Here is a 69,506-nt window from a genome sequence, read left to right on the forward strand (position 1 = left end):
CTAGGGTTAGGGTTAGGGTTAGCATTAGGGTTAGGGTTAGGGTTAGGGTTAGGGTTAGGGTTAGGGTTATGCTAGGGTTAGGGTTAGGGTTAGGTTTAGGGTGAGGGTTAGGGTTAGGGTTATTCCAGGGTTAGGGTTAGGGTTAGGGTTATGCTAGGGTTAGGGTTAGGGTTAGGGTTAGGGTTATGCTAGGGTTAGGGTTAGGGTTATGCTAGGGTTAGGGTTAGGGTTAGGGTTAGGGTTATTCCAGGGTTAGGCTTAGGGTTAGGGTTAGGGTTATGCTAGGGTTAGGGTTAGGGTTAGGGTTAGGGTTAGGGTTATTCGAGGGTTTGGGTTAGGGTTATGCTAGGGTTAGGGTTAGGGTTAGGGTTATTCCAGGGTTAGGTTTAGGGTTACGGTTAGGGTTATGCTAGGGTTAGGGTTAGGGTTAGGGTTAGGGTTAGGGTTATGCTAGGATTAGGGTTAGGGTTAGGGTTAGGGTTAGGGTTAGGATTAGGGTTATGCTAGGGTTAGGGTTAGGGTTAGGGTTAGGGTTAGGGTTATGCTAGGGTTAGGGTTAGGGTTAGGGTTTTTCCAGGGTGAGGGTTAGGTTTAGGGTTAGGGTTAGGGTTAGGGTTATGCTAGGGTTAGGGTTAGGGTTAGTGTTAGGGTTATGCTAGGGTTAGGGTTAGGGTTAGGGTTATGCTAGGGTTAGGGTTAGGGTTAGGGTTAGGGTTAGGGTTATGCTAGGGTTAGGGTTTGGGTTAGGGTTAGGGTTATGCTAGGGTTGGGGTTAGGGTTAGGGTTAGGGTTAGGGTTAGGGTTAGGGTTATGCTAGGGTTAGGGTTAGGGTTAGGGTTATGCTAGGGTTAGGGTTAGGGTTATGCTAGGGTTAGGGTTATGGATAGGATTAGGGTTAGGGTTAGGGTTAGGGTTATGCTAGGGTTAGGGTTAGGGTTAGGGTTATGCTAGGGTTAGGGTTAGGGTTAGGGTTAGGGTCAGTCCAGGGTTAGGGTTAGGGTTAGGGTTAGGGTTATGCTAGGGTTAGGGTTAGGGTTAGGGTTAGGGTTAGGTTTAGGGTTAGGGTTACGGTTAGGGTTAGGGTCATTCCAGGGTTAGGGTTAGGGTTAGGGTTATGCTAGGGTTATCGTTAGGGTTAGGGTTAGGGTTAGGGTTAGGGTTATTCCAGGTTTAGGGTTAGGGTTAGGGTTAGGGTTAGGGTTACGGTTAGGGATAGGGTTATGCTAGGGTTAGGGTTAGGGTTACGTTTAGGGTTAGGGTTACGGTTAGGGTTAGGGTTATTCCAGGTTTAGGGTTAGGGTTAGGATTAGGGGTTAGGGTTAGGGTTAGGGTTACGGTTAGGGATAGGGTTATGCTAGGGTTAGGGTTTGGGTTATGCTAGGGTTAGGTTTACGGTTAGGGTTAGGGTTAGGATTAGGGTTATGCTAGGGTTAGGGTTAGGGTTAGGGTTAGGGTTAGGTTTAGGTGTAGGGTTACGGTTAGGGTTAGGGTCATTCCAGGGTTAGGGTTAGAGTTAGGGTTAGGGTTAGGGTTATGCTAGGGTTAGGGTTAGGGTTAGGGTTAGGGTTAGGGTTATGCTAGGGTTAGGGTTAGGGTTAGGGTTAGGGTTAGGGTTATGCTTGGGTTAGGGTTAGGATTTGGGTTAGGGTTAGGCCGGGTTCTGCCAATTGCAAATTTATTCCCTCAGGAGCTCCATGGGGGCTGGGCCTTTCCTTGTCCTGGTCTCAACAGCTTCACTGTGGAAGAGATCCAGGGTGTGTCCAGGGTTAGGGTTATGGTTATGGTTAGGGTTAGGGTTGGGGTTGGGGTTGGGGTTAGGGTTAGGGTAAGGTTTAGGGTTAGGGTTAGAGTTAGGGTTAGGGTTAGGTTTATGCTAGGTTTAGGGTTAGGGTTAGGGTTAGGGTTAGTGTTAGCGTTATTCCAGGGTTAGGGTAAGGGTTAGGGTTAGGGTTAGGGTTATTCCAGGGTTACGGTTAGGGTTAGGGTTATGCTAGGGTTAGGGTTAGGGTTAGGGTTAGGGTTAGGGTTATGCTAGGGTTAAGGTTAGGGTTATGCTAGGGTTAGGGTTAGGGTTAGGGTTAGGGTTAGGGTTAGGGTTATTCCAGGGTTAGGGTTACGGTTAGGGTTAGGGTTATGCTAGGGTTAGGGTTAGGCTTAGGGTTAGGGTTAGGGTTATTCGAGGGTTTGGGTTAGGGTTATGCTAGGGTTAGGGTTAGGGTTAGGGTTATTCCAGGGTTAGTGTTAGGGTTAGGGTTAGGGTTAGGGTTATGCTAGGGTTAGGGTTAGGGTTAGGGTTAGGGTTATGCTAGGGTTAGGGTTAGGGTTAGGGTTAAGGTTAGGGTTAGGATTAGGGTTATGCTAGGGTTAGGGTTAGGGTTAGGGTTAGGGTTAGGGTTAGGGTTAGGATTAGGGTTATGCTAGGGTTAGGGTTAGGGTTAGGGTTAGGGTTATGCTAGGGTTAGGGTTAGGGTTAGGGTTAGGGTTAGGGTTAGTGTTATGCTAGGGTTAGGGTTAGGGTTATGCTAGGGTTAGGGTTAGGGTTATGCTAGGGTTAGGGTTAGGTTTAGGGATAGGGTTAGGGTTATGTTAGGGTTAGGGTTAGGGTTAGGGTTAGGGTTAGGGTTAGGGTTATGCTAGGGTTAGGGTTAGGGTTAGGGTTAGGGTTATGCTAGGTTTAGGGTTAGGGTTACGATTAGGGTTATGGTTAGGGTTATGCTAGGGTTAGGGTTAGGGTTAGGGTTAGGGTTAGGGTTAGGGTTAGGGTTATTCCAGGGTGAGGGTTAGGGTTATGCTAGGGTTAGGGTTAGGGTTAGGGTTAGGGTTAGGGTTATGCTAGGGTTAGGGTTAGGGTTAGGGTTAGGGTTAGGGGTTAGGGTTAGGGTTAGGGTTAGGGTTAGGGTTAGGGTTATGCTAGGGTTAGGGTTAGGGTTATGCTAGGGTTAGGGTTAGGGTTAGGGTTAGGGTTAGGGTTATGCTAGGGTTAGGGTTAGGGTTAGCATTAGGGTTAGGGTTAGGGTTAGGATTAGGGTTATGCTAGGGTTAGGGTTAGGGTTAGCATTAGGGTTAGGGTTAGGGTTAGGGTTAGGGTTAGGGTTATGCTAGGGTTAGGGTTAGGGTTAGGTTTAGGGTGAGGGTTAGGGTTAGGGTTATTCCAGGGTTAGGGTTAGGGTTAGGGTTATGCTAGGGTTAGGGTTAGGGTTAGGGTTAGGGTTATGCTAGGGTTAGGGTTAGGGTTATGCTAGGGTTAGGGTTAGGGTTAGGGTTAGGGTTATTCCAGGGTTAGGCTTAGGGTTAGGGTTAGGGTTATGCTAGGGTTAGGGTTAGGGTTAGGGTTAGGGTTAGGGTTATTCGAGGGTTTGGGTTAGGGTTATGCTAGGGTTAGGGTTAGGGTTAGGGTTATTCCAGGGTTAGGGTTAGGGTTACGGTTAGGGTTATGCTAGGGTTAGGGTTAGGGTTAGGGTTAGGGTTAGGGTTATGCTAGGATTAGTGTTAGGGTTAGGGTTAGGGTTAGGGTTAGGATTAGGGTTATGCTAGGGTTAGGGTTAGGGTTAGGGTTAGGGTTAGGGTTATGCTAGGGTTAGGGTTAGGGTTAGGGTTTTTCCAGGGTGAGGGTTAGGGTTAGGGTTAGGGTTAGGGTTAGGGTTATGCTAGGGTTAGGGTTAGGGTTAGGGTTAGGGTTATGCTAGGGTTAGGGTTAGGGTTAGGGTTATGCTAGGGTTAGGGTTAGGGTTAGGGTTAGGGTTAGGGTTATGCTAGGGTTAGGGTTTGGGTTAGGGTTAGGGTTATGCTAGGGTTAGGGTTAGGGTTAGGGTTAGGGTTAGGGTTATGCTAGGGTTTGGGTTAGGGTTAGGGTTATGCTAGGGTTAGGGTTAGGGTTATGCTAGGGTTAGGGTTATGGATAGGATTAGGGTTAGGGTTAGGGTTAGGGTTATGCTAGGGTTAGGGTTAGGGTTAGGGTTAGGGTAGGGTTATGCTAGGGTTAGGGTTAGGGTTAGGGTTAGGGTTAGGGTTAGGGTTATGCTAGGGTTAGGGTTAGGGTTAGGGTTAGGGTTAGGGTTAGGGTTATGCTAGGGTTAGGGTTAGCGTTATGCTAGGGTTAGGGTTAGGGTTAGGGTTAGGGTTAGGGTTAGGGTAAGGATTATGCTAGGGTTAGGGTTAGGGTCAGGGTTAGGGTTAGGGTTATGCTAGTGTTAGGGTTAGGGTTAGGGTTAGGGTTAGGGTTAGGGTTAGGGTTAGGGTTAGTGTTAGGGTTAGGGTTATTCCAGGGTTAGGGTTAGGGTTAGGGTTATGGTAGGGTTAAGGTTAGGGTTATGCTAGGTTTAGGGTTAGGGTTAGGGTTAGGGTTATGCTAGGGTTAGGGTTAGGGTTAGGGTTATTCCAGGGTTAGGGTTAGGGTTAGGGTTAGGGTTAGGGTTATGCTAGGGTTAGGGTTAGGTTTAGGGTTAGGGTTAGGGTTATGCTAGGGTTAGGGTTAGGGTTAGGGTTAGGGTTATGCTAGGGTTAGGGTTAGGGTTAGGGTTAGGGTTATTCCAGCGTTGGGTTAGGGTTAGGTTTAGGGTTAGTGTTAGGGTTATTCCAGGGTTAGGGTTAGGGTTAGGGTTAGGGTTAGGTTTAGGCTTATGCTAGGGTTAGGGTTAGGGTTAGGGTTAGGGTTAGGGTTATGGTAGGGTTAGGGTTAGGGTTATTCGAGGGTTTGGGTTAGGGTTATGCTAGGGTTAGGGTTAGGGTTAGGGTTATTCCAGGGTTAGTGTTAGGGTTAGGGTTAGGGTTAGGGTTATGCTAGGGTTAGGGTTAGGGTTAGGGTTAGGGTTATGCTAGGGTTAGGGTTAGGGTTAGGGTTAAGGTTAGGGTTAGGATTAGGGTTATGCTAGGGTTAGGGTTAGGGTTAGGGTTAGGGTTAGGGTTAGGGTTAGGATTAGGGTTATGCTAGGGTTAGGGTTAGGGTTAGGGTTAGGGTTATGCTAGGGTTAGGGTTAGGGTTAGGGTTAGGGTTAGGGTTAGTGTTATGCTAGGGTTAGGGTTAGGGTTATGCTAGGGTTAGGGTTAGGGTTATGCTAGGGTTAGGGTTAGGTTTAGGGATAGGGTTAGGGTTATGTTAGGGTTAGGGTTAGGGTTAGGGTTAGGGTTAGGGTTAGGGTTATGCTAGGGTTAGGGTTAGGGTTAGGGTTAGGGTTATGCTAGGTTTAGGGTTAGGGTTACGATTAGGGTTATGGTTAGGGTTATGCTAGGGTTAGGGTTAGGGTTAGGGTTAGGGTTAGGGTTAGGGTTAGGGTTATTCCAGGGTGAGGGTTAGGGTTATGCTAGGGTTAGGGTTAGGGTTAGGGTTAGGGTTAGGGTTATGCTAGGGTTAGGGTTAGGGTTAGGGTTAGGGTTAGGGGTTAGGGTTAGGGTTAGGGTTAGGGTTAGGGTTAGGGTTATGCTAGGGTTAGGGTTAGGGTTATGCTAGGGTTAGGGTTAGGGTTAGGGTTAGGGTTAGGGTTATGCTAGGGTTAGGGTTAGGGTTAGCATTAGGGTTAGGGTTAGGGTTAGGATTAGGGTTATGCTAGGGTTAGGGTTAGGGTTAGCATTAGGGTTAGGGTTAGGGTTAGGGTTAGGGTTAGGGTTATGCTAGGGTTAGGGTTAGGGTTAGGTTTAGGGTGAGGGTTAGGGTTAGGGTTATTCCAGGGTTAGGGTTAGGGTTAGGGTTATGCTAGGGTTAGGGTTAGGGTTAGGGTTAGGGTTATGCTAGGGTTAGGGTTAGGGTTATGCTAGGGTTAGGGTTAGGGTTAGGGTTAGGGTTATTCCAGGGTTAGGCTTAGGGTTAGGGTTAGGGTTATGCTAGGGTTAGGGTTAGGGTTAGGGTTAGGGTTAGGGTTATTCGAGGGTTTGGGTTAGGGTTATGCTAGGGTTAGGGTTAGGGTTAGGGTTATTCCAGGGTTAGGGTTAGGGTTACGGTTAGGGTTATGCTAGGGTTAGGGTTAGGGTTAGGGTTAGGGTTAGGGTTATGCTAGGATTAGTGTTAGGGTTAGGGTTAGGGTTAGGGTTAGGATTAGGGTTATGCTAGGGTTAGGGTTAGGGTTAGGGTTAGGGTTAGGGTTATGCTAGGGTTAGGGTTAGGGTTAGGGTTTTTCCAGGGTGAGGGTTAGGGTTAGGGTTAGGGTTAGGGTTAGGGTTATGCTAGGGTTAGGGTTAGGGTTAGGGTTAGGGTTATGCTAGGGTTAGGGTTAGGGTTAGGGTTATGCTAGGGTTAGGGTTAGGGTTAGGGTTAGGGTTAGGGTTATGCTAGGGTTAGGGTTTGGGTTAGGGTTAGGGTTATGCTAGGGTTAGGGTTAGGGTTAGGGTTAGGGTTAGGGTTATGCTAGGGTTTGGGTTAGGGTTAGGGTTATGCTAGGGTTAGGGTTAGGGTTATGCTAGGGTTAGGGTTATGGATAGGATTAGGGTTAGGGTTAGGGTTAGGGTTATGCTAGGGTTAGGGTTAGGGTTAGGGTTAGGGTAGGGTTATGCTAGGGTTAGGGTTAGGGTTAGGGTTAGGGTTAGGGTTAGGGTTATGCTAGGGTTAGGGTTAGGGTTAGGGTTAGGGTTAGGGTTAGGGTTAGGGTTATGCTAGGGTTAGGGTTAGCGTTATGCTAGGGTTAGGGTTAGGGTTAGGGTTAGGGTTAGGGTTAGGGTAAGGATTATGCTAGGGTTAGGGTTAGGGTCAGGGTTAGGGTTAGGGTTATGCTAGTGTTAGGGTTAGGGTTAGGGTTAGGGTTAGGGTTAGGGTTAGGGTTAGGGTTAGTGTTAGGGTTAGGGTTATTCCAGGGTTAGGGTTAGGGTTAGGGTTATGGTAGGGTTAAGGTTAGGGTTATGCTAGGTTTAGGGTTAGGGTTAGGGTTAGGGTTATGCTAGGGTTAGGGTTAGGGTTAGGGTTATTCCAGGGTTAGGGTTAGGGTTAGGGTTAGGGTTAGGGTTATGCTAGGGTTAGGGTTAGGTTTAGGGTTAGGGTTAGGGTTATGCTAGGGTTAGGGTTAGGGTTAGGGTTAGGGTTATGCTAGGGTTAGGGTTAGGGTTAGGGTTAGGGTTATTCCAGCGTTGGGTTAGGGTTAGGTTTAGGGTTAGTGTTAGGGTTATTCCAGGGTTAGGGTTAGGGTTAGGGTTAGGGTTAGGTTTAGGCTTATGCTAGGGTTAGGGTTAGGGTTAGGGTTAGGGTTAGGGTTATGGTAGGGTTAGGGTTAGGGTTAGGGTTAGGGTTAGGGTTATGCTAGGGTTAGGGTTAGGGTTAGGGTTAGGGTTAGGGTTAGGGTTAGGGTTAGGGTTAGGGTTATGCTAGGGTTAGGGTTAGGGTTAGGGTTAGGGTTAGGGTTATGCTAGCGTTAGGGTTAGGGTTAGGTTTATGCTAGGGTTAGGGTTAGGGTTAGGGTTAGGGTTATGGTAGGGTTAGGGTTAGGGTTAGGGTTATGCTAGGGTTAGGGTTAGGGTTAGGGTTAGGGTTAGGGTTATGCTAGGGTTAGGGTTAGAGTTATGCTAGGGTTAGGGTTAGGGTTAGGGTTAGGGTTATTCCAGGGTTAGGGTTAGGGTTAGGGTTAGGGTTATGCTAGGGTTAGGGTTAGGGTTAGGGTTAGGGTTAGGGTTATTCGAGGGTTTGGGTTAGGGTTATGCTAGGGTTAGGGTTAGGGTTAGGGTTATTCCAGGGTTAGGGTTAGGGTTACGGTTAGGGTTATGCTAGGGTTAGGGTTAGGGTTAGGGTTAGGGTTAGGGTTATGCTAGGATTAGTGTTAGGGTTAGGGTTAGGGTTAGGGTTAGGATTAGGGTTATGCTAGGGTTAGGGTTAGGGTTAGGGTTAGGGTTAGGGTTATGCTAGGGTTAGGGTTAGGGTTAGGGTTTTTCCAGGGTGAGGGTTAGGGTTAGGGTTAGGGTTAGGGTTAGGGTTATGCTAGGGTTAGGGTTAGGGTTAGGGTTAGGGTTATGCTAGGGTTAGGGTTAGGGTTAGGGTTATGCTAGGGTTAGGGTTAGGGTTAGGGTTAGGGTTAGGGTTATGCTAGGGTTAGGGTTTGGGTTAGGGTTAGGGTTATGCTAGGGTTAGGGTTAGGGTTAGGGTTAGGGTTAGGGTTAGGGTTATGCTAGGGTTTGGGTTAGGGTTAGGGTTATGCTAGGGTTAGGGTTAGGGTTATGCTAGGGTTAGGGTTATGGATAGGATTAGGGTTAGGGTTAGGGTTAGGGTTATGCTAGGGTTAGGGTTAGGGTTAGGGTTAGGGTAGGGTTATGCTAGGGTTAGGGTTAGGGTTAGGGTTAGGGTTAGGGTTAGGGTTATGCTAGGGTTAGGGTTAGGGTTAGGGTTAGGGTTAGGGTTAGGGTTAGGGTTATGCTAGGGTTAGGGTTAGCGTTATGCTAGGGTTAGGGTTAGGGTTAGGGTTAGGGTTAGGGTTAGGGTAAGGATTATGCTAGGGTTAGGGTTAGGGTCAGGGTTAGGGTTAGGGTTATGCTAGTGTTAGGGTTAGGGTTAGGGTTAGGGTTAGGGTTAGGGTTAGGGTTAGGGTTAGTGTTAGGGTTAGGGTTATTCCAGGGTTAGGGTTAGGGTTAGGGTTATGGTAGGGTTAAGGTTAGGGTTATGCTAGGTTTAGGGTTAGGGTTAGGGTTAGGGTTATGCTAGGGTTAGGGTTAGGGTTAGGGTTATTCCAGGGTTAGGGTTAGGGTTAGGGTTAGGGTTAGGGTTATGCTAGGGTTAGGGTTAGGTTTAGGGTTAGGGTTAGGGTTATGCTAGGGTTAGGGTTAGGGTTAGGGTTAGGGTTATGCTAGGGTTAGGGTTAGGGTTAGGGTTAGGGTTATTCCAGCGTTGGGTTAGGGTTAGGTTTAGGGTTAGTGTTAGGGTTATTCCAGGGTTAGGGTTAGGGTTAGGGTTAGGGTTAGGTTTAGGCTTATGCTAGGGTTAGGGTTAGGGTTAGGGTTAGGGTTAGGGTTATGGTAGGGTTAGGGTTAGGGTTAGGGTTAGGGTTAGGGTTATGCTAGGGTTAGGGTTAGGGTTAGGGTTAGGGTTAGGGTTAGGGTTAGGGTTAGGGTTAGGGTTAGGGTTATGCTAGGGTTAGGGTTAGGGTTAGGGTTAGGGTTAGGGTTATGCTAGCGTTAGGGTTAGGGTTAGGTTTATGCTAGGGTTAGGGTTAGGGTTAGGGTTAGGGTTATGGTAGGGTTAGGGTTAGGGTTAGGGTTATGCTAGGGTTAGGGTTAGGGTTAGGGTTAGGGTTAGGGTTATGCTAGGGTTAGGGTTAGAGTTATGCTAGGGTTAGGGTTAGGGTTAGGGTTAGGGTTATTCCAGGGTTAGGGTTAGTGTTAGGGTTATGCCAGGGTTAGGGTTAGGGTTAGGGTTAGGGTTAGGGTTATGCTTGGGTTAGGGTTAGGGTTATGCTAGGGTTAGGGTTAGGGTTATGCTAGGGTTAGGCTTAGGGTCAGGGTTAGGGTTAGGGTTATTCCAGGGTTAGGGTTAGGGTTTGGGTTAGGGTTAGGGTTAGGTTTAGGGTTAGGGTTAGCGTTATGCTAGGGTTAGGGTTAGGGTTATGCTAGGGTTAGGGTTAGGGTTATGCTTGGGTTAGTGTTAGGGTTTTGCTAGGGTTAGGGTTAGGGTTTGGGTTAGGGTTAGGGTTAGGGTTAGGGTAAGGATTATTCTAGGGTTAGGGTTAGGGTTAGGGTTAGGGTTAGGGTTATTCCAGGGTTAGCGTTAGGGTTAGGGTTAGGGTTAGGGTTAGAGTTATGCTAGGGTTAGGGTTAGGTTTAGGGTAGGGTTAGGGTTATGCTAGGGTTATGGTTATGGTTAGGGTTAGGGTTAGGGTTAGGGTTATGCTAGGGTTAGGGTTAGTGTTAGGGTTAGGGTTATTCCTGGGTTAGGGTTAGGGTTAGGGTTAGGGTTAGGGTTATGGTAGGGTTAGGGTTAGGGTTAGGGTTAGGGTTAGGGTTATGCTAGGGTTAGGGTTAGGGTTAGGGTTAGGGTTAGGGTTAGGGTTAGGGTTATGCTAGGGTTAGGGTTAGGGTTAGGGTTAGGGTTAGGGTTAGGGTTATGCTAGCGTTAGGGTTAGGGTTAGGGTTATGCTAGGGTTAGGGTTAGGGTTAGGGTTAGGGTTATGGTAGGGTTAGGGTTAGGGTTAGGGTTATGCTAGGGTTAGGGTTAGGGTTAGGGTTAGGGTTAGGGTTATGCTAGGGTTAGGGTTAGAGTTATGCTAGGGTTAGGGTTAGGGTTAGGGTTAGGGTTATTCCAGGGTTAGGGTTAGTGTTAGGGTTATGCCAGGGTTAGGGTTAGGGTTAGGGTTAGGGTTAGGGTTATGCTTGGGTTAGGGTTAGGGTTATGCTAGGGTTAGGGTTAGGGTTATGCTAGGGTTAGGCTTAGGGTCAGGGTTAGGGTTAGGGTTATTCCAGGGTTAGGGTTAGGGTTTGGGTTAGGGTTAGGGTTAGGTTTAGGGTTAGGGTTAGCGTTATGCTAGGGTTAGGGTTAGGGTTATGCTAGGGTTAGGGTTAGGGTTATGCTTGGGTTAGTGTTAGGGTTTTGCTAGGGTTAGGGTTAGGGTTTGGGTTAGGGTTAGGGTTAGGGTTAGGGTAAGGATTATTCTAGGGTTAGGGTTAGGGTTAGGGTTAGGGTTAGGGTTATTCCAGGGTTAGCGTTAGGGTTAGGGTTAGGGTTAGGGTTAGAGTTATGCTAGGGTTAGGGTTAGGTTTAGGGTAGGGTTAGGGTTATGCTAGGGTTATGGTTATGGTTAGGGTTAGGGTTAGGGTTAGGGTTATGCTAGGGTTAGGGTTAGTGTTAGGGTTAGGGTTATTCCTGGGTTAGGGTTAGGGTTAGGGTTAGGGTTAGTGTTAGGGTTATTCCAGGGTTAGTGTTAGGGGTAGGGTTAGGGTTAGGTTTAGGGTTAGGGTTAGGGTTAGGCTTATGCTAGGGTTAGGGTTTAGGGTTAAGCTAGGGTTAGCGTTAGGGTTAGGTTTAGGGTTATTCCAGGGTTAGTATTAGGGTTAGGGTTAGGGTTAGGGTTATGCTAGCGTTAGGGTTAGGGTTAGGGTTAGGGTTAGGGTTAGGGTTCGGGTTATGCTAGGGTTAGGGTTAGGGTTAGGGTTAGGCTTAGGGTTAGGGTTAGGGTTAGGGTTAGGGTTATTACAGGGTTAGGGTTAGGGTTAGGGTTAGGGTTATGCTAGGGTTAGGGTTAGGGTTATGCTAGGGTTAGGGTTAGGGTTAGGGTTAGGGTTAGGGTTATGCTAGGGTTAGGGTTAGGGTTAGGGTTAGGGTTAGGGGTTAGGGTTAGGGTTAGGGTTAGGGTTAGGGTTAGGGTTATGCTAGGGTTAGGGTTAGGGTTATGCTAGGGTTAGGGTTAGGGTTAGGGTTAGGGTTAGGGTTATGCTAGGGTTAGGGTTAGGGTTAGCATTAGGGTTAGGGTTAGGGTTAGGATTAGGGTTATGCTAGGGTTAGGGTTAGGGTTAGCATTAGGGTTAGGGTTAGGGTTAGGGTTAGGGTTATGCTAGGGTTAGGGTTAGGGTTATGCTAGGGTTAGGGTTAGGGTTAGGGTTAGGGTTACGGTTATTCCAGGGTTAGGGTTAGGGTTAGGGTTAGGGTTACGCTAGGGTTAGGGTTAGCGTTATGCTAGGGTTAGGGTTAGGGTTAGGGTTAGGGTTAGGGTTATGCTAGGGTTAGGGTTAGGGTTAGGGTTATTCCAGGGTTAGGGTTAGGGTTAGGGTTAGGGTTAGGGTTAGGGTTAGGCCGGGTTCTGCAAATTGCCAATTTATTCCTTCAGGAGCTCCATGGGGGCTGGGCCTGTCCTTGTCCTATTCTCGACAGCTTCACTGTGGAAGAGATCCAGGGTGTCTCCAGGATCGGTCCTGTGGTAGGTGGAGTTTCCTCTAAAGCCACAACTGCCTCTTGATGATGCTGGCATAGACTTGTGTCACTGTCACGGAATTCTCGCACAACCGCTTGGATTGACTGGGACTTTTTTTTTATTTGGTTAACCCTGAGTCTTGTAGAGTTCAGGGGACAGAAAACTAGAATGCCATGTTTTTAAAAAATATTTATTAACAGGGAAATTTTCACCATATAAGAAAGTGGGGAAGGCATATCTCAAAGTCCTTTAATAGAGTACTTTGTAAAAATATACAATTTTCTAAAAATACCTATCTATAATATGTAAACATCTATATTTATATGTATATCCTAAGGGGGTAAAACTAGAAATAAATTCACAAAATATTAATAGTTTATTTATCTAAGCCGTTAAGACTATGGTGATTTGAATTGTATTTGTTTTTATTTAAACTTCCCTCCAAAACGAAATTATGTGCCTCGTAAATGAAAAAAAAAATTTTTTTTAAATGTCAAGTTCTTGCACAAGGCCTTTGCATAAGCAGGAACACCTGGGATGGACCTTCCCTTTCAAATGCTTAGGGGCAATTGGTGGGCGCTGAGCACCTTCTACAGGACAGTGGGATCCCCGTGTCAGGGAACACAGCCAAGTTTCACAGCCCTGGCCATTGCCAGCAAAACTCAGCACTTGCCTCGGGCCTTCCAAGCAGGTGAGAATTCAAGTCCTGCCCTCAAAGTATTGCAGTATGTAGTTATTTGAGTGGAAAAACCCAGCTCTGAAGTAAATACACGATCACCCTTGAGACACATTCTGGGAGGAGGCTTAGTGGGCAAGCACGGAAGGGGCTCAAGACTAGCAAGTTCATTTGTAATAACATCAGCAGGTCCCAGTTGTTAAGCATTGATAGGCCAGACATTGTCCTACATGTTTATGGACATATCTGATCCTTGTCACAGCCTGGGAGGGAAAAGCCAATATCCTGCAGTAGAGAGGAGGAAGAACCAGGATTCGCATCTATTTGGTTCCCAAAACCTATACTCTTGCTATGTTGCTCTTTCCTATTTCCTAGGGATTTTTCCAGAACATATGACTTCCCTGCCTTAGTTAGAAGACAGTGAGCACTAACCTTGCAACCACTTGGTCTCAAGGCCAGGACTGCACTGCGAACACCAAGGCTGCCTGCGTTTCTCCTTAGCCTGCATCTCCATGCGTCCTCCCTTCCTGCCAGCTGTCCCTCGTTTCTCATTGCTGTCGGTGGGTATGCACGGACCACCCTTATTTATCCTTCTGGTCTGGTGTGCCCAGATAAATAAGCCATGCCCTGAGCAAGAGAAAGGGAAGCAGTGGCATCGGGGCGGTGTTCCTGCCAGCCTGGGCCACCCACTGCAGCTGCCACGCTTGGCTCAGCAAACAGGTAACTCATGGAATATAATGCATGGGCTTTGTGTCCACTATTATTTCACTGCTTGGGGCTTTTTCTATTTGATTTCATTGGTGACTAGGTCTCAGAAGTTGCTGGAAGTCTGATGGCCAGGTGGGTAAGCAGTGACTTACTGTTTTTCAATTGTTCAGCTCAAAAACAGATTGCAACTCCTATTCATTCCTGCTGTGCACAGCTTGGTTGACAGGGAGGGGATACTCCGTATCTACAAACCTTTGGGTCACTTGACAGGCATTTCTATTTCACCCCTACCTACACCAGGCCATTGCCGGGCACTGAAGATACCAGGGGAAGTAAAAAAGTAGTTGCCAGCCCTAACCGGTTTGGCTCAGTGGATAGAGCATCGGCCTGTGGACTCAAGGGTCCCAGGTTCGATTCCGGTCAAGGGCATGTACCTTAGTTGCGGGCACATCCCCACTGGGGAGTGTGCAGGAAGCAGCTCATCGATGTTTCTCTCTCATCAATGTTTCTCTCTGTCCCTCTCCCTTCCTCTCTGTAAAAAATCAATATATTAAAAAAAAAAGTAGTTGCCAAAATAATTGGCTAATTTAAAATTTACAGTTACCTAAAAGACAAACCTTGATGTTGAGAAGAGAGAACCTTTACACAAGGACTAGAATAGCAAATAGGTTCCATGTTATGTACCAATTCATGACGGCCACCTGGTTCATAGCTCAGATTTGTGATGGCCACCAGCTCGTTTCAGGTTCTGAGGCCGTATCTGGGCTCAGCACTCAGACACGGATTCCATGACTGAAGGCCCTCTCATGTTAAAGATGGGAAATGGCCCAGAAGAGGAAGCCCCCACAAGTCAGGTCTCCCAACAGCTAGGCCAAAGCTCAGGTCCCTACATTGACTGATGGGGAACTCAATAGCTTCAAGATAGTCTGTGCCCCTGGGAGGGCCTCTTCCTCAGCACTCACTCCCGGAATCCCTCCCGGTCCAGGGGTCAGGGCTGCTGCCCTGCAGCCCGGCCCAGCCTCCACCCCTGCCCCAGACTGCTCTCCCGGAGCCTGCCCTCTGGGTGCAGAGTGGATCCCAGGATGCGTGTCCTTGGGCACACGGGTCGTTCTGCCTCTGTGGGCCGTGCCTGTGGTTGGGGTGGGCCCAGGATCTGCTATTAACGACACAGTATTTCAGGGTTCAGGCAGCTGGACTGTCTGCTCCAGCAGGTAAATTACAGGGTTAGCAAGTCAGAAATCAAATAAACACTCCCACTGCCTCGGCTGCTCCAAGGAGGACAGTGGTTTCCGGGAACCTTCCCACCCAGCTCACCCTAATTACTGCCTGTCACTCCCCTGGGACAGGGGCCTTTTCTTGGGCTCACAGGCCCCAAGAAACAGGACGGGGCTCCTGAGCAGACAGGGTGACGCAGGCTTTGGTGACCAGCCTGTGTTTTGACAACTTACGGACACAACGGGTGCTGACAAGTCCCTACCCTGGCCCCACACCTGGCCACAGGCTGCCCGGTGTTGCAGACACATCGCTCTGGGTGGAACAGATTGCTCCTTAGCAGGAGACGGCACGGTTTCAATTCACATGCCAACTCTAATGTGCTGGAAGCGGCTGCCTGAGTTCTGTGCTGATCACTTGAAATTCTATTCAGATTTGGTAGAAAACAGTATCAAGGTTGATTATTGATGCCTGTCATGCAGAAGAGAAAGGCACGTTATGTCATCTGTGCTGGGCACTGTCATCCTGGGCTACACAATGTGCGCTTGGCTCAGTAAAAAGATACTTTCCCACAGAGCTGAACTCCCGACGTTCAACAGACAGATGGGTCAGTGAAGCCCCAAGATTGTTTGTTTCTCCAAAGGAAAAATTTCAATGCGCTGTGTGCTGAGAAAGTAGAGACAGAAGAGAAATGCCATTGGCCTGAGCCCTTCACCATGCTGCTCGTTCAGCTCTTTCTGGAGTTGCCCCACATGCCTCCCTCTGGCTAGCAGTTTGGTAATTCAGATCTGAAAATATAGGGCACACAAGGCAAGTCCATGCTCTTTAACAAGTACCCAGAAATGCCTACTTTTCCCCCTGGGAAGGGTAGGCAACTGGAGGTGAGCCAAACCCTGTCTACACACCCCCAAACCCTGCAATGGAGACTGGAGGACCTGAGCTGGCCACCTTGGGCTCCAGGTGCCTCTCAGGTCATTGCACATCTGCCCACAGCCCAGGCCAGCAATGAGCAAGGGCAGGTCCTCAGATAGGACTTTTGTGCCAACCCCAAAGAGCCAGTCAGCACGTGCCCCTGGGGGACATGGCTGGGGCAGAACCCTGCCTGATGACTCCGCCCACCAGAACTGAATGCCAGAATCTATCACAACCTCAGGCAGAGAAGGGGCGGCGGGGCCTGGAAGGACCAGCCCTGGCAGGAAGGAGGAAGGGGCATGGACATGTTGATCTGAAGACTCTCCGTGCCAGTCCTGTCTGTGCTATGGCTGGGTTTGAGGGCCTCAGCCTCTGGAGCGGGGCTGACCCCGGAGGGAGGCTCTGCAGCGGCCGGCGGGGCCTCAGTGGCAGCCGCAGGCCTTGACCACCATGTTGCGGTGTTTGCGCAGGATGACGTTGTTGCTGCTGTCATAGTAGAGCACGGAGGTGGCGCTCAGCTTGGTGGGCGCGCAGCACGCCTTGGGCACTGCGTCTGGCTTCATCAGGTGCACCTGGCCGGGGAGGGGGCGGCAGGCAGAGTGTGAGCACTGGGGCCTCCCCCAGGGCCCGCCCAGCGCCTGGCCTCCCGACCCCTCCCATCTCCAGCCATAGCCAGCGCAGGTGTGATGTGAAAATCTGCTCTCCTTGACCCCTGCCCTGCCCCGGGCCCTTAGGGCACAGCCTGGGCACCTGTCAACTCCCTGCCACACCCACTCCCCTCAGACCTGAGGACCCTGCTGGTCCCCAGCACACAATGTGCCTGGTGGCAGGTGCCTATGCCTGAGGCCCCTGCAGCACCGCCCCCCCCACCCCGCCAGAGCCCCCCTCCACTCTTCCCTCTTCTTGGCTTCTTTAAAAAAAAAAAAAATGTTTTTATTGATTTCAAAGAGGAAGGGAGAGGGAGAGAGAGATAGAAACATCAATGATGAGAATCATTGATCAGCTGCCTCCAGCACGCCCCCTACTGGGGATCAATCCCTCAACCGAGGCATGTGCCCTGACCAAGAATCAAACTGTGACCTCCTGGTTCATGGGTTGAGCTCAACATCTGAGCCACACTGACCGGGCTTCTCTGGGCTTCTGCAATGACCCTGGTCATGCCTTGTCCACTTCCTTGTGTCCACTTCCTTCCTGCCTCCCCCTCCTGGCTGATCCCAAGAGGTTCATCGAGCAACTGGATAAGCCTCGGATTCTAGGTTCACCCCTGGGGGTTCAACACCGTCATTTCTCAAAGCGCTTTTCACCCTCCTCACAGCGTCTCAGGTGAGTCTGACTCTGGGCGATGAAGGAACAGCGCACACAGGCCATGGGCGCGGGGGCAGGACGCGGACCAGGTGCGGTGAGCCCGCTCCCTCTATCCGCCAAGAAAGAGGCTGACTGAGGAGCTATTTCGGCCTCCACACAAATATTTACCCTGCGACTTGGCAGGATGAGCTGAGTTAGCACTGGACGCCTGGTCAGGGCCCCACACCGGCGGCCCCGAGCTCTGGGGCAGGAGAGGAAGGACACGGGCTTCCATCCGTGGGTGTTGGGGCCGCTCCGAGGGCCCAGGACCGCCCCGAGGGCCCAGGACCGCCCAGCCCAACGGGGGCTGCAGAACTGGGAGAAGCTTTCCGATGGGGGCCTGTCCGGCAGTCTGGTGCCTGTTCCCCCATGCCCCCCGTGTCCTGGGAGCCCCAGCTCTGAGCCAGCCTGCCAGGAGGACTGTCAGCCGGGCACTGGGCTGGCTTGGGGCCCAGAGCCTCTCTGCAGCCACTGGGGAGCCCAGGCCTCTGCGGGGATGTCAGCCAGACTGGACAGGGGGCCACTGCTCCCAACTTCCCAGCTTCCACATGAGGTGTCTGGGCTTGGCATTCAAAGGCCCACGTGACAGGAACCAGGCAACACCGCCCGGTGTGCCGGCCATGGGCTCTCAGTGGGGGAGCGGGGAGGGCCTTTCCCACCTGGGACCTGGGAGAGAAGCCGGGCCTCAGGCACCTGGCCTTTCTGAGAGGAGAGCCCTGTGCACAAGGACTATGGGTGACTCTCCCGACTCCCCGTGAGGGTGGTGAGCACTCACGCCTGTCTCTCACCTCGTGTGCACGTGTCACTTGAGGTTGAAACAACCCCGTGCACACAGGCACACGTGTTCAGAGTGCCCAGGTGCCCAGGTGGGATGGACGTCTGTTCTGTTCTGTGTGTGTGCATGTGTGTGTGTGTGCATGTGTGCGTGTACCAGCAGCGAGTCTGCATACGCAGCTGGCCACACAGGGACCTGCACCTGCACAGGTGTGGGAGTTTAACGACACGTGCACCCAGCCAAGGTTCCAAGTGAGAACCTCCGAGACGGAGCAGGTGCCCCCTTCCCCCTCCAGGCTGCCCCAGCCCCTCTCCTCAGCGCACCCTCCCAGGCCCGGGCAGCACAGGCTGGTACTGACCAGGGACTGCACGATGGCGTGGTTGGTGGCGTTCATGCAGGAGTCCAGCGGGAAGGAGCACTCCCCCTCACAGTAATAGGCTGAGTAGCCTTGGGGGGCGATGACCCAATCCTGGGTGGGGAATGGAGAAGGTGAGTCCCACCATGTGGCCCCTCCCACGCCCCTCCCACTAGCACCTGTCACAGGAGGATTCAGGGCTGCCCATCTCCCTCCCTCCCTCAGCCTCAGGGACCTGTCACTCACCCTCGGCCCCTCCTGAGCAGCCCCCCCTCGAAGCCTGGCGTCCACCCCAAGACCCTCAGCAGACAGGACTGGGAACAAGCCCTGTGGTCCTCGGGGTGGTCCTCCCGCTGCCCCGCCCCCACACCTCCCGCAGCTGCTGTCACTGCAAAGGCTCAGAGGCGCGGCCACCCCGGCCTCAGGCTCCCTTTGTAGCGCTGACATTTTATGGCTCAGGATGCAGACTGTCTCCATTTTCACAGTTTTTACCAAAAACCACCTTTTCACCATAAAAGTAACACATTCTCCTTTTAGAAAACTTGGAAAACTCTGAAAAAAATAATATGAGGAAAAAAAATCCCCCAAGTCTACCCCCTCCTGGGGAGACACCTGACCTTTGGGGGGTCGTCATGTAGGAGAGAAGGGAGAGGAGACATTACCAGCCAGCCGAGGTCCTGGAAGCTGACGTAGAGCTCGTGCCGACGGCACACCTGCCGACCGTGGGAGCCGTGGGCGCCATCTGCAGGGACAGACATGTGAGGTCTTTCCTGGGCCCTGCTCTGTGCCGCGGCCACGGGGGCTCCCAGGGCGGGGGCACCCTCACGGGCACGTTTGTGGGATAAGTGAACGATGGGAAACCAAGCCATTGGGTCCCACAGAGCCCATCCCTGCTGCTCTGCTGGTGTTGGGCCAGCTCAAGAGCCTTCGATGGCTCCCAGTGGCTCCAGAGGAAGCCACACTCCACCCAGCCTCCCGCTCAGCCTGTGGGCCTCCTGATGCTCCATAAACAGCCCAGGGGACCTTTCTGCCACCAGGTGGTGGCAGCTCCTCCTTCCCTCCTGAGACACCTGCCCTCACCCCACCCGTCCTGCCACACCCCTGCACAGGTCACATGGCTCATGCTGAGGCCCGTCCCAGATTCTGAGGGTCTCGCCTGGGGGAGACCTTTTCCTAAACAATTGTGCATCCCAAAGGTGCCTGAGGGAGAGCCACGGGCACAGGGGCGGTGCTGCCCGGAGGAAGGGCACCTGCTTCTGACGGAGGCGACAGGGAGGGCCTGGGGAGCCGGGGGAGGCCTGAGAGACAGTGCATGGCCAGTCCACAGGGAGCGCGGTGCAAGGGAGGGTGCCTGGAGGGTGACCACTGGCTTGACCCCTTGTGAGGGCCAGAAGGTTCTGCCACCACCACTGGTCCTCGGCCTACAGCCTCGGGCCCCGGCCGCCCGGGCCTCACCAAAGATCCCCGGGAGCTTGTTGGGCTGCGGCAGCTCGTTGGTCTTCTTCAGCAGCCGCCTCCTCAGGGGCCTCACTGCCCGAGGGGCCCGGATGGGGCTGGGGCTGGGGCTCGCCCTGAAAAACGTGACCATGAAGGGCTGTTTGGAGCGCGGTGCCCGTCGCCCCAGCAGACCGGCCAGGCCAGGATCCACGCTGTGCCCTGAGACAGAGAGGAGAGAGGCGGTCAGTGAGGGCGGCGGCTCTGCACGTGGGCACAGCAGCAGCTCTGCCAGGGCCTGGGCGGGCCCAGGAGCCTGAGGCGGCCACCGTGCCTGCTTCCCTCATCTGAAGACCGGAGTTCAAGTCCAGCCCCAGCCCCGGGCAGCGGGTCTGAAGGAGACCGTGGGAGGAGGGCCTCTCGAACCCAGGGCCAGCATTGGTGATGTCACAGAGCCACACGGCGGCCCCCACCTCGGTCTGAGGACTCCCAGGCCTGAGTCTCCCTTCCCGAATCCTCCTGGGATGTTCCTGTGGGACGGACGACACCCAGCTGATTGGCGCAGCTCCAGGGCGTGGCAGTGCTCACCTGCCCGAGAGCAGGCCTCACTGTTCCCGACGCCACAGACAGACACAGGCGCAGTGGGCGGACACACTGGACCACAGTCCCAGGGCCCGGGTTCACCCAGGTCGGTCTCATTCCAGAGCCCAAGTTCCTATCCACAGGCCCGGTTAGTGGCTAAAAAAGAAAGGAGGGCTGTGGGCAGGGCATGACTGGGGCTCCGCCCTCGGAATAGCGAGGTCTGTAAACATGAATTTACCCACAGCCTTAAAGACTGAGGCCGCTGTGGAAACGCTCATTCGCCCTGCAACGTCCACTCTCCCAAGGCACCTCCTCCTGGCCTCTTCCTATTCCCACGTGACCTCGCGATGCTTTCACTGTCGCAGCAATGCGACAACTGTAGGGAGACCTTAGAGAAAAAATGTCCCTCATCCACCACAATTCACTGAGAGATTAGCTTATCGCTAGACGTTTAGGCTGCTTCCTGGCTTTCATTAGAAAGAAGAGGATGAGATAGAACCTCTTCACTTTCTTTTCCTGTGGAATGTTAGCAGGAGCGTGATTACAAACTCATTTTTGTTTCTCACAGTGACCACCATTACACTTTCGAGTGCATTCCCCTCAATGTTGCAACACGGACAGACACACATGCACACCCATGTCTGCACATAAACACACAGGCATGCATCATCATGTACAGTGTGCAGACGCACACATACGTAGGCATATATACGTGTGCCATGAGCAGGTCTAACATGACCCCCATTAGGCACCACAGGCCAAGGACATTGCCTGCCCCACCCACACGCCTGCTCAAAGGTCAGCTCTTAAACAGCTGGGCTTTAGACCTGTGTCCATGGGCCTCGGTGAATTGACACCTAATGAACCCTCAGACCAACCTTTGACCTATGACATCACCTGCCACAAAACAATGCTCTGGGCCCATCAGAGGCTCCACGCAGGACTGAACCTGCTAGGACAGGAGGTTGAAGCTGCAGGCGCTGTTGCTGGAAGGAGCCCAGACAGAAGCCATTTGGGAGAGTTTGGGTCATGGCGAGTCGCAGTCAGGAGGACGCAGGGGAACCACGAGGACACAGGCCACAAGACCCACGGAAGCTCTGCGAGCAGAGGGGACGGGCCAGTGAGGCCAGGACAAGGCGGCCACGGAGCCACGAGCAGATGGGTGCCTGTCATCAGGTGCCACTGAGTGGAGCTCCACAGCCTGGCTGATGCAGGGGGACGCCTTGGGCCCAGCAGCCCCAGCCTGTGTGTGCCGCTGCCCTGTCCCTGTTCTCTGGACAGCCCTGCCCATTGTGGCCTGAAGGACATGCCCAGGGGCTATGCTCACTGTGTTTTTTTCTTTATGCAACTGTCTGTTCGGGGATCTTATTGGGGTGTCCTGGGTGCAGAGAGAAGGACATAGCAGATCAACTAGCAGCACCACTGAGGCAGCACGTCACCAAGGCAGCCTGTGGGGAGCCTGAGGATCCTGAAGCAGCTGATCCTAGGTTCCATTTCACAGAAGCAGACACCAAGGCCCAGTGAGCAGCACCTGTTCAAGGCCCCAAGCAAGCTGCAACCAGCCAGGACAGTCCCACCCACCCCCAGCACACCCTGCAGAGGCAGGTCTGGGGGCAGGGGGGCCGGACTAGGGGACTGACCCATCTTTCGGACGGCCTAACCTGGGAGGCCTGGGCATGGACCCCCCGGCCCTCCTTCCAGAGCCCAGAGCTCCCCTCCCATCATCTTGAGCAGGGCTCCCTGCCTTCTCCTGGCTGTCTTCTTGGGGGCCCCTCAGCTGCCGGCGCTGATAGGCCCCTTTCCAGAAAGGCGGAGATGGGAGCTTAAGAGAGCCTCTGGGGCCCAGGTACCGCCTCTAGACCTGACCTGTGAGGCGCTGGCAGGCATGCCGTCCCCTTTGCAGTAGATGGGGTACGCGAGGCCGTGCCTGGAGCTGTGGGCCACGCAGGATGGAAGACGCTGCTCCTCTGAGCCAGGTAGGCCCATGGGACCTCTAGCCTCACCCATTTCCGAGTCGCCCCATCAGAGCCCAGATGCCTTGGCAGCTCCCCTGCCCGATCCTGTCCTAGTTCATGCGCCTCCCCAGCTGTGCCAGGCCAAGCCTTCCCCAGGCTTCCTTCTGCTCTGGGTGCCCCTTCAGCCCCTGCTCCACCTCAGCCTGAACTCATGGATGTGACCCCGGTGCCACGTTGAAGGTCACTCGGATGCCTGGTCGAAACCCTGGAGGGCATCCTGGCTGTGGACCTGGTCTGCTTTTGTCCCTTAGGCGACTTCATCGCGTGAGGATGGGAAGCTCAGTCCTTTTCCTCCTTTCTACTGCTTAGCAGCCCTGTAACTTGTCGGCCCCTGGGAGCCTCTGCCTGTCCCACACTCCGCTGGGATGTTCCAGCTCCCAGGGCACATCTGCCCAGGAGCCCCCAGAGGTGTCTACTCCATCCCACCCACCCCCATCTGGTCATGCCCCTGGCCTCTTCCCCCCACAGGCCCAGGCTGTGCCCTCGGTGAGCACTGCCTCCCACCGCTCCATCCCAGGACCTGTCCCTTCCTGGGGATGAGGTCCCTGCAAGGCCTCCCTGAAAGGCCTTCCTTGACCAGCTGGAACTTCCTGCTCTTACCCAGGGGCTCATGTTGGTTGTGCGCCCCCTAGAGCCATGCTTAGGAAGTGCAAGCTCCAAGTCGCGGGGGGGGGGGGGGGGGGGCGGTGCGGGAGGTGCGGGGGGGGGGGGGGGGTGCGGGGGGAGGGGCGTTAACACCCCCCTCGGCCCACCCCCACCCCAAACACACACATACGAACTCAGTTTTTTCTAAGTCTTTGAGACTAAGGATTCAGGATGGAATCCCTCAGGCCCCTCTTGGATGACAAGAGAATATTAACAAGAGGCCGGGTCAGGCTCCACGACAGAGAGGGAGGACAGAGCGTCAGTTCAGGAGGACACAGGAGCACTGAGTCACGGTGAGAAAACCCGTCTGAGTCCATCGGTCAGGTTTCTAGAACTCCTCCCAGCGTGAGCCACAGCCCTTGGCAACACACAGGGGGACTATGTATGGAGGAAACCCTGGTGGCACCAACAGCCTCTCCCCTGCAGTCCTCCCACGACCAGGTCACGTCCCACCGCGTGGTCCTCCTTTCCTTCTGGGGACGCACTGAGCCACGCGGAGGAGGCGTGTGGGGAAGAGGAGGTGAGGCTACAGGAAACAAAATCCAGCCACAAAATGAAAGGCCGCAGCAGAAAAGTCAGAAGGGCCAAAGGAGAAAAGCTTTCATTTAGGCAGCATGTCTTCCCACCATGACCTGACATTTATGGGTTTTTTGTTTTAAATTTATTATTATTATTATCCTCACCTGAGGATGTGTTTTTATTGATATTAGAGAGAGGAAGGGAGGGAGGCAGAGAGACAGAGAGAGAGAAACCTCAATCACTTGCTTCCCACACGTGCCTGGACCTGGGTATGTGCCCTGTCCAGGAATCAAACCCACGACCTTCCGTGCATGGGAAGACGCTCCAACCAACGGAGCCACACCAGCAGGGCTGACATTTATACTTGTATATTTTTCACAGGACTAGTAAAATGGTGCCTTTGCTATCCTCTGGGTGGTTCTTCGTCCCTCATCATTTTCCCTACATTCATGAGGGAAGAAACCTTCCTGTGGGGTCACCTCCAGCTGCATAGCTTTCATGTAAAATCACAGTGAAGAGGCATCTGGGTCCTGGACGCCTGCAGCAGCGCTTTCTGAGGCCCACAGAGCACACAGATAAACGTCTGTTTTCCTTTTGTTTTGTTTAAAGTCACTTCCCTCTTGAGAGAACAGTCTTTCTGGTGGTAGAAACCCTGAGGTGCCGGGAGAAAACGGGTCAGGCTGCTTGTGAAATGGACCAATGTGATCCTGGACTCCTCTGGATGAGACCCTGAGGTTAAAATGAAAGACAAGCCTCTGTGAGCAAGGGCTCCTCCCAGGTGGGCTGTCAGCTGCTGCCGGGGCCTGGCCGTGGGTGAGCCAGCAAAGGCGCTCCCCGCGCTCTCTGATGTCCTCCGGGTTAGGCCTTCCCAGAGCTCAGCCAGCGTCAGTCCTTCCTCTTGTGCACGTCACACGGCCTTTTCCATGACGACTGCGTCCACACACCGCTTCCCAGTCAGGGGTATCGAGAACTTCTCCAAGATTTGGGGTTCGTTGGCCTGGGTGCAGTGCTCCATGGTGAGCACTACTCTGGTCTTGATCCTGGACACCAAGTCCACTGCACCCCCATTCCCCTCACCTTCTTTCCGGGGTCATCCAGATAGCCAGGTCACCATATTTGGAAACCTGCATGGCTCCTAGCTCGGTTAGGTGGATGTGTCCGCCTCAGATCATAGCAAATGAGTCATCGCTGGAGAGCAAACAGCCCCTGGGAGAATGATGGCGGTTTGCTTGCCAGCACTGATGAGATCTGCACCCACCTCCTCCTAATGGACATGGACCCACGCCTGGGACTCCATCTTCACTGTGAAGGTGGACAGTTACATTGGGACGAATGTAGTTGCGGCCAGAAGAGGGGTTCCTATGCCCATGTTGGCATACGTGCCATCCTCAAATTCAAGATCTTCCCGTTTGATGATTTGAGCTGTTACATCATCCGAAGACCTAGCTTTTCCATCTTTCTCTTTCCGGATTGTTAACCACTCAACTCTCATCTCAGACTTTCCCCCTGTACCATGTGATCGATATGAATGTCTTCTGGGGCAAACGACCCCACCCCCACCATTTCTTCAACCTCCACCACGGAGGTTCGGCAGCTCTGCACATGGGCAGGTTGAACTTCCTGGTGCTCCCATCGGAGATAGCGTTTTGCCACTCAGTGCCTTCCACCCTTGCACCAAAGCAACATCCTTGGTGATGGCCGCTCCAAAAGACAGTGCTGCCCGTGAAAGTCCTCCCCTCTCTGGGCTGACTCATGATGACCACTGGCCGCCGTGATCGTACCTGATGGGGGCGCCTCCTTTCTGAACCAGAGTCCCGCTGGCCCTGGGCGTGTAGAAGGCGGCACCCCAGCCCCGCCTGCATGGATGCGCTCAGCCAAAGGGCCCTGGGGTCACCTCCAGCTCCAGCTCACCCGCCAAGAAGTGGTGCTCATAGAGCGTGTTCTGGCCCACGTAGAGGCAGACCTTGCAATGAGGGTCATCTGCTTGGCCGCCAGTAAAGGCCCAGCCCGCAGTGGTCCACGCCCACGTTGCTGCTGATCATAGTCAAATGCTCCACTGGGGTCTGAGCGATGCCCCTAACATTCTCCGGAATCCCACAGAGCCCAAAGCCCCAACCATGATTTTCACCCCATGAGAGATGTCCTTCACGGCCTCCACGATCCCTGTAGAACTTGGCGCAGGCACAAGCGCTGACGGTGAAGCCGCACAGGCAGCCCTTGGCCCGTGAGGACCCTGAGCAGCCGGTGGGGACACAGCCCCTGAGCAACACGGCCAGGAGCCTGCCAGGAATGGGCCCTGCCAGGGACAGGCAGCGGCTGGCCATGTGTGCCCCAGGCCACACATCAGAGCAGGGAGGGCTCCGGGCTGGGCACGCGCCAGCCTGCTGGTGCCTCCACTCCGCCCAGCCTCCCTCTCTGACCCAAGGCGCCACGCCTCCCGACCCCGGAAAGGTGGACAGCCACAGGGCCTGGGACTGGCTCCAGGGCTCATGAAGGTCCCCAGGGGGGGCCCCTCAGGGAAAGACTCAGTGGCAAATCCCTTTCTGGCTCCATCGCTGAGCTTCTTCCCCAGGTGCCTGCCCAATTTCAAGGCTCTAATTCTAAACCCACTTTTCTGTTTCACTGGTTCCCAAACCTGTGTCCCCAGCGCACCTGTCCTGGAATGACATTTTTATGGACCTCAGCCAGGGCTACCAGTGAGCCATTCCCCACTTCAAACCTGTCCCTCTTCTACTTTCCCCAACTCAGGGAAGGAAAAAGTATACATTTTAAAAACCCACTGGCACACAGAGAACGGACTGATGGTTGCCAGAGGGGAGGGGAATGGGGGGGCGGGCGGGGGCTGGATGGAAAGGGGAGGGATTAAGAAGTGCAGATTGGTAGTTCCAGGCCCTGACTGGGTGGCTCCACTGGTTAAAGCATTGTCCCCACAGGCCAAGGTTTCCCTCCCATCGGTCAGGGCACATACAAGAGGCAACCACTTAATGCATAAATAATGAAACAACACACTGATGTTTCTATCTCTCCCTCTCTCTAAAATCAGTAATAACGAAAATTCAAATTGGTAATTACAAAACAGTCCCGGGATGTAAAGTACAGCATAGGGAATATAGTCAATACTATTGTAATAACCATGTATGGTGTCAGGTGGGTACTGGAAATATCTGGGGAAGACTGTAAAGTATATGATTGTCTAACCACTATGCTGTCCGCCTGAAATTAATAGAAAACCATATGGACTGTAAACAGTAATTTAAAAACAAATCCAATGGCTCCGTCCACTTTATTCCCGATCCCTCTCCCCACTTGTCTCCATTTCTGCTGCTACCAGCCCCCGAGCCCTCACCTGGACACTGGCTGCCGGGGCCTCTCTGGCTTCCCTTCACTCTTGCCCCCACAGCTTACACATCTCGCTGCAGTCAGGGTGTTTGCTTATGCATATGATAAATAAAGCTTTTACTTACAACAGTTGAGATGTACAAAAACTTGCAGAGGTACTTGTACAGAGAATTCCCCTATACCCAACGCAGTGTCCCCCGGGAAATGTTAAATCTCAATTACGATGGTGCATTTGTCACAACGAATGGGCCGGTATTGATACCTTCTTAACTCAACAGCACGATTTATTCCGATTTCATTCGTTTCCCAGGTCCCTTTCCTCTCCAGGACCCCACCCAGGACCCCAAGGGCACGGAGTCATGACGCCTCGGGCCCTCTGGGCTGTGCAGTTCTCAGGCGGCCCCGTTGTTGATGGCCTTGCCGGTCGGGCATTCTGCAGGCTGCCCTTCAATTGGGTTTGTCTGATGTTTTTCTCATGGCGACACGGGGCCGTGGGTTTGGGGAGAAGACCCCCGAGGAGAAGAGCCTCCCACCCCCCTCCAGGGTACACAGAGCCCAGTGAGTGTCCATGGGAACCTTGGTCGCCTGGCTGAGGTGGTGCTGGTCAGCTTTCCCACCGTCCAGTTCCCTCCCCTCCCCCTGCACACTGTCCGGGGGAGCCAGTCACCGAGGGCTGCCCACACTAGGGATGGGAGTGACGCCACACCTCCGTGAGGGCTCTTCTATGAAAAGCTAACTCAGACCCTGCCGCCCTCCACTGCTGTGCAATTCAAGAAGCTCCCTAAAAGCTCCACCCCTTCCGCTGGCTCACCCTGACTCCTGCCGCTGCCTGCCTCCCAGCTCTTCTCCCTCCGACCTCTCCCTGACCCCTGCTCCAGCCCTGTGGCCCCTGATTTAGTCACACAGGATCCGGGGCCACCTTCGGCTTTCTATGCCCACTGCCTGGGATACAGGAGGCTCCGCCCCTAAACACCTGGTGGACGGATGAAGGCCTGAATCCTCCTGCCACAGGCGAGAGAACGAAGGCTTGGAGGGTAAGTAACCTGCCAAGGTCCCAGTCAGAAAGCTGCAGAGCTGGGGTGCAACCGGACCCCTGATCAGAGCCCGGGAGGAGGTTCGCTGCCTGACCCCGGCCTTACCGTCCTCTGTTTCCACGTAGAGGCGGAGTCCCAGGTCCCTGCTACGGTTCAACAACCCGTGGTCACTGGCTGCTGTCACGTCCAGCACCAGCCAGCCCTCGTCCTCAGCTCGGAGCGTCTGAAGATCCAAAAAGAACAAGTCAGACTCCCTGTGGATACGAAAGAACAATTAACCGAAGCCGGCACAGCTGCCTTCGTGTTTCCTGTGCCCACCTGGGGACCACTGCTGGGGCGTCGGCCCTCCTGGCCCTGAGCTGGGCGCCTCACTGCCTCATCTCACCGCATCTGCTGTAGAAAGGTGCTGCCGCCCCCGTGGACAGATGGGGAAACTGAGGCTTGGGAGCTCGGTGACCCGTCCAAGGTCCCACAGCCAGGACAGCAGGGGGGGATTGAAGCCAGGGTGCCAGGGCCTCGGCACCCGATGGGTGCCAGAGACATCTTCCTCTTGGAGGGTGTGCTCCCAGGAAGCCCCCTTCCGTCCCCCCAGGGCTGGGCCGACACACCCACAGAGTTTGACCGGGAGGCGGCGTGTGGGCAGGCACCTGTTGGCCCGCTCTCTGACCACCTCGAACATGCTGACGTGGAGGGTCCTGTTGAGCAGGTGGGTGCTGGGCAGCTTGTAAATCCGGAACTCGGCAGCTGTGACCGCCTCCCCCGCCGGGATCTGGGTCAGGTCAAAGCGGAACTCCTTCCAGGGGGGCTCCTGGTGGCCCAGGGAGCGGTCGAGCTCCACTGCAAGACAAAGCGGGCTGTTCGCTCCTGGCTCTGCGCTCGGGCTCCAGGGTGGCAGGGCCCGTGGGAACCAGGGGCCGGGACAGCCTGGGAGAGGCATTTCCTCCCTGGGGAACGGGCTTGCCCACAGGCTCTGCCCCCAGTGCTGAGAGGAGCCGGGTAGTGAGGTGCCCAGCACAGCACCTGACGCACAGTGGGGCCAACAAGGGCAGCTTCCATTTCTGCCCCCAAGCCTCCGACCCAGCAGGTCCGGCCCCGCCCCCTCTGTCTCTGGGCCCACAGATGAGGCAGAGAGGACAGGTCCCTCCTCTGAGAGATGGACGTCACACCCAGGGAGAAGAGGCCGAGTGGTGGCAGGGCCATGACTGAGTGCACTTCAGAGCCCACCAGGTGTGTGGATGGGACGTGGGACGGTGAGCGCTCACAGCTGACACTGGAGCTGGGCCTTGAGGGGTGACAGTGAATTTACCACGAGGTCACGGGACAAGAATGCTGCCGAGGAAGGGACCAGTGTGAGCAAAGGCCTGGAGCTGAGAGATGACAGCACAGACAGGGAGACAACAGCCATAAAACAGTGAAGGGCGAAAGGGTGGCAGGGTCCTCTCGGAGCAGGTGAAGGAGGAGGGAGGCCAGAGGGAGAGATGGAAAGGAACAAGAAGCAAGGTGGGAGTGACAGCTCCTGGGGAGGCCCAGTCAGTGCGGGGAGTCAGAGGTCCCATGGTGTGGTGGGATCTGGGTGGGCTTCCTATAGGAGGTGACATCTGAACTGCCCTCAAAGGATGGGATGACGGAGTCTTGGCAGGTGGGGAGGTGGCAGGGAGGGCTTTCTAGGCAGAGGGGACATCAAATGCACAGGTTGAGTGGGCCAGGGCCACCTACAGATCAGAGGGGTGGGGTAGGGGCTGTGAGTCTGGCGGTGGCCTGACTGGGGAGAGTTGGAGTTCCGGCCTAGGAGCATGGCTGTGCCTCTGGCCAGTGGGTGGCCAGGGTTCCGGGGCAGCAGGGAGCAGGGTGTGGTGTGGGAGCTGTGCGTGAAGGTGGGGTGAAGCATGGGCTGGAGGGGGACCCGAGGTGGCTCCGTTGCGGGGCCTGGTCCAATACTTCGGGCAAGAGGCCGTTTGTGCAGAATTAATCCTGAAAGGGCCGGCGGGGCACGTGGCCCCGCAGGCATCCGGCAGGGAGGATCACGGGCAGCCATGGCCAAGGCAGCGCCTGACCAGATAGGCGCAGGCCCGCGGACGCCCAGAAGGACCTGGGCCGCCCTCCTCGGCCTCCGAGTCACTTTCGGGCCGAGCAGCGGGCGACCCAAGGGCCAGGCGGGGTGGTGGGCGGCCTGCCTCCTGGTGACGCCCATGGCGGCAGGCCTTGCATGGGAGCCGAGTGGCCGGCTTCCCATCCATTAAGGGACCTCCATTTTGTATGGAACCATGTGCTCAGCGAAGGCTCCTTCCCCCTCGGAAGGAGCCTCTGCTAGCCACACCCACCATTTCTCTGGACTAACCAATGGTAATCAAGGGAAGTGCACGCCATCGATATGACCACATCCTGTGTAATGGGTCACCAGCTCGCACCTGGCCAATCGGCGGGGGGCACAGCCCCCCTCTCCCGCCCCTACTCCAACCCTCTATGAAACCCCTGGTTCGAGCAGACAGCTCTCTCTTTGCCACCTGCTGCTGCGTCAGTAAGGAAGGTAGAGGAGCTAAGCCCGGGCTTAAAATAAAAGACTCTTTGCTTTTGCATCGGATTGGATGGCTCACTGGTGGCTTCTTGGGAATCTTGAAATCTGGGCATAACATTTGGGGGCTCGTCCGGGATTCCCAAGACCATGCAGGGATCCTCAATCCGTAGAGTCTGCTTGGCCGCGGTAAGTGTCTGTATGTTGTGTATTCTGTCCTGTATGAGCTCACTTCTGGAATCTGCCTGAGGGGTCTAGGGCGGACGCGCCCGTGAACGACCACAGGCGGGGGAGAGTTAGAAGACGTTCTGCTCCCCACGAGGAATGTGTATTCTCCTCACGGTTATGAGAGATGTGTATTGCTTTCATGAGAGATGTGTATTCCTTTCATGAGAGATGTGTATTTCTCTCGCGGATTTGAGACGAGGTCGGGGGATCTGTAGGCGGGTAGCTTCCGCCATCTGTATCTGTAGCTTTGCTCCCGAAGTCGGGAGGTCTGTAGAAACCCCAATCTGAGACGGTTTAGCGTAATGCCGCCGTCTGTTTCTTCCATGGAATTGGAAGGCTGTTTCGGGCCCTCTTTGTCTGTCTGTGTTTTTGTTTTACGGATGTTATCAGTTCAAGGAGATTGGGGGAGGCTTTAGAGCTCCCTCGGGAATTGGGAAGTTGTTAGGAATTGAATGGATTGTTTAAACTCTGAATGAATGTCTGATGAAAGTATGTGAGTGTAAAGGCAGGGGAGGAGTCCCCGCCCGCGCGCCTCCCAGGCAGGGAGGGTGAGCTGGAAATCACTGCCTGGGGCCGCAGGAGCCGCTTGCTCTGCAATAGGGGGCTCGGCCTCCGGCCTGGTCGGCGGCGGGCGCTGGGCCGGAGCCGGAGCCGGAGCCGGAGCCCGAGGGGCGCAGCCTGGAAGAGGCCGGAGGCCGGGAGAGGCGGCGGCAGCCCGGGCAGCCCGAGCCCCGCAGCTCGGCTCCATGAGCGGCGGCGCGCCTTTCGGGGGGCGGCCCTGGGGGCTCGGGCCGGGCACGGACTCGTTCGCGGAGCCTTGCGGCGGCGGCGGCGGCGGCCGCGGCGGCGGCAGCGGCGGCGGCGGCGTTGGCCGGCGTTGGCCCCGGGCTTGTGGAACTCGGGGGGCGGGGCCGGCGCGTCGCTCACGGGAGGCGGGAGCAGCGAAGGCCCCCGTCGGCGTTGGGTCCGGGGGAAGGTCCCCGCGGAGCCTGCGGCCGGACACCCAGGAGGCCGGGGGCGGCTGCGGCTCTGGATGCAAGCCGGCCTCTTCCCATGGAGATCGCCCCAGCTAGGAATGTAAAAGTTTTAAAACCACCAGGAAGTTGATAGTCAAATTTACATGTGGATAGCTATGGGGTTTGCCCCAGCAGGAAAATTGTGACCATTTTAAAATTTAGCAGCTATACCAGGCTTATTGGCTGGAAACTTCAGGAAGTGTGCTTGAATCCAATTTCTAAAGTAAAAGTACAATTATTTCAGGTAGAAACTGGTTTCTGTAAATATGTATCCTTGTTGTTAAATTTGAATGTATTATTAATCTGAGGAATGTTAATTATTTACATGTCACCTAAAAATTAAGGCTAAAAGTTTTAACTGGAAAGCATGGCTTTGGTGTAATGGGAGGAAAGAAATGTTAAATAGATGATAGACCAGTAAGCTAGGACTGGTCACTAGTGGATTGTGAAAAGAACTAAACATGGCCTAACTTCTCCCTTGGTACCCCTGAAACGTCAGAGGGTACTTCTAGCCTTGGTTTTCTCGGGTTTTGGTTTTAAATTTGTTTATTTATTTATTTGTAATAAATGCCATTTCTATCTGGATAAAACTTAGATCAAGAACTTGTTCACTAAGAGTATAAGTATAAATATTTATTTAATATTTGTATATCCGCTTGAATATGGTTGTTTATTCATATGCATGTAGAAATCTAAAAAAAAAAGAACAGAAAGGCACACACTTGACTTCTTAAGGCTGAGTGCTCTGACGGATAGCAAAGCACCCTGAGCGGCCGCTGGGATCTTTCCCCAAGGGCGCTTGCTCTCTGCCAGAGGTGGAATCAACCTGCCTAACTAGTAAACATTTCTATCTGTTTGTCTGCTGGAAACTTTGATTTACTGTGTAATATTCAGTGCTAGATTGAAATTTTAGAATTCTAGGCTGATTGGGACATTTAAGAATGAAGAACACAGTTCCCCAAGGCAAAGACTTAATGAGCCTTTCCCCCTGCCTGTAAAGGAAAACAATGGGCCTTGAAATCTATAAAAATAAGCGGGAATGAAGCTGGTCTAATGTACTGAAAGGGTTTGGTCCTAGCGCATTCCCTTGAAAGAGGCCTGGTTGCTGAACCTGGTGAGGGCCATGAAGTGGAACCCTCGCGAGGTCTGAGAGTCACTGGAGCAGCCGGCCACCATGGGGCCCTGGGGAGAACCAGAGCTCCTGGTGTGTCGCCCAGAGGCAGTAGCCTCGGCTCCCCCACTGCCTGTGGGCCTGGAGGTGAAGTTGGGGGCCCTGGTGCTCCTGCTGGTGCTCACACTCATCTGCAGTCTGGTGCCCATCTGTGTGCTACGCCGACCGGGAGCCAGCCCGGAAGCCTCAGCCTTCTGCCAGAAAGTCCTGAGCCTGGTAAGCTGCTTTGCCGGGGGTATGTTTCTGGCCACCTGTCTCCTGGACCTGCTGCCTGACTAACTGTCTGCCATAGACGAGGCCCTGGCAGCCCTGCACGTGCGACCTGGGTCCATCAAACCCACGTCCGGTCAGCGGACCCATCCATGATCCGGAAAGACTTCATTACCAAATGGAGCGTCGATCGAGATCAACGCAACCTGCTATGGCGTGCTCGACCTGCCCGATGCTGGTAACATTGAATAGACTTAGATAATACCTGCATCTTCATGAATATGGCTCCAAAAGACAAGGACAATTTATAGAAAGGCCAAGAATAGACTTTAGTAGAATTTGGCTGCCTAAAACGGCCATGATGCTAATATGCTTCATTGTATTGATGTGTTATATTGACCTTTAATTCTCTTGCAGGTTTGAATTTATGTTGGCTGTCCTGGAAGGGGACTGTGTGGGATGAACCCCAAGAGTAGAGGGTGTCTGGCTGCCAAGAGGGCAGGTGCCCAACTGGGCAGGAACAGTGCCCATCAGGTTTTGGTCTCTGTTGAGAGACAGCTAACAGTTGGCAGCCTGTAATACTGTCTTGCAGGCCTTTGTGACGATGCCCATGTCAGGGGTAGTAAGCTGGAAAAGTCCTGATTAGAATAAAAGGTCTAAGGTATGATTATGCATAGAAAGAAAGTTTAATGCCAACAATTGAAAGGAATTGACAAGGAAAGTCAGAAAATCTTAGAGTAGATCAGTATGTCTTTCTTCTTATGTAATTCCTCCGAAATTTGGCAATGCTAACATGGCAATACATTTTTTTGCGTAGATTCAATAAGACCGGTTCCTAATAGTGGTTTTATTAACGGAAAACTTTGACTGGAGTATCATGTTTTAAAGAGCCCTGTCTGAGCTCTAAAGACTTGAAGCCAGTAAGAATGCCACGAAGAAAGCCTGGTATCCTGCTTGGAAGCCCTGAAGATGGCTGGCGCTGGAGTGTCAGGCCGATGCCCTACCCTCACTGGCGGTTGGTAAGAGTAAAAGGGGAGCAGTAGGGATGCCTCTGCATTCCTGCGGGACCCCCACACGCTCTGGGCCGCAACAAGTAGGAGGGCTACTGAGATGGGCCTTAAAGCCTGAAGCGTGGGCTCAGGTGGAGCAGATACTGCAGGCGGGCCTGATGGCAGCTGGGTGGCATGGCTTCCTGGCCCTACGGGGCACATTAAGATTCAACCATGAGATTCCAGCAAAGGTAGTCAATTACCATTCTTGTTGTGTCTATGCAAACATCAGGACAGTAGATAAATTAATCTTGATTTGGCTTTTTGATAGCCATGGAGGAATTTTAAGAAGAAAAGTCCTATTTCAATAGAAGTTGTTAAAGCTAAAATGGTTTCTTTCCCTTCCACCAGACCATTTGTTAAGAGATGTCCAGGATAAACCTCTAGCCACGGTGGAATGGAAAAGCAGGCCGTCTCATGATTGAGCCGGAAGTTCCAAGACAAAGGGGGGAATGAAAGGGCCGGCGGGGCACGTGGCCCCGCAGGCATCCGGCAGGGAGGATCACGGGCAGCCATGGCCAAGGCAGCGCCTGACCAGATAGGCGCAGGCCCGCGGACGCCCAGAAGGACCTGGGCCGCCCTCCTCGGCCTCCGAGTCACTTTCGGGCCGAGCAGCGGGCGACCCAAGGGCCAGGCGGGGTGGTGGGCGGCCTGCCTCCTGGTGACGCCCATGGCGGCAGGCCTTGCATGGGAGCCGAGTGGCCGGCTTCCCATCCATTAAGGGACCTCCATTTTGTATGGAACCATGTGCTCAGCGAAGGCTCCTTCCCCCTCGGAAGGAGCCTCTGCTAGCCACACCCACCATTTCTCTGGACTAACCAATGGTAATCAAGGGAAGTGCACGCCATCGATATGACCACATCCTGTGTAATGGGTCACCAGCTCGCACCTGGCCAATCGGCGGGGGGCACAGCCCCCCTCTCCCGCCCCTACTCCAACCCTCTATGAAACCCCTGGTTCGAGCAGACAGCTCTCTCTTTGCCACCTGCTGCTGCGTCAGTAAGGAAGGTAGAGGAGCTAAGCCCGGGCTTAAAATAAAAGACTCTTTGCTTTTGCATCGGATTGGATGGCTCACTGGTGGCTTCTTGGGAATCTTGAAATCTGGGCATAACAAATCCCACATGCCCAGCTGCCGGAAATGCCCAGGACAGTATATTTAGGGCCGTCTCACTTTAGCCTTCTGTCACTTTCAAACACTAAAAATCTGTGTTTCCGGAAAGCAGGGGCGGGAGCCGCCCAGCATCTTCCCCCAAACCCAGCACTGAGATTTTAATGACACGTCTGAGAGTCTTTTTAAAGAGTCTCTCTCTGGCTACTGGGCTCAGTGACCACAAGTCACCAGGCTGGTGGCAGAGGCGGATGTGGGGAGCACGTCCTGTCCTCGTGGTGGGAACCTGGTCCAGGGATGGCCGGGCAAACAGCTGTGCTGGGTGGGGCCAGCAGACACACATGTTTGGGCAGGAGATGAGTGTTTCATTCCCAGACCGGGGAGGAGAGGAAATAGAATGTCCATCACCAGACAGGAAGCTGGACACGCAGCAAATGCCCACGGGGAGCCAGGCTGTTTCAGAGACACCGGCGGCACCAGGTCCTCCGCACAGGCCGAGAGCGTGGAGGGCAGGGTCCTCGCAGACACGCACTCGCACAACTTTGGTGACAATTCCCGCAGATTCAGGGACCACACAGACCGAGCCCATCACGGGGCCGTGTAAGAGTCCTGGGTCCGCGGGACGGAACAGGCCCAGGCTGCTGGCTGTCACAGGGTGTGGCACGGAGAGTGGAGGCGTGTCGTTCCTTCACACCCTTCAGCGGACGGACCCTCTCAAAGCACCGCTATGTGCATCTGTCCCCAGGCACAGCGGGGCTGACGGGTGGGTCACCGGGCCTCTGTCTGCAGGCCTGAGGCTGATTTCCATGTTGGATCGGGGACTGAGGGAACCAGCGCACACCTGCCAGCTCCACGTGGGCACCACGCCGTGGGGCCTCCTCCCCTTGCTGAGTCAAGAGCACCTTGTTCACTTTAACACTCTCATTCTAAACTTCTGTCCTGCGTTTTGATAAACCAGCAGGAGCTCCAGCACAGGAAATGGCCCCCCGGCTGCTCCCAGCAAGCCCCGGAAGATGGAACATTGTTACAAAAATGCTTTCATCAAAAGTTGGTGAAATTTCCTGATGCATGGAACTGGGTAGAGAGAGCAACTTGTCAGCGGGGAGGGTGGGAGGAGGACACCTGTGGACTTGCAGCTTTTGCAGTTGCTTTGAGTTTGGAGAGGTATTTCCCCAGGCGGTGTTCTGAGAAAACATGTTCTGGCCTCGATTTCCTCCTTGCTAACTGTGCAGATCAAGCTGCTTTCGCCAGTGAGGCAGCTTCAGCAGCTTGGAGTGCAGGTCCAGCCCCAGCGGTCCAGGGGTTCCCAAAGGTGTGGACGGAGTCGGTGAAGAATGTTCTACACGCAGACAGCATTCAGAACTCTCTACCTCTCTTTAGTCTCCGTGGATCTTCCTGTGCCTGGCTGAGGCCACAGAGAAAGATCCCGAGGCAAGCTGAGCCTTTATTTTTATAGTCAGAGGTAAACAAGGTAGTGATTACCAAAGTTACACTGTTCTTGTGAGTTTCACTTGTTTTGGCCACTTGCTGCACTTCCCTCAGCCCATTAGCTTCCCAGATAAGATCTAGGGAGCGCCATAAGGTCAAGCCTAATTATGCTTAAGAGGACTGTGCCCTCTAAGCTGGGACTTGTTTATGACTTTGCCAACAGGTCAGTCCGAGGCTTAACCCTATAGCGGCTCCCCACAGGCCTGACCTTGCACCCACCAGGCATGTACTTCCCCTCTGGGCTTCGTCTCCTCCTCTGTGAACTGGGAATAAAGATGCTGCCCAGCTTTCCTCATGGGCCATGAAAGGGTTTTGTAAAGAAGCAATGGCCTGGGCGGGGTGACCACTCAACAGGAGTGTAGGATGAACCTGACTTGCAATCTCCCAAGTTTGTGCTAAGATGTGATAGTGCCCGGAGGCCATGTCCGAGATTCCAAAGCCGTGGGGTGGAGGGAAAGGGAGACTCTGAATGGCTTTTTTCTGTACTCATTTGCTCATTTATTTATTCATTACTTTATCAAGTTCAATTTATCAACCAATATATCAAATTCTTACTGTGTGGCTCTGGCCAGTGTGGCTCAGTTGGTTAGAGCACATCCCATGCACCAAAAGGTGGTGGATTCAATTCCCGGTCGGAGCACACACCTCAGTGGCAGGTATGATCGCTGGTCAGGGCCCATGGGGGAGGCAGCCAATCCGTATGTCTGTCTGTCTGTCTGTCTCTCTCTCTCTCTCTCTGTCACTTCCTCTTTCTCTAAAACCAATAAACATATCCTTGGATGAGGATTTTTAAAAAATTCTTATTATAGATCAGAGTCTGTCTGGCCACGGAATACACAGTAAACAAGACAGAAGTCAGGTCTCTGCACTCATGTAGTTTACAGTCCGATGGGGAGGGAATATAAACAACAAAACAAGTAAAAGAGGGGACGCCATTTATCGAAAGTGGAATAGAGAGGGTTGTGGGGTCAGGAGTAATGGGAAAGGGGTGGGCAGTGCTTTTCTTAGGGTAGTCAGTATGGCATCCCTTTGAGAAATCGGTAAGAGCGGACGTCAACGTTCACACACGTTACTGGTAGGAATGCTGTGAGAGGAACCTGGCGATATCCTCTTGCAATACCCTAGCAAAATTACGTATGAATTTATCCTTTGACACATGGGTCCCAAGGACAAGATGGCAAAGGATGAGAAGCCATGTGCAGGAAGCTATTCATTGGGCACGAGAGACAGACAAAGCTACGCCTTGCTCAATAGGGACCTCTACATGTTTATTTTCCACAAAATTACAAAGGCTGCCCAAAATGTTCACACACGGAACCAGCTTCTGTCTGGGGAAGCAGCACACAAATTTAGTTTCTGAATTGCCTTAATGTGGCTTCCAGAACAATAAACAGTCATGAGTCACCGTGCGCTAATGGGACCCTGGGCCTTCTCCTCCAGCCCAATTACCCAACGTCCGGGTCCCACGTTTGCAGGAAGGGCCCCCGTGAGCAGGAGGCAGCCTCCACAGCCACGACCACCGTCAACATTCTGAGGCCCTGCACCTGCCACTCACAGGCCAGACCTCCAGATGTCACACCCTGCACCCACCAGCCCGACACCAGCAAAGGCTTCGGCTATTTTCGTGCCTGGGAGAAAATGTAGTCACCCAGATGACCTAAGTCTATCTTGTTTCTGTCCAAAAAGTAAGACTGCAAAAGACTCCCTCTTGCCCCGGCCCAGAGAGGCTGTTAAGAGAATAGAATCTTCCGACCTGCCCGCCTGTCCTTCCTGCCCTCAAACCTTTCCCCAAGCCTGGCAGGGCCCCAGGACGGGCCTAAGCTCAGCTCTGTGTTCCAGGACCTTCCTGAGCTGGCCCAGCCCGTCCACACGGCCTCCGGGGCTTTCCAGTTCCCAACACTCTCTCAAGCCCCCCCAGAAGCCACTGTCTTCTGGGTGGCCCCATCCCATGTCTGAAGGCTGCTTTCCTCTCAGTCCAGCTGTGAAAACCCCTTGTCCTCCTCTGACCCCACACAGATCAGCCTGCTGGTCTCGCCCTTTCCCCCATCCCAGGGGCCCCTCTGCCCCCATGGACAGTAAGCAATTTGAGGGCAGGGACCGAGCAGTGTGAAGTGGAAGGAGGAGGCCCCGTCCCCCCAAAGGCTCCTGGTCCCCAGGACAGTGGCTCAGGGCCCAGCACCCCAGCTGTGGGCTAGGGCACTGCTGCTGGTCTGGGAGAGGCTGCCTGTCACGGTGTCTCCATCAGAGGCCACGCATGTGTTTCACTTTCCTGTGGGACTTGCCGGCCCTGAGGCAGAGGGCAGCTCAGGGCCCCGGAGGCGGACGGGCTGGGCCTGTCTAGCTGGTCCTATCGGTAACTGAGGCCGACGGGCCCACTTCAGACCTAAAACAGACGCAGGTCCCCTCGGCCGGTGCAGGCCCACGGGGGAGCCGAGGGATTGATCACCTATCGATTCTGCATCCTGAAGGGCTTCCTCCCACCTGAAATCTCAGCGCTGCCGAGAGGAGCCCCAGGTTGCATGGCTGCGGTATTTTTAGTCAGTTCTCATTACTGACTTTTTTCAGAGCTCTTTCCATAAATGGCTCTGCACACATAATTACCCATCCGGACCTCAGCCGGCTTCAGACCCCAAATTACAGGGACACCGCACACGCCACCACATCAAGCCTGCCAAGGCCAAAAATAGATCCAAGGGGATGTGCGCCAGGGGGATGCGAGTCCTCCAGTTCAGACCCGGAAAGCACTGAACTGTGGGCGTTTCCCAGAAAGATGTGGTCACATCTCGGGGACACTCCTCTCTCCCGTGGGGAATGTGTTCCCTGAGGAGGTGGCCGCCTGTGCCTCCACTCTGTGCTCACCCCTGGAGGAGCCCCCATCGGGAGGCAGGGGGTGGGCACATTCTTTGGTCAGAGCTGCAAAAGCCTTCAGGGCAACTCTGCATAGATGGGGAAACTGAGGCCCAGAAGGGCAGAGACTTGCCAGGGGTCACAGGTCAGGTAAGGGTCCTTCACATGGACTCTCAGACTCGAGCTGCTATAAAGTGAGTGGCCCTGGGTTCCTCTGGGCGGCAACACTGGGACGGGGTCACCTGTCTTCAAGGTTCTTCCGTCAACAGGTGCCCAGAGATGCCTGCTGCAGCCACCCCCCCTCCCAGCAGGACCCTGCAGGGACCCGGGATCCCAGGGGAGGACCCAGGGACATGCTGCACCCACTGTCAGTTTCTGAAAAGACAGAGCGGGCTGACCCTGCTCTCCCCAGCACCAGGCCAGGCTCCTTCCCCGGTCCCGGCCCTGCCTCCCGCTGAATTCCTCTCCTTCACCTTTGCCCACAGAGATGGCAGAGGGGGCAGGAGGGAACATGAAGAGTCAGATTTGGTCCCTGTTCCCAGGTGGTTCATGGTCTCCTGAGGAGGAGGATAAAGAGGGTAGACACACCCCTGATTTACAGGCAGAAAGTGACTAACAACCAGGAAGCATGGGGGCTCTAACCATGGAAGGAGCCTGGCTCTTTGGGAGGAGTGGGGCTGGGAAGAGTCAGGTTTATGGAAACCCCTGTTTACCCCCTTTAAAAACAGACATGGAGGTGAGTGTAGTCTACGCAGAGGGTCTAACACGAGCAAAGGCACTGAAGTAGGACTAATGTATCAACCAGCTCCCATCTATGAAGTTCCGCCCGTGAGGCGGGCATCCAGCTGGCCTCACTGCACGTTTCGCTTAGTCCTACACAACCCGGAAGGTAGGCCGCGTGCACCTTAAAGGTGTCTTAAGAGCGAGGAAGTGAGGGTCAGAGACTCTAATCTAAAAGGAACCTGTGTAAAGTCTCACGGCTCCCAAGTGGCAGAGTCGGGATGAGCACCCGGTTCGATACAGCCACGGAGGGATGAGTCCAAGGATGCTCAGAGCAGCTTTATCACAACCCAAACCAGAAAGAAGCCACGTGTCCATCAGTAAGAATGGATCCAGGTGGTGTGGTCATGCAACGCCATACAATTCATTTACGTATAAAAAATAACTACAGCTACAACATCGTGGGTGAATCTCAACAATATTATGTTGAGTGAAAAATGCAGAGGGTATAACACACAAGACTATGCACTGTATGATTCCATTCACATGAACTTCAAAGAACAGGCCAAATGAACGTGTGGTGACAGGAATGAGAAGGTGGCTGCCTGAGGGGATGGCTGGTAGGACTCCCGGGGCACTCGTGTCATATGTGCCTGTGTGGTCTGAATTTTGCGTAATGAGCATGTGTTATTTCTGTAACCCCCCAAACAATAGACACTTTAAAAACAGGATTCTCAGTTTACAACGTACATTCAGTCCAGTCCGGTTCAGAGGCCCTTACTGGACCTAATGATAGGCCAGGCCTCGGGCGGGTGGAGAGGCAGCTTCTACGTAGGAGAAGAGCAGAGGCTGTGCAGGCAGGGAGCCCACCTGCTGTGTGGCCTTGGGAAAATCAAGGAACGTCTCTGAGCCTCATTCTTCTCCTTAACACACATGTGACAGGAGCTATGAGATGGCAGTGAAGGGACAGATGTGGAGGTCTGGGCTGAGGTCACCCCTGGGTGCCATCTCATATGGTCCCTGAGCAGCCCCTTATGGTGGGTACCGTGAGCATCTCCATTTTACAGAAGAGGAAACTGAGGCTCTGAGAGGTGGACTGGAAAGTCCAGATCACACTGAGAGTAGGTGGCGGAGTCCAGATGCAAACTCTGTCTGGGTCCCAGGTCAGAACCCTGAGCCCCGACCTGTCTCCTCCCCGCTGTCCATCCCTCCTGTGTCCAGATGGGGGGTCACTGTCTAGACTTGACAGCCACCTCCGTGGCTCCTGTGTTTGTCACTTGTCTTTCCCACTACAAGGCCAGGCCCACCAGGGCAGGGACTTTGCTCTGTTCACTGTCATATCTCAGTAACTACAACTGTGTGGCACAGAGTAGGTGCCACATGACCATTTGTTGAGTGAATTAGTGGAAAAAAATGAAAGAATTCCCCAGTGAAGAACCAAAGAAAAGTGGCCTGGGGCTCATGGAGGTAAAGAGTCAGCCCTTCAAGGTCACAGGGCTGAGTAGGACCTGGGCCAGATCCCCCACTCCCAGAAAGGCCCGCCTCTCCCAAATACAACAGCCTGTTTGTCAACACCGCTGTCACCCGAGACCCAGGAAGAAATCAGTCTGGTGCAGGGAAGGGTCAGGACAAAAGTGAAGATGGCTCCATTCGTTTCTGGCTGGATTTCTGCCTGCAGTGCTGTTCCTGCCTCAGTTTCTCAATGGAAGATGAGCCCCTGTCACCTGCTCACATGAGGTGAAAAAGGATTCTGGGAACAAGCAGGGTTGGTCCTGCCTGCCTCTTTGTTCCCTCAGGAGGGACTGGGCCGACCTGCAGTGCCTGAGGTGCAGCCAGTCACACCTGTGCTTGGAGGAGAATGGGCTGTTTTGTGAGAAGGTCTGACCAACAGAGCCACAGGGTCAGATCTGGGAGGCCCCTGTTTTTCTGACACCATCACTATAGACTGGATGGGAGACCAGAGGCCCAGAGAAGAGGAGTCTGAACCCGGGTGTTGCTCAGCTCAGGGCTATCTCCTCCCTAAGCCCAGGTGACACCAGGGGAGGTTCTGTCTTCTCCACCGGGGTGTCTGCTCCCATTACTGTGTTCCGGCCATAGGAAGCCAAGTTTCTACAAGGATGAGATTGCCAGGCAGGCTAGGCAGGGCCGCCAGGTCTGGCCACAGAGGTCTAGGAGAGGCCTATGGCCACTGGGTCCCACAAGCTGCCACTGATGGTCAGGGACCTGGCCGGCACCAGGCCTGGCTTCCCAGGAGCCAGATGAGGCCGATAGGAGAGGTGGAGCAGGAGGCAGCAGGTGTGGGAGCCGGGGCGTGGGAGCTGATAGCACAGTGACTCTGCTATTAGACTCCATGTGGCTCAGGGGCCTGGGGCCTGGGCCTCCAAACAAGAAAAGAGTCCTGCTAGGTGTCTAATCCCCACATCAGTCTAGGTAATTACCAGTTAAAACCACTCTCACTGAGAGTTCTACTAGTGCAATTAGTATGTCAGAATAAAGAAGTCACTCTGACAGCTGGCTGGGCCCGCCCACAGCTGGGCTTCCACTGAACAAGGACCAGCTTGTTGATCCCACAGGCCTTAGATCTTATGAAACACACAGAGACGGTGGAGGAAGAAGCTGGGGTTTGGAATCCTCAGCCTAGATGATGACATGGACATGCTGTGTGGCCTGGGCTGGCCATTCAACCTCTCTGAGCCCATGAAATGAGGCTGGTAACACAGCTTCGCATGGCGCTGCATGGATGAAACAAGGAGTTCTAGAGCTATGGACGTTCAAATGCTAGTTTTTATCCTAAGAATTCCTGGAAATGCCTTTGGCTGGCTTCTAAAATCTGTTTAAGGGTTTCACATGGTATAAGACACATGGGGGCGTTCCCCTCACATCTGAACCAGGGCTGGGCAGTAGCTGGGAGGGACCAGAGTCAGTGATGAGGCTCAGATTCATCCTCAAAGAGCGGCTGACTTTCTGCTCCTCCCAAGTATCAACCAATCACACCAGGACTCTGAGGATGCTCTGATCACTAGGGGCCCCTTTTATAAGGAGGGGCCTGCGGCTCAGAGAGGGGAGGGACTTGCCTAAGGTCACACAGCAGAGTCAGAGCGGGCCAGGTCTTCCTGAGCTCAGGGCCCTGCTTGATCCACGGCAGCAGCTCCCATTAGGGCTGTGCACGCCTTGACCCAGGGGACGCTGGTTGAAGCAGGACATGGGCTGGGCGGTGACTCACTCTAGGAGATGGCTCCCTTGGGGGCATTTTCCCTGTGACTCCATCCACAGCTCTTCTTGGTCCCGAGCCCTGGGTCAGCTTGTCCCCAGTACAGAGGTCCAGCCTCGGTTCCACATACTCTCTGTCCCTCGTCCCCACCATGCCCTCTAACCAGGAAGGCAGCATCCAGACCCCAGTGACCCAAGTCCTGTGCCTGGCACTGGGCTCTCTGCAGAAGTTAACAGCTGCCTCCTACTGCTCATTGCCCCCCTCAGCCCACCATCAGCCCTCCTTGGCTGTGCCCTCTTCCTGCCCTCCTACAGGAAGCAAATGGCTGAGGACCTCACAGTTCCTGCTGCTGCTCCATCCCCTGGTTCCTCTGCCTGGGCCACTCTGAAAGCTCCCTCCACCCTGAGAGCCTGGTGCCCTGACAGCAGACATGTCCTTAAGGACCAGAAGTAGGGCCAAGCAACCTGGGCCTGCCCTGGCTGGGCCGCGGAGAGGCCCTGCTATCCTGGCTGTGACAATGCCTCTCCCAGCCTCACTGTCCTCATCTGGGATGAATGTCACAGCTGGTAACTGGGCTCTTGGGAGGACTGGGAGAGGCTGTGGGTGGAGGGAGGCTGGTGGCCTTGGCAAGGTCCTCTCCCTGCTCTCAGCCCCTCAGCTCTCCCCACCTCACCACCTTGAGCCAAGCTGCAGTTCTTGGGTCCCCAGGTCCAGTCTGGTGTCTTTCTGAGCCCAGGCCTCTGCCCATCACTGGCCACAGACAGGAGGCAGAGGGGACGGGGGACATGATTGTACATTAAGGAGAGTTTAGTAATGGAAAAGGTATTTCTGAGAACTTTAAGGGTAAATGGCTCCAGGTTTGGCTGCAGAGGGGAAAGCTGGGCTTTGCCTGGGAGAACAATGAGGGTCCAAGCTGCCCATCCGGCCATTGCACAGGCCTGGACACACTGCATGTGAAGCGCGTCCCAGGCTCTGGGCGTGGTGACAGGACACAGTCTGCCCCACTGAGCTGAGGCTGCGCCTTCCCACCTGGTTCTGACAGCCACACCCCGCCTACAGGCTGCCGGCAGCTGCTGTGGACTCAGGACACCGGGTCCTCCCTCCGCTCTGGTCCTTTTGGTGATGTGACGGGTGCTCTACAGTGAACTTTGTCCCCCTCCTCCTACTGCCCTGATCACAGGACAGCATGGCAGCCTGTTTACTCATCGTCTCCCAGGACCGGACTGTTTTCCTGGCACTGCCCAGGTCCACCTGACGGCACATGATTCCTACCTTTGGGTGTGTTTGGGGCCGGATGGACTGTACTCGCCCTGGAACTCGAATTCCTGCGTCTGCCCCGCCCCACCCACAGCTCACGGACCCCCCACCCTTAGACCTGGCCCCGCTGACCCGGGCAGCCCTCACTCCCCTGCGGGGCCCTGTCCACCACACGGTCACTCCTGGCTCACCGCCGGGGCACCCACTGTCCGAGACTGGGCACTGTCCCCTGCAGCCCGTGCTCCTGCCGAGGGGCCACCCTGGGGGCGCCCGGACCCGGCTGGCTTCCCACGCGCGCAGCCTCGCGGAGGTCCCCGGGTCCCCGCGGATCACCGCCGCCCACGCGGCCCCGCACTCACCCATGTTGACGAAGCTCATGACCAGGTCGGCCCGGCCCAGGCGCCGCTCGCGAGGGCCCCCGTCCTCGTCGTCGTCGCCGGCCATGGCGTGGTAGAGGTCCAGCATGAAGAGCGGCGCGGACGCGGGCAGCCGGGCGGCGGCGGGCGGCGCGCGGGGCCGGGGGCGCCCGGGCAGCCCGAGCACCGCCAGGATCTCGCGCTGCAGGTCGCGGCGCTCGCGCGGGCCCAGGCGGCGGGGCGGGCCGCCGGTTGGGGGGCGCGGGCCGGGGCCGCCGCCGCTCAGCGCGCACAGCGCCAGCCCCAGGAGCCACAGCGGCCCGGGGCGCGCGGCCATGGCGGGCGGGACGCCGCGCTCACCCGACGCGCATCCGCTTCGCCACGGCCCGGGGCTGAGGCTCCCCCGACGGCGCGCGGCGGGCCGCGCTGGGGCCGCGGGACAGGACGGGCGGGAGGTGCCCGCGGCGCAGCGCCGTCCCCGGAGAATCCGCGGCACCTGTCGCGGCTCTGGGCCGGTGGCGTGGACGCCAACACCTGCGGCAGCAGCCACTCGGGGACTGCGGGCCGCCGGCTAATGTGTCTGCCGCCGCCGTGCCCTGCAGCCGGCCGCCGACGAGGCCGCGCCGTCCAGGCGCTCGGGGAGGTGCGGACCCACGAGCGCCGCTCAGCACAACCCGCCGGCTCTGCCGCGCGCCCCGCGGCCGCCAGGTCCAGCGCCCGGCCTTCGGGCCCCGCCCCCTCCGGGCCTGGCCAATGGGGGCGCGGGGAGAGGGCGGGGCCAAGGCCCAGAGCCCACCTTCACGGTGAGAGCTCGGAGTTGTAATTGATGTTGTGGGCGGTGCGTCCGGGAGACGCGACCCGGTGGGTGGTGGGCAGGTCCGACCCGGGAAACACAGCTCAGCTGTCGGGGTCGGCAGGGTCGTCCCGGGCTGCACTCGCAGCCGCTGGCCACGCCATCGGGCGGTTCGGGGCCGCTGTCCGAGGGCTCCAGGGTAGCGGCCGGGTCAGGAGAAACCGAGAACCTGCGCTCCCGCAGGGCGTGTCCTTGAGCGCCCTCCCGCGGGCGGGAATCCCGGGTCTGGGTCTGGGTCTGGCCAGCAAGGGACCCGGCAGCCCCGCCTTGGTGCGCTGTGCAGCCCCAGAACCCGAAGCGAGGCCTCAGTCCCTTCTGGAAGGGCCCCGTGGGTGCCAGCCAGGCCCGCAGAGTGGGCGCCTGCTTCCGCCAGCACAGCTGGGCCCAGGATCCCCGCCACCACAGCTCCTGGCAGGCCTCCCGGCGCCTTCCCGCTGTCCCCTTGCATAAATTCCTGGGGGCTTTTCCCTCCTTGATGACAGCTCAGTCTCTGCTCCCAGTGCGCCCACCCACCTGGCTCCCGCGTGCCCCAGCCAGCGTCCCAGAAGGGCCGCCTCCGCTGGTCCAGCGGCTGCGCGGTCATCGCCAGCTGTGCTCTCTGAGGATCCCGTGATGATACAACCAGGAGAGGCGCACCTGCCTCCACCCTGCGGAGGCGCTCTGGGGCCTTCCTCGGCGCCAGGGAACAGCCTTTGCGCATCTTAATTGGGAAGGCCCTCCGCGTCTTCCACCTTTGGCGACACTGGGCATTATTGTTAAGTATATAATTAAATAAATCTCTGCCAACATGCAGGCAACGCGGCTCTCTGCTGCTGTGATGTGCACGTGGGGCCTTGCTGACGGCTCTCTCCTTGAAACCCTCCCTCCCTTGGCTCCCAGGACACCGCTCGCCCGCTTCTCTTCCTTCCCCCTCCTGCCCACTTCTTCAGCACTGACATCCCCTGGGCTCTGTCCACAGTCCGGTCCTCCCTGTTAGACTTTCATGGCGATGAGCGCATCCACCTGAGACCTCAGTGCCATCAGAGGTCGTGCCTGACGCCCAAATACGTCCCTGCACAGAGCCTGGAGGTTAGACGTTACAGCCAGTCGCTGGTTAGACACGACCAGAGCCAGAAACCTGGAGCCGATGCAGTTTGGTGGCAGTTTGTCTGCTGACTCTACATCTAATGCTTCTAAATCCTGAGCCTTCCCACGCCCTCCTACACCACGTGGTTCACGGAGCAGCTTCTCCACCCGGGAGGGCTGTGACAGGCTTCCAACTGGCCTCCTTGGTTCTCATCTTATTCCCCACCTCTCCCTCCCTCCTCACTCCCCAGATGTATTTCCCAATAAAAATCTGATGTCCATGGTCTTTCACTGATAACAGTTTCCCAAACTGGGGTTTTTGAGGGGTTTCCTACAAAAAGGGGTTTGGTAAATACTGCTTGCTCGTTTTCCCCAGGACAGCCTAACGCCATCAACATTTTGTAAGCTATGAGAAGTCCTGCAGTAAAGAAACCTCTTAGCTTTCACTCGGTGTCTTCCAAATGCATTTGACTTTGACTTTGGGGATTTTCGAAGATCACATCTTGGGGACCAGGAGGGCACTATGTGATCAAGTGCCCAGTACTCAGTGGTCTGGCATCTGCCAGCTGGTCCTTGCTGCTGACCCCTGTTTACAACCTTTTTGTTTTGTTTTGTTTTAATAATTCTTTATTGTTGAACATATTACATGTGTCCCCTTCCCCCCCTGACCCCCTCCAGCCCCCACCCGCCTCCTGCCCCCCCTCCACCCTATTGTCTGTGTCCATGGGCCATGCATATATGCATACAAGGTCTTTGGTTGATGACCCCTCCCCCCTTCCCTCGGAGATTCCGCACTCTGCTCCATGCTTCCACGTCTCTGGATCCACTCCGTTCATCGGTTTATTTTGTTACTTAGATTCCACATGAGTGAGATCATGTGATTGTCTTTCTCTGACTGACTTATTTCAGAGTGCTAATATTTTCTTTGTGATTTATGTATTTATTTCACTTGATGGCTGTGTGTGTTTTCATTTTCTCCCATCCACAGATCCTGTTCATGATGATATAAGCCCTCATTGATCACGTTAGCAAGTTCGGATGTAATTTTTGCCTGAGACATGTGATTGCTTGTTCAATCTCCTCCAGGATGTTTTCTCACGAAAGGTGGTGTCTGAGTTACAATCAAAATCTTGTTTAAATCCTGGTCATCGATTCCATAATCTGAATCATTATCAGACCAATCAATAAATGTGGTTTTTTTCTTCTTCTATTTGTTCCATCTCTTCATCAAATAAAAAATCAACTTCTTCTTGATCTTGTTCATCTGGAGGATAGAGCTGATTTCCCTGTTCTCGATCTTGTCCAGCACTAAAGGTGAACACTTTGCTTCAGCCCGTGGGATTACCTGGGACCCCCTCACCTATCCTGCTGTTGACATTTCTGTTCATCAGCACACGTGGTTTCCTTTACAGAGAACGTCCAGATGCCCTTTGCCTCCCTGGCCCAGCACTACCTCTATAATGCCAGGGTCCAGCCCCAGCGGTCCAGGGGTTCCCAAAGGAGTGGACGGAGTCGGCAAAGAATGTTTTACACGGAGACAGCGTTCAGAACTCTAGCTCTCTTTAGTCTCCGTGGATTTTCCTGTGCCTGGCTGAGGCCACAGAGAAAGATCCTGAGGCAAGCTGAGCCTTTATTTTTATAGTCAGAGGTAAACAAGGCAGTGGTTACCAAAGTTACACTGTTCTTGTGAGTTTCACTTGTTTTTGTTCTTGTTGCTGCTGCACTTCCCTCAGCCCATTAGCTTCCCAGGTAAGATCTAGGGAGCTTCATAAGGTCAAGCCTAATTATGCTTAAGAGGACTGTGCCCTCTAAGCTGGGACCTGTTTGTGACTTTGCCAACAGGTCAGTCCGAGGTTTAACCCTATAGCGGCTCCCCACACTATAAGAGGCAGTTGAAGCAACAACTTGTCTTCTCAATGCTGTCTCTGGCTTCATGGGTAATTACACCCCCTCCCCCCCCCCCCGCTCCCCCCCCCCCCCCCCGCCGCCCCCTGACACCCCCCCCCCACCCCCGCAAAGCTCTCATTTTATCAAACTGAAGGGCATTTATTTATTCACGTGTTTGCTCCCTCTACTTCCTCTCCCTGCTGTGAACTTCTTGAAGCAATGATTGACCTTTGGATCCCAGTGTCAGACTCATGTTTAGGGTCTCAGTAAAGATTTGCTGAATTTACTAGTCTCTGAGAAAGGTGTAGCCTCCAACTGTCATGAGTATTTCCATTGAGAATTGTTCGTTATTGAATGGGAGGCAATGAACTGAAGCAGGAAGCTATCGGAGCGTGGGGGTCAGTGGCCAGCCAGGCGCAGTCTCTTAGCTATGTGACTGGTTTTCTTGCATACCAGCCACAAATGCAAATCCACAAATTTTCACTATTGAAACCACAAGGTTACATTCATAATCTCCAAGATCTATTCTATATAGAATATAAAAATGAAACAGCAATTTAAAATAATAGAGAGAACAGTTTTCCATAAGAAAGGTACTACAATAATGGAGATTATCCAATAGTATTACTGACACCTTTATCTGCATTTTGTGATGTGAGGACCTGTTTAATACTATCACAGGATCCTGTCCTGGGTTCATTTGTTGTTGTTGTTGTTAATTCTCACCCAAGGATATTTTTTCCATTGATTTTATTTATTTAAATATGTTTGCATTGATTTTTAGGGGGAGAGGAATAGAGAGAGAGAAACATTGATGAGAGAGGAACATCATCAATCGGATGCCTCCTGCACGCCTTCTTCTGGGGACTAAGCCCACAACCTGGGCATGTGTCCCAGGAATAGAACCAGCGACTTCTTGGTTCCTGGGTTATCACTCAACCCCTGAGACACACTAGCCGGGCTTTCCATGGATTTTAGAGAGAGTGGACGTGAGGGGGAGAGACAGAAAGAGAGAAACATCCATGTGAGAGAGGCACATCGATTGGTTGCCTCCCGCACTCTTCCTGACCAGGGCCAGGAATCAAGCCAGTAAACGAGGTGCATACCCTTGATCGGAATCAAACCTGAGACCTTTCAGTCCAAGATCCGACGCTCAAACCACTGAGAAGACCGGATAAGTTCCTGTCTTAACTGTGTCAGACCCAGAGGCCACCATGGGGTAGATGCGCAATAATGCCTCATTAAATGACTGCCGAGGGACCTAAAAGGTGACTCAGTCACTTTCCTGGCTGGAAGTACCTAGGTCCTAGGTACTAGGATGTTGGGAAAATCCAGCTCATCATGTTCCCAAGGTGTGCTTACATGCTAAGAAGAAACAAATAAATATAATAAGATTGTTCTGTCTTCATGGGGAATCTACACAAATGGGTCAGGACACCTTCTATTAAAGGACTAAATGCTCCAATTAAAAGTCAGAGATTGCCCCGCTGGCATGGCTCAGTGGTTGAGCGTATACCTATGAACCAGGAGGTCATAGTTTGATTCCCAGTCAGGGCACATGCCCAGGTTGCAAGCTCAATCCCCAATGTGGGGCATGCAGAAGGCAGCCAATCAATGATTCTCTCTCATCATTGATGTTTCTAACTCTCACTCCTTCCCCCTTCCTCTCTAAAATCAATAAAAATTTATCATATATATGTATGTATGATATATATTTATCATATATATATATGAAGTCAGAGGTTGTCTGATGAGTTAGGGAGAAAAAAAGAAAGCAAGAATAAATGACCAGCTGTCTATAAGAAACGCACTATAAATATAAAAACACAGGTTGAAAGTAAATAGATAGGAAAAAAGATATATCATGAAAAATAAGAGTAAGAGGGCTAGAGAGGCTATATTGACATCAGATAAAGTAGTCTTCAAGATAAAGAATGCTATCAACAGAATAAAAAAGCAACCCACAGAATGGGAGAAGATATTTGCAAATCATATATCTGAGAATATATAAAGAACTCCTACAACTCAACAACAATAAAACAACCAATTTAGAGACATACAAAGGACTTAAATAGACATTTCTCCAAAGAATCTGTATGGGTAGCCAATTTGCACATGCATAGATACTCAACATTACTAATCATTAGGAAAATACAGATCAAAATCACAATGAGATACCATTTTACACCCTAAGGATATTATAAAAACAACAACAACACAGACAATAGGAAGTGTTGGTAAGGATGTGGAAAATAGGAACCCTTCTGTATTTCTGGTGGGAATGTACAATGGGGCTGCTGATGTGGAAACCAGTGTGGTGGCTCTTCAAAAAGTTAAACATAGAATTACCATATGATCCAGCAGTTCCACTACTGGGTATATATCCAAAATGACTGAGAGCAAGGAGTCGCCTAGATATTTGCACTCCAATGTTCATAGCAGCATATCGAAAAGATGAAAACAACCCAAATATCCATCACAGATAAATGAATAAGCAAAATGTGTGATGCCCATACAATGGAATATTATTCAGCCCTAACAAGGAAAAAAATTCTGGCACATGCTACAACATGGATGAATCTTGAAGATGTGCTAAGTTAAAGAAGCCAAATACAAAAGGACAAATATTGTATGATTTCATTTATATGAGATAACCAGAGTAGGTGAATTCAGAGACAGAAAGGAGAATGGTGGTTGCTAGGGGCTGGAGGAGCGGGTAATGGAGAGTTATTGTTTGATGGGTACAGAATTTCCCTTTGGGATGATGAAAAGGGTTATGGAGATGGATGGTAATGGTGGCTGCACAGCAATGTGAATATACTTACTGCTGCTGAATTATACATTTTAAAATGGTTTAAATGTTAATTTTTGTTACGTATATTTTACAACAATAAAAGTGACCAAGAGTGATGTCTAGACATTTTTACTCAAACCACATTCTGGAATAAGCAGAGAGCAGGGGACAGGTATAGAGCACCTCTAACGTCTTATAGTCCAATGACACACCCTAATGACAGAAAGTCTGCATTGATAACTTTACACACTCCTGCAGGGAGGGCCATGGATGAGGGCAAGATAACAGTAGAAAGCACAGACTCTGAAATCAGACAGAGGGGAGTTCTTATCAAAATTTCACATCAGCAGTGTGACATTTAACTTCTCTCAGTCTCTGACTGCTCATGTGTAAGACAAGATCATAATTGTACCAACCTTGAGAGCCATGGGAATGGCATGACAGCTGCCCTCATTCACCACAGGGCCCAGCGCCTGGAGTACCAGGACCCCAGCTCCACCACTCGCTGGCTGTGGGACTCTCTGAGCCTCATTTCTTCCTCCTTAGAGCAGGAATAAATGACACATACCTCCATTGGTTGTTGGGCAACTTGCTATCTATATATATAAAAGCCTAATATTCAAATTGTCCCTTCGGGAGTTCGACCAGGAGACCAGGAGTTCAATTGCTCACTATGACGTGTGCTGACCACCAGGGGGCGGCGCGGAATGAAGGAAGGCTCCAGCAGGCAGCTGGACGGCCCCGATCAGCCCTGGTCGCTGGCCAGGCCTAGGGGCCCTATCCGTGCACGAATTTTGTGCACCAGGTCTCTCTTTAATAATAAAATAGCAACAACAACAATTATATAGCGACCACTTCTTGAGAACTTCCTCTGCATTGGGTGCTTTGCACGAATCCTCACAATAGTCCTATAGGGAGGTGCTTTCCCCACTTTACAAGAACTTAGTCATGACTTAGGGATGATAACCCTTGCTCAGGAAATGGCAGCTATATCCTTTCTGTATGCAGGGCAGCATGGCCTTGTGTGAGGCCACTGGTGTGTGTGGAATTCACCTCGGAGGCCAAAGCCCGGCCAAAATTCAGAATTCATGCCCACCATGTCTCCCCACAGGTGCTGAGGGCCACCTGAGTGTAGGGCTGGGGTCCAAGCTATTGGGAAGCTGGAGTCTTGGGCTCTGGTTCCATTTCTGCACCTGGGTGGGTCACTCTCTCCCTGACCTCAGTTTATTCTATTGTGAAGTGAGAAACAAGGGTCATATCCCTCGAGCACTAAGATCTCTGATCACAAAGAAAGGCTAAGAGGAAATTAAAGAAAACATGGAGCCTTTTTCTAAATTACCAGCTTCTCTCTGCCCCCTGGTGGACACCTAGGGGAAAAGGACAGTCTGCATACAGTGAATCCCAGGACTTGGGAACTTTTTTTAATTTATATTTTTATTGATTTCAGAGAGGAAGGGAAAGAGAAAGAGACCTAGAAACATCAATGATGAGAGAGAATCGTCATTGGCTGCGTCCTGCACGCCCTCCACCGGGGATCAAGTCTGCAACCCAGGCATAAGTGGATCCGTGACCTCCTGGTTCATAGGTCCACGTTCAACCACTGAGCCACACCAGCCAGGCAGGACTTGAGGACTAACTTTTTTACTTCTGCCAAGGTTCCCATTCCTCTGAGCCCCAATCCCCATCTTTACATGTGGAAAATAATACCTACCTCTTTGGGTTGTTGTGAGGATGCAAAGAGATAACACATGAGAAGTGCTTGGACAGGGGCAGGTACAGAAGCCAGATCCTACAATCGAGATGGCAGTCAGTCCTGTCATCAGTGAAGAATGTAATGACTGCAAGCTTATAAAACATGCTTGTTATTGGACACCAAAGCTGTTTGCCTAAGCTGTAAATGGCTTCATGATCCCCGTGATAATTAACCCACCTCTGGATAAATAAACTCAACAGCCTCATTTTATTCATTATTTTCAAAATACCAAGTTTCAAATACTTTTTCTCTTTTTGTTTGTTCTCTTTCCTTCGTTTCTGACTTTCTCTTTATTGTTTCATTCCTTCCTGTTTTTAGGGGTTTGTTTTATTGCTCTTTTTTCACCATCTTAAATAAAATGTCTGCCTTATTTATTTTTAGCACTTTATTAAGGTATAACTTATACAACATAAAATTCCCATCTTAAGTGCACAGTTGAATGATTTTTAGTACAGTTACAGAGTTGTACAACCATCACACAATACAATTTTATATTTCCATAACCCCCAAAAGAAAGAAACATCATATCCCTTTGTAGTTTATCCCCTCTCCTAGCACTAGGCAACCACTAATGTACTTTCTTTCTTTATATATTTGCCTTTTCTGAATATTTCACAAAAATGGAATCATGCAGTATCAGACATTTTATGTCTGGCTTCTCTCACTTATATAATGTTTCTGAGGTTTATCTATGTTGCAGCATTAGCGCTTTCACTCTTTTTTATTGTTGAATAATATTCCATTGTATGGACATACCGCATCTTGTTTACTCATTACCAGTTGATTGACATTTGTACTGTTTTCATTTGGGGGCTATTTAAATGTCTGTGTCTATAACTCCATATCTGAATCCTCTGAGGGTGTGTTTTTCTTGTCTATTAGTTCTACTGGTTTTCTTCATGTTAACTCCTTATGTGCCTGTTCTGTGTGTGTATGCATGCAGGTGCATGTGCTGGCCACTATAGATGAATTTGTAAAATTCCTCATAGAAACAATCTCAGGCTTCGGGTAGTGTTACTTTCCTCCAGAGAGGAAGTCCAGAGAGGACTTACTTTTGCTTCTTCCCAGCACCTGGAGGGACTTGCAATCTGGGGTCACCCTAATGCAACTCCAGGGGCTGTGATGGTGTGGAGCTGAGATGCTTTCTTTGTGAGGACCTGTCTTCTTCCCATTTATTCATACATAAGCCCAGAGTTAAGTCTTTAGGGTCCTCGCTCAAAGTGAGAGGCTTCCACCAAGGAACCTTCTTCATGATCCTTGACTCCAAATCCTGTCCCACTTCCCCTGAAAATTTCTAGAAGAATTGCAGGTCCTTGAATAACATCGTTTTGTTCAATGTTGTTTCATTGTAGTGTTGATGAGATGCCATAGGAACTTAACCCTTGCTAATATCAATCAGCCTATGGTAAAAATGGGTTTCATTATACATTGTTTTGCTTAAAGTTCCAGATCTATTGACAATCCTATATAATAAAGAGGTAATATGCTAATTGACCATCATGCCCTCACAAGATGGCAGTGCCCACAACCACAAGATGGTGGCACCCAGTCCCCTTAGCCCCATGAGCAGTGAATTTTCATGCAACCATTACCTTTTTAAAAAATCCTTACCCAAGGATATGATTATTTCTTTTAGATCATCTGTTCTCGGGGAGCAGGCCTAAGCCAGCAGGTGGGCATCCCCCAAGGTCCCTAACTATGAGAGAGCGCAGGTTGGGCTGAGGGACTCCCCGTGTGCATGAAATTTCATGCACTGGGCCTCTAGTGTTAAATAACTACTATTCAGGCTTTCAGGAAACAACAGGCCCAAACACAAGGCTCATCTCTCTGAGCCTCTATACTTCCAAGAGACTTGCCCCAGTTGGTAATTCTTTATTAACTTGTTAACACATCACTGCCTGTAAATTAGTTCTCTCTGTTTTTTAAATCTTCACTCAAAGACATGCTTAGAAAGAGGAAGGAAGAGAGAAACAACAATGTGAGAAAGAGGTATCAATTGATTGCCTTCCGTACACGCCCCGACCAGGCATCGAACCCACAACCCCGGTGTGTGCCCTGACTGAGAATCAAACCTCAACCCTTCAGTACATAGGACGATGCCCAACTAACTGGGCCGCTCAGCTGGGCATATCAGTTATCGATTGCTGAATAACAAATTACTACTAAATTTAGCAGCTTCAAATGTTAAATTAAAATGTATTCCTTTATACAGTTTCTGAGAGTCAGGGTCCAGTCAAGGCTTAGCTGGGTGGTTCTGGCTCAGGGTCGCTCCTGAGCTGCAGTAAGGCTGTCAGCAGGGGCGCAGACATCTGAAAGCTTGACTGGGGTGGGAGAGCCCACTTCCAAGATGGCGCACTCACACCTGGAGAGATCAGTGCTGGCTGTTGGCAGGAGGCCTCAGTTCCTCCACCTTGTAGACCCTCTGCATAAGGATGCTTGTGTGACCTCATAATAATGGAGTTGGCTTCTCCCAGAGTGAATAATCCAGGAGGAAACCTCAATGATCTGGATGCTCACTGTCGCTTCCACTTTATCCTGGTCATTAGAAGTAAGTTGTGAAGTCTCACCCACGCCCCAGGACTCTACCTCTTGAAGAGGAGTGCCATACATTTATGGACATGCTTTAAACCTGTCACAGCTGTTCAGTAGAGTGATTTTTAAGTGATTTTGTCCAGCTTGTCTAGCTGTTCTCAGGAATAAGGTTGCTCAGAATTATCCGTCTATCATAACCTGAAACACAAGTCTATAAATTTGTCTTTTATCCCAGAAATACAAATTACTTGTTTTATTGTGTACCGATTCTTGCCTGCTAATAAATATTCTAGGCTCTTCAGATTTTGCATAATCATAAAAGATATTTCAGCCTGTGTTAATTCTTCTTTCTTCTTCCTCCCAGGAACATAAGAGTCATACTTAAGAGATGAAAGACAAAAACAAACAAACAAAAAACATTAAGAAGGGTCCATCACTTCTTGTCTCTTCATTTTGGTGTTTGTTTTTCATGTTTTATTATAAATCTTAAATTTGCAAATATCAAAATACTGCATTCATCCAAATTAACAATATTAAAATGAACCAATAAAAGTTCAATAAAAACTAAAATATTGCCCTACCAGTGATGGCGAACCTTTTGAGCTCGGTGTGTCAGCATTTTGAAAAACCCTAACTTAACTCTGGTGCCGTGTCACATATAGAAATTTTTTGATATTTGCAACCATAGTAAAACAAAGACATATTTTTTTTAATTTTTTAAAATATATTTTATTGATTTTTTTACAGAGAGGAAGGGAGAGAGATAGTTAGAAACATGAGAAACATCGATCAGCTGCCTCCTGCACATCTCCCACTGGGGATGTGCCCGCAACCCAGGTACATGCCCTTGACCGGAATTGAACCTGGGACCTTTCAGTCCGCAGGCGGACGCTCTATCCACTGAGCAAAACCGGTTTTGGCAGACTTATATTTTTGATATTTATTTTATATATTTAAATGCCATTTAACAAAGAAAAATCAACCAAAAAAATGAGTTCGCGTGTCACCTCTGACACGCGTGTCATAGGTTCGCCATCACTGCCCTAGCCGGTTTGGCTCAGAGGATAGAGTGTTTGCCTGCAGACTGAAGGGTCCTGGGTTTGATTCTAGTCAGGGGCATATGCCTGAGATGCGGGCTCTATCCCCAGTAGGGGGCGTGCAAGAGGCAGCCGATTAATGATTCTCATCATTGATGTTTCTATCTCTCTCCTCCATTTCCTTCCTCTCTGAAATCAATAAAAATATAATTTTTTTAAAAAACCCTAAAATATTTCCAGGCAGTAGCGACGAGGTAATTAGAGGATAATGATAAACTGGTGATTTTTCTGAAGCAGAGTGCCCTGTAAAGCGGGTCCCCCTGTCACATGACTCCCTGGGCCCGGCTGAAGTCCCAGTGAGTCCTACCGATTCTAACCGTACAGAGGCCTGTGTGGCAGGAGGCACCTTGGATAAGTCCTGGAGCCCTACAACCATAGCTTGAAGTTTATCACAGAATTCCTATCATTAACTAAGTTTGTGGATCATTACAGTTGCCATTGTGCTATTTGACTAGCACTATGAAAGTATTCCAATATTTCAACAACTGGTACAGCCATGACGTTGATAATCTTGCCTACTCATCAGCCCTGTGTAGGTAAGGTTATTCATTGCAGTACTGTTTGTGATGGCGAAAGTCCAGAAACAAACCAAGTGTCCATTAATAAGGAAGGATCTGGCTAAATAAACTATGAAAAAGCACACAATGGAATACTAGAGAGTTGAGTAAAGGAGCAAGACTGGCTAAGCTACAAGATGCATTGCTGAGTGGGAAGGGTAAGAGGCAGAACATAGTATACCCTCCTTTAAGTAAAAAGGGGGCAGAATAAGAATGTATATTCAGGCCCTGACTGGGTAGCTCAATTGGTTGAAGCATCATCCTGATACGCCAAGGTTGCAGGTTCAATCGTGGTCAGGGCACATTCAAGAAGCAACCAATGAATGCATGAATAAATGGAGCAACAAATCTCTCTCTCTCTAATCTCAATCAATAAATTTTTTAAAAGAATGTATATTCATATTTGCTTGTGTTTATTTACATTAAAAGGGTACATAAGAAATCAATAAAATTGATTATTTATAGAGGATGGAAGAGGTAGAATGCAAATACATGTAGCAGGGAGACTACTTAAAGCATATCATCCTACATATGGTTTCTTGAATGTTGTAGATATATTTCTTAGCCGAAACATTAAACAGAATTTTAAAAGGGTTGAATTGCCCTGGCCAGCGCGGCTTAGTTGGTTGGAGTATTTTTCCATAAACAGAAAGGTTAAGGATTCGATTCCAAGTCAGGGCACATATCTAGGTTGTGGGTTCGATCCCCTGTTGGGGTGCATACAGAGGCAACCAATCAATGCTTCTTTCTCTCTCTCTCTCTCTCTCTCTCTTTCTGTCTCTCTCTCTCTCTCTCTCTCTTTCTCTCTCTCCCTCCCTTCTTCCCTCCTTCCCTTTCCCTTTCTCTAAAATCAATAAGCATGTCCTTGGGTGATGACTAAAAAAAAAAAAGTTGGATTAATGAATGCTCTAAACAACCCTAAGAAAGTTATTTCCCCTAATAATCTTTTTTTAAATATATTTTTAATTGATTTCAGAGAGGAAGGGAGAGGGAGAGAGAGAGATAGAAACATCAATGATGAGAGAGAATCATTGATCAGCTGCCTCTTGCACGCCCCACACTGGGGATCGAGCCCACAATCCACGCATGTACTCTGATCAGGAATCCAAACATGACTTTCTGGTTCATAGGTCAACACTCAACCACTGAGCCACGCCAGCCGGGCTCCCTAATGATCTTGATCTCAGTTTCCCCCAGTGGCCTGGAGGACTGCTGAGGGCCTCCCTTCCCTGGCTGCCTTACTTTCTGGACTTTTGTAGGACTCTAGTCCACTGCTCTGGCCTCAGCCCTACCAGAGGGTTGGCAGGGGTCTCTCTCCTTTTAAATAGGGTCAGGGCTTTAGCGCTTCCGTGGCCTTGCTGCTCCCTGGGGCCACTGAGTCAGAGAGCCTGTTCTCCGCCTGCCTTGGAGCTCTCATTGCATCCCATGCCTCCCCCAACCCCAAATGGCAGATGGCCTCCCACTGCACTGATGACAGAACCCTCCCTCCCAATTGTAGGCACCTTTCTGCCGAGTGGCTAGTGTGAGCCAAGTGCTTCAGTATATATTCTCCTTCATCCTCACAACCATCCGATTTGGCAGATAAGGAAACTGAGACCTGCAGAGGGTTTGGGGTAGTGGTGAGGAAGGGGAAGAAAAGACTGTTAGAGTAGCCTTTCACTGAGGGAGGCAGGACCTCTGGGCCTGCATGGAGGGATGCCTGGAGCTGGGTGTTGTCAGAATATAGGGAACAGAAAGGTGCAGGCTGCAGAGGTAGGCAGGCTCCCTAAGGGCCACTTGAGGGATTTGGACAACTGTCCCAGATGAGGCATTTGCAGGTCTGGCCTTGTGGTGTGGGCAGGTGGGGTCACTGGGAGGAGGTGCAGGAGTACTAGAGGGGCGGGGAAGGAGCTACTGAAGGAATCCAGGAGAGGGATGGTGAGGCCTGGTCTATAGGATGGAGAGGATGCAAGAGAGGCGAGAATCAGCTGGCTTGGTGACTGATGGCCTGTGGAGGTGGAGGAGGAGTGATGAAAATGATGATTAGCATTTACTGGGCACATTCTATATGTGTGGCTCAAGTGTTTCATACTCACTATTATACTTAATCCTCACAACATCCTGGTGATGTTGTACTATTCTAATCCCCATTTAATAGATGGGAATCGGGACTCTGAGTAGTGGGAACCTTGGCAGAAGTCACAAAGCTAATCCTAATCCCCAAATCCTGGGAGTCAGTCGCTGTATGCACCCAGCAGCCAAGCCCCGCGTGCTAGGCTGCTGGTGTCCACTAGGGGGCAGAGAGAAGCCAGGAATTCAGAAACAGGCTCCCTATTTTCCTGAACTTCCCCTTAGTCTTTCTTTGTGGTCAGAGATCTTGGTGATCAAGGCATCCGACCCCTATTTCTCATTTTACAATAGGATAAGCTGAGACCAGGGAGGGAGAGGGATCGGCCCAGGTGGCAGTGCCTCTCAGGGGCAGAAGTGGGACCAGAGCCTGAGACTCCAACCTCCCAGCAGTTCCCTGGCCCTGGACTCACTCAGGTGGCCCTCAGCACCTGTGGAGAGACCTCGCAGCCATGAATCTGGACTGAGGCCGGGCTCTGACCCCGGCTGTGAACTCCGCACACACAGGTGGCCTCACACAGGCCATGCCGCCCCGCACACAGAAAGGCTAGAGCTGCCATTTCCTGAGCAAGGCTAAGTCACGACGAAGTTCTTGTGAAGTGGGGAGAGCGCCTCCCACACAGGACTATTGTGAGGATTCATGCAAAGCACCCAAGGCAGAGGAAGTTCTCCAGAAGGGGTGGCTATGTAATTGTTGTTGTTGCTATTTTATTATTAATAGCAAGTTGCCCAACAACCCACGGAGGCATGTGTCATTTATGCCTGTTCTAAGGAGGAAGAAGTGAGGCTCCGAGAGTCCCACAGCCAGCGAGTGGTGGAGCTGGGGTCCTGGGACTCCAGGCCATGCTGCCCACACCTGCCTCAAAAGGGCCTCTTCCTTTGGACAGCTCTTTACTCATTCATCTACCAAGGACTCGTGCAGAATGCAGTCTGAGCCTGGCTCCGTAGTGGGCATGGGGCGCTATGCCCTGGGCCCTGGGTGGGGTGTGAAATGAGCAGAAACGGAGGTCGGCTGGGCCCCAAGCATATGTGCTCCCTGGGTCCAGGCACTGAGCAGTGAAGCTGGGCTGCAGAAAGCCAGGCCTGAGGGCGCAGTCTCCGAGCACCTCTGCCTGGCCAGGGCCTGCTTATCTTCCACACACTGGAGGTCAGAGGGCCCTGGCGGCAGTGGTCACTAAAGCCCAGTGTTGGGGTGAGACTTGGTGCTGGCCTGGGGCTGGGAGTTGGGCTGGGGGCTTGGGCCAGTCCCTGTTTGAATGAAAGAGCTGCAGAGAGGTGGCCTCTTGTCCAGAGCCATAGCCCTGAGGTCTGGCTCATGTGGAAAAGGGAAGGAAGGAGAAGGAACTGCTCCGAGTGCCCTGGGGAGTTTCTGTGCCACACCACACCCTCGGCCCGGAGTCTTCTCTGCTTCTCATCCTCCCAGGCCCCTGGCCACATTGACTCCCCCAGTGCCTGCTGTTGGTTACACCCAAAGCCCGTGCAGGGCCCCTGGGCATCCACCACCGACACATAGCCATTGCTACAAGACGGACCTCCTGGCTGGGGGATCCCAGGCCGTGGGGGAGGGGGCGGGGACAGGAAGTTCAGGCGCCCAGCAGAGCCCCTGGGGGGACAGGGGAAGGAGATGAGGGCCTCCCTCTGGGATGCCCACCGTCCAGGGCAGCTAGGAAAGTGGTGCCAGCCGGGCAAGGAGCCTCTCCGCCGCCGCCTGAGGCCATGTAAGGACCAGACCTGACCTGGCCCAGAGGTCAGATTTGTCAGCTGAGGAGCTCCAGGCACAAGGAGAGGCGGTCAGTGGTGGCGGGAGGACGCCTTTGTTCCAGGTATTTTCTCAACTGTGCGGCTGGGCTGCCTGCCAGGTGCCAGGGCGCGGCTCTGGCCTCCCGCCGAACAAGCAGCTTTGCCGCCAAGCCCTTTACCTGGCTCAGCTGCTCCTTCCCGCGCTTCCTCTGCCAGGCCCGGGAAGGTGAGAGGCAGGACCTGTGGGCCCACAGCGGCGGCTCCCAGCCACTGAGAGAGGGGACTCACTCAGGGCTCCTCTGGGCGCCTGGCACTTGGAACTATGCCTTCTTCCAGGAGAAGGGGCTAAAAACATACAAATACAAACTTTGGTTCAATGAAATGGGATACAACTGCGATGCTGGACATGGCTCTCCATATAAACCCCGGCTCCACCGCTGACTGGCTGTGTGACCAGCACATTACTTAACCTCTCTGGGCCTCAGTTTCTTCATCTGAAAACTAGGGACTGCAGTTGTGCCGACCTCATAGGAGTGTTGGGAGGATTTAACAGGTAATTGCATGTGAAGCCCTCAGAACGAAGCCTGGGACGCTGTGACAGCTTGGAAGTGTTTGTGGTGGTCACAATGGTGACATCAGTGAGGATGTTAGCCAGGACTCCTGGTCACACAGAACAGAAACCACCCAGGGAAGCTTAAGCAAAGGAGAGGAAGTTAACACAAGACATCAGGGGTGTCACATGGACCCAGCATAGAGTGCAACCAGGCCTCAAGAGGCTGAGAGCTAGACCTGAGAAGCCACTGAGCAGCGGGTCTCTGCATCCTCCGGGTCTCTGCACACTTGGCCAAATATGAGCAGCTTCGCTTCTTGGATCAGGTGGCAGCAGCAATGGACTGGCATCTCTGAACACCAACAGCAAAATCATTGGGGGGCGGGGGGAGAACTCATGGCCAATCTGGGTCGTGCACTAAACGCCCATCAATGATGGCCGGGGGGACTGCCAGCGACCCAGTCCAGGGGCAGTGGATTGCCCGGAGAGAGCAGCGTGGGCTGGGCAGACGCCCCCAAGAGCATCCATCTGCTGCAGTGGCGCTCTGGAGTGCGGCCGAGACTTGGGCTCCAGTCCTGGTGCTGCCTCGGGAAATCCCGTGTCTCTGGTGCCTTTTCCTCTTGTGATCACGCGGTGCTTCTAGTCTTATCCCAGCACTGGGTTGTGTTGTCATTATGTATGTACCTGTCTTCCTCACTAGACTGATTTTCATTCATTCTTTCAATATATTACTACCCCCACCAGCCATGTGTTAGTGATACAGAGATGGATCCAACCAACTGCCCTCGCAGAGGCTCTGTGAAACAGGGCAGCATGTCCAGTCCCGTCCGAGGCCAGGTGCTGGGACTCTCTCTCTCACACCCACTGATACTCAGTGTCAAGAGCCCACCCTTTGTGTTATGAGGCTTATAAGGTTCCTGAGCTGTTAGGAAAAGTGGGCGTTCACAGAAAACGGCTCACATGGGCCATGGCATGGGTGGGCACCACTTCTGTGGGGTGAATCGAGGCAGCTGACGAGAGAAGGACTTCACCAGTAAGCGGGGAGAACAGGGGACGCCGTGCGGACGCAGGGGCCGTGGGTGGTACCCAAGCTGGTTTGGCTGCCAGACCGGCCTCTGCTGGGCAGTTTCTTGATGCCGACTCTGCTCCTCTGCACATGAGCTTTCCACCTGCTTCTACAGGACCACCCATTTGGGCTCTCAAATCCTTCCTCTCCATAAAGCCCACCATGTAGCTTTTAATACTATTCACGGAGGTGTCCACATTGGAGCCTAGCTGGACGTTGAAAAACTCAGACATGGTTTTTTCCCTTTCTCTTTGCGTTCTTGCTATAAGAGGACTAATTCTTGAAGGCAGCGTGAATGCCCCTGGCTGACTAGGGCGAGGGCCACATACAAGGAAAGGTGAGGGGGGAGTACAAATATTAGTATTTCAAGATGTTTTCCTCTTACACCCATCACCCAATAATTGTAAAGACTAGAGGGTCTCTAGTTGTGTGTGAAGAGTTCCCGGAACTCAGGCCGGGGTGGAGGAGACAGCAGGGCGGCCTCTGCAGTGTGGGTGCTCCTGAGCCGCACCTTGAAGGGAGGGGTCAGAATTCCCAGGGAAACAGTGGTCTCGGAGAGCATCCCAGACAGCATCAACCGGACTGACAGAACACGGGATGATGGAGGAGGAGCGAACCGTGTGCCACCCCCTGTTTTGGTAAGGACTGAAACAATATTAATTTAATCATCACAACAACCCCTTGAGCACCAAATTTTTACAAATATGAGAGGCACGGAGTGGGAACGTTCTTGGCCCAAGAGCTCAGATCTGGCAAGTGGGATTCAAGCCTGAAAAGTGTGGCTCCAGAAGCTCTATAACCCACACTGTTCTGTCTCGGGATTTGAAAGCAGCTTTGTGTGGCCGGTAGGGGTTTCGGCTGAAGGAGTGAACAGAAAGACCATAGAGGACCTTGAGCGCCATCTCAGGGGCTCAGGGTTTATCCTGAGAGTAAAGGGCGATCAGTAAAAACTTAACCAAGAGAGAGACAAAGAAGATGCAATTAGAAAGATAATGGATTGGAGGGGCAGGACCAGAAGCGGAGACCAATTAGGAGGTTGTTTAACAGCCTCCGTGAGAGACAGTGTGACTCTCTAAGCAGTGACAGTTGGCACAGATGGGTTCCAGGAATGCTAAGTGGGTAGGATGGTGTGAAAGATACCCACATCCTAATGACTGGAATCTGCAAATGTCACCTTACATGGCAAAAAGGGACTTGCCCGATGAGATTAAGGATCAGGAGATGGGGAGGTTACCAGGGGTTATCTGGGAGGGCCTTATGTAAATCACAAGGGTCCTTATAAGAAGATGATAGATCAGAGTAGTAGGAAGAAGGCAAAGTGACGATGGGAGCAGAGAGGGAAGTGATGCAGCTGTAAGCCCATAGGCAGCCCTTAGAAGCTGACACAAGGCATGGATTTCCCCTAGAGACTCCAGAAGGAACCAGCCTTTCCGACACCTTGATTTTAGCCCCATAAAATCCATTTCAGACTTCTGACTCCACAACTGTCAGATAACAATCTTGTGTTGTGTTAAGCCAGAAGTTTGTAGCTATTTATTATATCAGCAACAGGAAACACATTTAGGGTGGGGCAAATCTAGGTTTACAGTTGTGAGTATACAAACGTTTATTCTTGCATTATTATTTATTCATTATTGTATTATTTTCCATGCAAACAACTGTAAACCACTTTTGCCCCACCCTGTACAGATGGTAAGACCTGCTGACCAGGTAGTTATGAAAAAAGGAAAGGAAGGGGCCACAGGAAGGATCGAGGATGACAGCCAGGATTTTGACTTGTTTGATGGGACTGGGAGTGAAATCATGACAACCAGGATTGGGAAGAGTGAGGAAGGACAGTTTGGGGAGTAGTGGGAGGGCAATGTGTTCAGTCTTGCATATAGCGAGTTTGAAATGCCCCTGGGACACCCAGATGTCCAGGGAGGTCTTGAGTCTGGGATGGAGCTTGGGCGCCATCTGCGTGCACAGGTTTGGTCTGAAAGCTGGCACACCCTGTGGCCAGAGACAGAGGCTTCCTTTCCTAGCCCTCACTCTGGGATGTGGGCTCCAAAGTCTCCCCCGGATGGCAGCTATTGAGCATTTCGTCCCCAGTCCTAGAATCCCCCTCAGACCCCTCCTCGGACTGGGTGGCAGACTTGCTCCAGATGGCAGCCTCCAAACGGACTCTCCCAAGGAGGTGCCCAGGATGTCACCTCCGGTGGCACGGGGAGCCTCGCGCCTGCCAGGGCCTTGCAGGGCAGCCCACAAGGCAAAGGTCCAAGGAGACCCGCCATTCCAGGTGAGCTCCGTTAGCTCCTGAAGGGCAACCTGTCCCACTGGTCCATTTGAAGATGCAGCTTAGTGTATAAGCACTCTAACTCCAGCTACACCTGTGGGCAGCACCAAGCTGTGACCGTGACCGAACTATCTCAGGGAGTTTCCCATGGTTAAACTAAACAGAATACAAAGTGTATGGGGTAAAGTCACAAATCATTGAAAAAGCAAAGTCTGCTCATCCTGCAGAACAGGTGGGAGCAAAGGCCCGAGAGCAGGCGAGGTGATTCAGGGAGACTGTGGCCGAGGAGAGGACACCCAGGGGAACCAACTGCTGAGGGTGGGCCAAAGAACGGAAGGCGGAACCCAGGGCTGACTTATAGGGGGAACTCAAAGGATTCTTGATGAATAGATCCTTTTGCATTTTGTCTTCTGTAGAATATAAAAAGGAAAGAGACTGTGGAAAAATATGTGTATCAATTTAAAAAAAGATATGTTTATTATCCAACTAACTGAATTACGTGTGAAACTGGATTCTACTTAGAAAGGGTTTAAAAAGTAAATAGTATGAATATAATGTTACCCTAGGAAAATGATGGTCTTATCAGTGAATAAAACAAATGCAAATTCAAATACCTTAAAGTAACACTATAGGCCCTGGCTGGGTAGCTCAACTGGGTGGTGTCGCCAAGGTTGAGGGTTCGATCTGCAGTCAGGGCACATACAGGAATCAACCGATGAATGCATAAACAAGGGGAACAACAAACCGATGTTTCTCTCCGTCTCTCCCTCTCTCTTAAAATCCATAAATAAAGAGCGAGGAGCGAGCGAGCAGGGCAGGTCGGCGGCAGCGGCGCGGCAATGCCTAAATCAAAGGAACTTGTTTCTTCAAGCTCTTCTGGCAGCGATTCTGACAGTGAAGTTGACAAAAAGTTAAAGAGGAAGAAGCAAGTTGCTTCGGAAAAGCCTGTAAAGAAGCAAAAGACCGGTGAGACTTCAAGAGCCCTGTTGTCGTCTAAACAGAGCAGCAGCAGCAGGGATGACAACATGTTCCAATTGGGAAAAAGAGGTACGTCAGCGTACGGGGCTTTAAAGGAAAAGTCCTAATTGATATTAGAGAATGTTGGATGGATCAAGAAGGTGAAATGAAACCAGGAAGAAAAGGTATTTCCTTAAACCCGGAGCAATGGAGCCAGCTGCAGGAACAGATTTCTGACATTGACGATGCAGTGAGAAAACTGTAAAATCTGAGCCATATAAACCTGTACTGTCCTAGTTGTTTTAACCTGTCTTTTTACACTGGCTTTGTTTTTTAAATGTTGTTTTGCAGGCTATTGTATATTTGGATTGCAGAACAATTTGTAAGAATACTTTTTTTTTAATGTGCATCATTAAAAATGTTCTGAGTGAAGCTAATTGTCAACTTTATTAAGGGGGTTGCTTTGTGCCCACCACTTAGTGTAAATTTTAAAAAAAAATCAATAAATAAAAAGAAAAGAAAAAGGATGATATTTTTAAAAAATAAATAATATAGGCAGGAGCATTTGAGATCTTGCTTCCTGCATATGTCATCAGTTTGGCTCAAATAAACTCTTATAAAAATCCTTTTTAAAAAAAGATAACATTATAGGCCCATAAAACTAGAAAAAAACAAAACCAGGCAGCAAAGCCCTCAGTTGGTGAGGCCACGGGAAACAAGGGCACCACCAACCTCAGAAGACAGCAACAGCGGCCACGAAGGACAGGAGCTATAATACAGTGCTTACCCTGGAGCAGGGTCCTGGGGCTGCACATAAAAAAAAATCCACGTAAGCAAAAACAGGGATTTTGATCGGGAAACAGAGGTATCTCAGGAGCCCACAGAAGCACCTTCGGCCTCAGGAGGGTCAGAAACCAGAAAGTCCACAGGAACCTCTCTCTCTCTCCTCCTTGTCTGGACATACCTCACCCATGGCCTCTTCTCTCCTTCTCTGCAGTCTTTCTGCCAGGCACCCACATTCACACAACAGATATTTACTTTGTGTATGTGCCCAAACAGCAACGTGTACCCGGCAAAGACTGAGTTACAATTTGAAATACTCATCCTGGGTCTTCCACTGGCCTAATCTGTAAGGACCCAGCAAGGCAGGGTAGCTCGGACCTCCAAGGGCTTGGAATCTGATCCCTTTCCCTCCACAAGAGGACCCTTCATCTTTATGTAAATTTGGGAGTGTGATTAGATAACCAGGAGGAAATGCCCCAGGGTGGAGATCAGAGATCATTAACCTACCTAAAACTTCTGAGCTCCAGGCCCTGCGTCCAGCCAGAACATCCGGTTAAACTTTTTCCTGCTTCCACATTCCACATCCTCATTATGCCTCACAGTCCATTCTGCACCTAGCAGCCAGACTTATCTCTTCATGTAAATCAAGATTACATTCTACCCCTGCTAAACACACACACACACACACACACACACACACACACACACACACCAATAAAACCCTCTTCCCTTGCAATTAGAATAAAATCCAAAATCCTTACCTCAGCCTATCAGCCCCACCTGACCCAGCCGAAGGCTGCTTCTGGGACTTTATCTTTTACATCTCAGCGATGTTTCTTTTTTAATGTATTTTTTTATTGATTTCAGAGAGGAAGGGAAAGGGAGAAATGGAAACATCAATGATGAGCATTATCGATTTACTGCCTCTTGCAGGCCCCCTATTGAGATCGAACCCATCACCTGGGCTTACACCCTGACCAGGAATCAAACCAGCAACCTCTTGGTACATGGACGATGCTCAATCAACTGAACCACACCAGCTGGGCACTCTCATCAATGTTTCTATCTCTCTTTCCCTCTCCCTTCCTCCCTATAAAATCAATAAAAACATATTTTTTAAAAAATATTTGTTGCAGTCTCCCCATATGCAAAATGGGGAGAAAAGCACCCACGATATTGTTTGAGGATTAAATGAGTTCACACAGGTAAAGGGCTTACAAAATGCTTGTCATAGAGTAAGCACTCAACATGTTTTCACTCATCATTCATTATTGTTAGTCCATTCATTTGAATTTTTAAGATATATTTTTTATTGATTTCAGAGAAGAAGGGAGAGGGAGAGAGAGATAGAAACATCAATGATGAGAGAGAATAATTGATCGGCTGCCCCTGACCGGGAATTGAACTGTGACCTCCTGGTTCATAGATCGACACTCAACCACTGAGCCACGCTGGCCGGGCTCATTTAAATTCTTAAAACTAATCTTTCACTCTTCTGCCCTCCATATCTCCTTTTATTTTCAGGTCTCTATCAGTTTCCTCTGTGCTCTGAGAGTCCATCTCTAGTTTGTTTTCTTTGCTAAATTTAGCCCTGGTGCTCACCTGGCATTTGTTGCTTCCCTGCAGTTTTTTTAAAATATATTTTTATTGATTTTAGAGAGGAAGGGAGAGGGAAAGAGAGATAGAAACATCAATGATGAGGGAATCATTGATTGGCTGCCTCCTGCACGCCCCCCACTGGGGATCAAGCCCACAACCCAGGCATGTGCCCTTGGCTGGAGTCGAACCTGGGACCCTTCAGTCCATAGGCCGACACTCCATCCACTGAGCCAAACCAGCTAGGGCTTCCCTGCAGTTTTTATTTTAATTTTTTAAAATATGTTCTTACTGATTTTAAAGAGGAAGGAAGAACGATGGAGAGGTAGAAACATCATTGATCAGCTGCCTCTTGCACGCCCCCTACTGGGGATCAAGACCAACCCCCCCCCCGGGGCATGTGCCCTGACTGGAATCAACCAGCCACCCTCTTGGTTCACAGGTGACACTCAACCACTGAGCCACACCAGCTGGGCTCCATACAGTTTTTAATTTGACAGCCGCATTTTAACCTCCTCCACATCTCCTTATCTCAGATTATTGCATTGGCAGGATTGCTGGTTGTAAATTAAATAGGTACCATCTTTTTGAAGCTATTGCTACACCAATCAGGTAGTGCCTACACTTCCTTCTGTTCCTTGCAACAGGTCTTTTTCTGAGGCAGGCCGCTCCTCTCAGTCTTCAGGGAAATGGTAAATTGCCTTCTGCAACGGTAGACTATTTCTTACTCCTCCTTAGGGAGGAAGTCTACAGGACGTGAACAAACCATCCTGGTTTGCCTGGCCTGAGCGGCTGCCCAGGACAGGGGACTCCGAGTGCTAGAATCAGGAACGTCCCAGACAAAACCAGACACGTGGTCACCCTCCCTCCGGCTCTAGACAACATCAAGGAGGAGGGCAGCCATATTGGCACAGACGTTTCTCCAAATCTGTCACAAAAGGAGGAGACCATTTTCTAGTATTTAGCACTACTAGCCCTTCCAAGTGGCATTTAAACATGTGCAAGTCTCTCAGAAATAAAACGACTTCCTTCAACCCCACGCTTCCCTTTGGCAACCACCCTCTCTCCTTTTCATAACTTAAAGAGCAGACCACGCTCACTGTGACTACCCTCCTTCCTCCCACTCACTCTCCAAACCACTGAGATGTGACTTCCATTTGCTACCCACCAACTGAGCCTTCCCTTCCCAAGGCTACCACGATGCTCTTGTCACTAAAATCCACGGAATGTGTCTCCTTCCTTATGGACATGGCCTCTCTGCACAGCCTCCCCCGCTGCTTACTAAAGCTCTTCCCACTCGGCTTCGTGATCCCAGCAGCCTCCTGGTCGCTCCCCTCTCTCTCCTCAGTTTCTGATGCAAGCTCCTCT

The 69,506-nt window shown here is 52.1% G+C and overlaps 2 protein-coding genes and 1 pseudogene across 2 annotated transcripts; 1 reads left to right on the forward strand and 2 right to left on the reverse strand.

Moving 5' to 3' along the window:
- Positions 1 to 12,019: 12,019 nt before the first annotated feature.
- Positions 12,020 to 44,864, reverse strand: BMP8B (bone morphogenetic protein 8b). The gene is made up of 7 exons (XM_070404799.1): positions 44,531 to 44,864; positions 28,002 to 28,191; positions 27,460 to 27,608; positions 19,242 to 19,442; positions 18,449 to 18,528; positions 17,790 to 17,900; positions 12,020 to 15,884 (listed from the first exon to the last, which is right to left on the reverse strand). The coding sequence occupies exons 1-7, from the start codon at positions 44,862 to 44,864 to the stop codon at positions 15,735 to 15,737; spliced, it is 1,215 nt and encodes a 404-aa protein (XP_070260900.1). The 3' UTR covers positions 12,020 to 15,734.
- Positions 23,478 to 25,305, reverse strand: OXCT2 (3-oxoacid CoA-transferase 2). The gene is given in 16 exon segments (XM_070407323.1): positions 23,478 to 24,066; positions 24,068 to 24,188; positions 24,191 to 24,246; positions 24,248 to 24,323; positions 24,326 to 24,484; positions 24,487 to 24,567; positions 24,570 to 24,638; positions 24,641 to 24,696; positions 24,698 to 24,746; positions 24,749 to 24,820; positions 24,823 to 24,872; positions 24,874 to 24,944; positions 24,947 to 24,981; positions 24,984 to 25,094; positions 25,097 to 25,140; positions 25,142 to 25,305. Coding segments are annotated over 16 exon segments (1,803 nt in total).
- Positions 44,865 to 65,628: 20,764 nt separating the features above from the next.
- On the forward strand, positions 65,629 to 66,150 carry LOC139001738 (activated RNA polymerase II transcriptional coactivator p15 pseudogene; annotated as a pseudogene).
- Positions 66,151 to 69,506: the final 3,356 nt, after the last annotated feature.

Source organism: Myotis yumanensis, unplaced genomic scaffold (assembly GCF_028538775.1).
Source record: "Myotis yumanensis isolate MYYU_CA2020_CCGP unplaced genomic scaffold, mMyoYum1.0.hap1 SCAF_2, whole genome shotgun sequence".
In the NCBI taxonomy this organism is placed as follows: domain Eukaryota; kingdom Metazoa; phylum Chordata; class Mammalia; order Chiroptera; family Vespertilionidae; genus Myotis; species Myotis yumanensis.

Bases quoted from the DNA above. Each gene is read 5' to 3' on its own strand.
- BMP8B (XM_070404799.1), bottom strand. From the start codon at position 44,864: ATGGCCGCGCGCCCCGGGCCGCTGTGGCTCCTGGGGCTGGCGCTGTGC. The intron at 27,609-28,001 runs GTGCCTGCCCAC...TCGTATCCACAG, and splicing joins GTCAGAGAGCGGGCCAACAG to GGAGTCTGACTTGTTCTTTT. The intron at 15,885-17,789 runs GTCAGTACCAGC...CTCCCCGGCCAG, and splicing joins ACGCCATCGTGCAGTCCCTG to GTGCACCTGATGAAGCCAGA.